Raw genomic sequence first — 72089 nt, 5'->3', positions numbered from 1 at the left:
TTTTGGCGGTGTTTAGTTGGGCAGGCAAACTTTGCATACTGGAGATTTCCTACTATAGCATTTTGTTTGTATTTGTGAATTATTGTCCAAACATTGACTAATTAGGCTCAAAAGATTCGTCTCGCAAAGTTAAAGCAAACTATGCAATTAGTTTTTGATTTCGTCTACATTTAGTACTCCATGCATGTATCGCAAGTTTGATGTGACGGAGAATCTTCTTTTTGCATAGTGCACTTTTCAGGAGTTTGAAGAAACTAAACAAGGGCTTTATAGACAAGTTATCTAGAACATCTTGAAACTTTATTAGTAACACCAGTTGACGGATCTCGCAACGCCATGTACGGCTCTGACTCCCTTTCCACACCACGGATCAACAACTCATCAGCTGCTAGCAATGACCAAGGAGCAAGCTCTGGCCAATTGGCTCATGTGGGAGTGACGCACCTTATTAGGTTGTTTATAGTCTCAGTACTAAGCGCACACTATTAATCATAAAAGAATTAATGACTTCCTAAATGTCATCGTAGCGTTAGCATGGGCAATATACTAGCTAGTAGTGCTTTGATTTAGTAGGTTGCCTCATCAGGCTTGGAGAGCGCACACCATGCCATGGCGTGACGCTTCACAACCCTCCTCTGCATTCGAGGAAAGAGTTATTAGAGAACTTTATAGGATTAGGTCTAGTTTTGGTCCCTCAGCTCTTGCCTTTGCCTAATTTTGACCCTTAACTACAAAATCAGGTAACTTTGACATCTCAACTATTAAAACGTTCAATTTTAATCCCAGAGCCCGTCATAAGTGGTTTTCATGTGTCTCAATCCCACCTGTCATCTTGTACTCACCGCTAATATTTACGGAGGGTATTTTCTGGATTGCTACACCCAGAAATAGAAATGATTATATACAACAACAATAATATATTAGAATTAGCTAACATTTTTTTTAAGACTCACAATACATACGCATGCACACCAGAACACTTGGGAACAGTTACAGGAACCGTAAAATGTAAGCACCTGTGATGAGTTAGAGACTACAACTCAAGTGCATGAGTTTCAACATTCAAGTGTTTCACCGCAACAAACATAACTAATTGAGCTACAATCAATGCCTGAGCATACATCTCATGCATGCATCAACGTGGTCTGCGACGATAAGTACTTTGGAGCCTTTGCTACGTCTGAATCCATGTTTGATGCATAATAAGCCCCCTCCTTTTGATCTCAGGAAATGGAGCCCCTATATCCACCCCAAGAGCCTCGAAGTGATGATCAGTCACGTATGGCGGCACGTGCAGAGATCAGGCTGAGAAGTCCACAGCGAAGGACACGTGAGTTAGATGTCAGCAAGTTGAACACAGGGCCCTGGTTGAACAGTCCACAGCGAAGGACCGCTGCTCAGGTTAGTCTGGTGTACGGCCATGTACATAGCATGGGTTGTTCAGATCTCTCTGTCCGTGACCGTACCCTTTCTCTAAACTTTATTTCTTTAACAATTCCTTATTTCATATTTGTAAGCAAAATGAACCCTAAGCCATTTACTTTAGATTTTGGTGTTTGATGACCAACACAACTAAATTGGACTAACGAATTTACAAGTAATTGTTTTAAAGTTCAATAGGATGCAAGACGTGACTTGGACGAAGGGTTGAAACCTAGGTTGCAATACTCTTCTGCGGTAGAGATAGCAACACATTAGCAAAATCGTAGTTGCATATTTAGATAGATTACTTTCTTACATAGGTTTTGCTAAGGTGGAATTAAATGCTATAGTTTAAAGTAGATTTTTAAGTTGCCTAATTCACCCCATCTCGGTCCCTTTCAATATCCATAGAAATTGCAATCCCTTACCTACTACCGGTGTGACAATGACATGCCACTAACAGTGGCACATAATGGATTGAAAAAATATTATAATGGTTGGTAAGAAATTATTGTTTTTCCCCCAATAAATAGGGAAGGCCACCAAACGCACACCAACTCGTACACGCACACAATATACTCCAACTGCTGCAAGTGTGTGGTTCCTATTAAAAACCTATAAACAAAACCATTGGTAGTTGTGTGTGCAAATCATGGGTATATGTATATATATCTTATTCTAAAAAAATGTATACATATCTTGATCTGAGTCCTAATTGGTAGTCATGCATACCTTTTTTTTTGTCCCCATCACCACATAAGGCCTTGTTTGTTTGATCCAAAATCAAAGGGATTGGAGGCCCTCCACCCCCTTGGTTTTGACATGAAACGAACAAACCCTATAGGGGTGGTTCATTTCTTTTTAAACTATTTTTCACATTTTAACTTGCTTGGCTTTTTGTAATATAGCCTCTAAAGAAATTTGCATTAAGTGATGTGCCGGCACACTCTTTCGGAGGTGCTCATAGGGGTAGGGTTTACGTACGTGTGTTCATAGGGGTGAGTATGCGTGCGTGTTGAGCGTTTGCGTCTGTACTTGTGTAATTCGCAAAAAAAAAGTTTAGTTGAAACAAGAAGATCGAGTTAACACTGTCCAATTTAGAAGAATTGGACTGGTGAACATTTTTTTTGCAGCCACATCTTAAGAGGAAAACTTATGGATGTCATAGTTCCAAAACATGTTTGTAGCCACATTCAAGGAATTATGTGGTTTGATGCCAAAGAAGCATCGAATTTCACAATCTCATGATCTACAAGTAGTTTGCATTCTACTGTGCGACAAAACACTCAGATCGACTCCCTATATAAGTATATTTTGTATACAGAAAACTGAAACTTCACAAGCTTTGATCAACAATTAGTCAAATTATATACAAGTTTAGTCCATAAACCTTTTTTAGTAGATTTGTATTCAAAGTGCATATGAGATGATATTGATTCTCTTAACTCTTAAGCAAATAAAATATATTACAAGACAAATAAAGAGTCAAAATATCTGTTTTATGTCTTTTCCTGATCAAAATATGCTGATCATTTTGGGATGAAGAGAGTAACTTAAATCAAGAAAACAATAACATGTTCCGATTTCATCAACCAGAACATACAAAAAGATATTAAGCTAAGTATTATTGGTCAAAAAGTTAATTTCATAATGATCCAATTAACTAAGGACTATATACTACTCATTCATTCCAAATTATAAAACGCTTTGGCTTTTCTAGACATTGTCTTTATTATGTATTTAGGCATAGTGTATATTTAAGTACATAGCTAAAATTATATATCTAGAAAAGTCAATAAACATCTTATATATAATTTGGAACTAAGGGAGTATTCATTTTCATTTGATTACGCCTTTTGCTTTCTGAACAACTCTCAAACACTGCAGTATTTTCGTTATCTGCATAATGGAAACGGGGAATGCCTCAAAATTTGATATACTACTGATTTCCCTTCCTTGACACATCACACGGGTTTATTCAGAATCTTGATATACAATGGCAATTTCCATATTATTTGGACCTATTATTGCACTATTCCCGTTGTACAAAAGAAATTTATAGAACATATGAGGCATGTTATATTGTACAACTGCAGCAATATTATTGCAGTTAGGCCCCGTAAAACTTTGATGAGCTGATTGATAATACAGTGCAAGTTAATTATTAAAAAGTGGGGATGAAACCGGTCTAGATACAAACGGATATTAGTGATCCTGCATTTTATCTCATACTTCTTTTTTATCTCGGTACTAGATGCAGATCATGTCGGATACACGTAGGATATTGATATCTAACTCATATACATATCATGAGTTCATTTTTTTAGTTTTCGGATTCGGTCGGATTGAGAAACAGACTATCCATGCGCAGTTCAGCAGCTAGTAGTTGACACCTTCCTTTTTTTTCATCAGGTACAGCCTTCGCTACTTCCGCAACAGCCTGCCGAGTTTGGAAGCAAAAATTCAGTACCTGAGGTTGTAATGGACGTTGCATCACCGAGAACCGCTCAGGTTTGTTTCCTGGCCTGCTGCTGTACATGGAGTCCCGTACATGAGGAATTTAGATATGATTATATATATATATATATATATATATATATATATATATATATAGAGACACACACACACACCAGTTTACGGAGAACCCCCGTGTATTTGATTAGCCATACTAGTCCATTAACCCGTGCTCTCGCACGGGCTAGAATTTTAGGAGAAATAAGCATTAGGTACCGCAAATTATAAGATATTTTGGCGCAAATTATAAGATATTTTGGCTTTCTTAGATATATTATTTTTATAATGTATCTAGACAGTACATCTACATGTATAGAAAAGCTATGTATTTAGAAACTCAAAACGTCTTATAATTTCGAATTGGACTATAAAGAATTGCTTATATTAAGTTGTATGTTTTTTCTTATTTTCTAGTTATCATAAACTTATTAATTACTATTTTTTAAAAGAACTAATTTATATATTTTTTATCCTTATTCAAATTTTTTCTTTGCATGACACCTCTATATATTTTAAATATGCAATTACTTTGAAACCTTACTTTTGATCATGGTGGCTCTTGTTGCATCATGTATCTTATGAAGTCATGAATCTAAATTTTGATTTTTCAAATTTTATTCTTATTGACTGCTATGGATTTTTTCTCTTCTCAAGTTAAGTTGAAACTCTTGTGCTTATTGTATATTTCATTAACTCTCCTTTTTGCACTTTTCAAAATAAAGATTTTAGGTCATAGAGTATGTTCTCAAGTACTATAATAGCATAAGCCATTATTTGAATCATGGACCATATCGCATAAGATAAGTCATAGGGCTTGAAGTGAGATCTCGGACAGGGGTACCAGTGCTAACCGCAAGAGAATTTTGATACTGTCCTTATAGTGATCGACTTTGTACTCTAAAGTATTCTTAAAGGCCCAGGAAAACATAGCCACCAGTGGTTTCCCACACTTCTCGATTGAACTTTACTAATTACTATCAAGCAATTATATTTACAGTTATGGTTATACTATCGATATAACATATCAATTATTTTAGTTAAAATACATAAATATATCTAAAGTAACAATCTATATAAGTTATATGTTATGGTTACTAATATGGTTTTATAATCTGTTAGCATCATTAGTATATGAGTTATTGAGAAAATATTTCTTAGGCGATGAAATATAACATATGTATTTTATTGTTCATGCATGTTGGCACTACACATTTATTTATTTTAATTAAATCTTACTATAGTAATATTGATAGAGGTGGGGTAAGGTAGAAACATATACGTGCTCTATTCGTTATATAAACAATTTGTTTGCAATAAGAGATGTTGATAATTTAGATATAGATTTGAGGTGGTATTTAATTTTCTAATAATGAGATGAAAATTGAGTTATATAAATTATCGATCATAATAAGAGGATATCGGTACTTAAATGCATATTTAGGTCTACTTTACATCATATTTCTTAATGACACATGTGGGTAATATTAGTTAGAATCAATGGTTAGTTTATATTTTTTGACGCAAAAAACTATCGGGGAGATCCCCGCAGTGAGATTTGTATTGACATTTTGTAAGAATAGTTAGTTTATACTTTTTTTACACAATAGCATAAATGGATAATTATTTAGAAAATAGAATAGATCCAATGGCTATTATTACTATCAATGGTGATTAGGTTATACCGAATTGATGGTAAGTCTTGTGAGGATTAACATGTAGGCTCTAGTGGAGACGTCTAGTTAGAATTTCTAGTATTTTTTTTCTAGTGTGATATGTATTTAGTTGAAACCTAGTCTTAAATCTATAGTTTATCTTGTAACTTTTAATCAAGTTGTTGCAATTTTTTCACATGTTAATTAGATATTGTAGTATTCTTTATTTTTTTATTCAAAAATTGTTTTTTTGTTAAAAAGAGTCTATATTCTAGTAGTATTGTTTTCTACATAAGTTGAAACTCGGCTTGCATCCCGACACTAAACATGTTGAATTTGTTGTATCATAGGATTATATGTGTGCAATATTTTTTATATATCCTAGAGTGCACAAAATTAAATTAATAATACGTATATGAAATAATATTGCAGTAAAAATGTATAAACTTATTAAAAATAATAACTTATAAAATTTATTATCATAGTGTATCAATATAAAGTGCTACTGATACGTGGTTTATTAAATGAACAATTTTCAATGTTTCATAAGTTGTTAAAATGAATATTTATCCTAACATATACATGTTTATTTGATATATATGGTGGAACATAGCATTATAGTTATTTTATTTCATGATTATAGAAGTCTGCAATTAATTTAGATATATATCGTTCTTTATGGTATTGATCATTTTTTTGTACTAATATATATTACTATATTTTTTGTAAATTTTAAAGATTTTTTGTTTATTTTTTATAATGGCTAAGGTACATACAAATATCAATGCAATACCTTATATTATCTTTCACAGCGACATATATGGATACGTTAAATGCAAACTTAACATATTACTTTGCATTATCTTTTATAATGTTAAAGGTGGATAATTTATAAATTCATTAGGAGTTATTTTAAATTATCTTTCATAAGAGTAGATATGGGTAATTTAGATACAAAGTTAGAGGATTATTTTAAATTATCTTTTATAATAATAAAGCTGGATAATTTAGACGCAATGCTAGGGGGTTATTTTAAATTATGTTTCATAATAGCTTAGGTGGGTAATTTATATGTAAATATAGGGGGTTATTTTGAATTATCTTGTGTAATGGTAGAGGTGGGTAATTTAGATGCAAACTTAGGGGGTTACTTTATGTATTTTTCATAATGGCAGTGGTGGGTAATTTTTAATAAATTATAATAGATCCAATGGTTAATATCGGTGATGATGATTAGAGTCTACCAAGTTAAAGCCTAGATGTTTCTAATTATTGTGAGAATTTCTAAGATTTATCTTTTTTCTAGTGTGTCTGATGAAAATTAACGTGGTGCCTCCGTTGAGACATCTAATATTATATATATATATACACACACCAGTTTACGAGTTTTGTTCCACAATATTCCCATCCAGTTGGCCCGGCCCTTAGCACACATGTAAATCATGTGCTACGACCTACTAGGAAACATGAGATCAATCATCAAAGTCACTTCAGTCACATTTGTTACAATGAAAAAAACTGTTTTTGGTCGGTTCTCTGCGCAGTGTCTTCTCCATTTCCATGTCATCTCTCATGCGACTCCACCATGCATGACCTAGACCTTTCCCAGGCTCCTCTGGACTGCCGCTACCGGTCGACGAGTGGTAGCAAATGCCAAAAACATCTGCTTGTAACTTGCTTCCTCCCTCTACCCTCTCCTCCTCTTCCATCTAGCCAAAACCAAGCTCATGTTAGCCCCGATCAGTGTCTCGACCGGCGTGCATTGCTGGGTCCACGGTGGTTGGGCCTACATATGGTTGTCTCCTAGGTGGTTCGTCCGGATTTGCATGCCCTTGTGCTTGCTCTCCATTTTGGCACCCTAGTGGCGTGATGTGGCGTCGTGCTAGTAGATCCATGTCATGTTGGTGCTGAGGGCACCAATCAATTGCATGCATCCGATTATCCGAATCTACCAGCAGGTGGCGGACGCCCTCTGTGAGGAGGCCATCTTCTGTGAATGTCCTTGGAAGCCAAGGTCGCCAATCACGGGTGTCACAGCAGGCTGGTGTTCTACTCGTCTCCAATCTCCATCCCTCATGGACTCACGGCCGGAGTTGGTTCGTCTGCACCGTCGTGGCATGATGGTGGTTGGCAGCAACTAGATCCATGATGTGATCACACAGTGGTCCACCCACCCTTGGATATATGGCTGGCTGATCTTTAGGGCGACGATGCTCATTGATGTTGTGCCTCACTCGAGGGCTCAATGCAAGTAGTTGGGTGCAATGGCGGCGGCTGCACAAGATTGTCTCTTTTGTGAAACCATTGCATGGCTGTGGGTGAAAACTCATCCTAGCTCATGGCTGGGCTAACGGCGGTGATGCCCTTGGGCGTGAGATCCCTCCTTGGAGGCTTAATAAGCACTACATCCATTATGCTGGTGTCCACGTGTAGTGTAGCTGTTCTCCTCTGTGGCTCCTTGACGGCGATGACGTCCTTGGGCATCATATCCCTCCTTGGAAGCATTGTCCATGAAGCTCATGTGGCCACTGGACTAGAAGGTGATGTTGCGACGGTGCCTTGGAATGATAGTGTTGTTTTTTAGTGTGCTCTTTCGATGTTTGTTATTGTGCCACAATTCATCCTTGTGCTGGGGCTTGCTGTTCTTACGCGTGATTATGGCACATCTTCGCTCCTATGCTGGGGCTGCCTGTACGTGAGGCCTAGTTTAGCTACTACGTAGTGTCGTGGTTTTAACCGGGTTTCCCAAATTAATCGGTCGATATAGAGTTTTGACCCATTTCCCCTAAAAACGAAATTGTTCATACCTGGTTATGCCACACTATCAATACAATTTAGGTTGAGATGCTCCGCGTTGATCATGTCATAGTTTTTAGGTAGTTGTTTAGTTCACTACCACAATTATGGCGTGGCATACTTTCTTAGCAAGTGTGGCTTCGATTTTGCTTGCCACACTTTCTGTGGCAGCCACAGTCATCTACTGAAGGTCAGGCGTGGCAAATTACGGCACCAACCAAACTGGCCTTAAAAAAATATGTGTTAAACTCTTAACTTTGCGATCATAGAGCCAACTCATGTATTGCACCTCGTACATGTTGTACTTAGGTTAAAACATATGCACGTTGCATTTTTCTTAGCATGGTCTCTGAATTATTCCTCCTATGTCCTAATACTTTTTGATACATTCGTTCTTGGCACCTCGAGTCATTGATTTGTTGAGTCAATTCCTTGTTTAATTCTCTGTCAACAAGTACTCGGTTTGTGACAAGAGATGAAGCCAGATTTATTTTCATTATTGTAACTTTTTCCCACACCGAGTGCAACACTGCAACTTATCTCTAATGGTGTTCGAATTGGAATAAAAACAGGTCGGCGTTGTCCATGTCAACCCATCAGATGACGATAAGGAACAGCGTGGTCGCTGCCTCAAATACTCGCAGAAGGCCCTCGGCTTCGCCGTCTGCACGTTTATCGGATACGCGGCCAACGCATCATCCAACACGGCCTTCAAGATGGCGATCGCGCCCTTCTTTCTCGCCATCTGCGCCGACCTCCTGTCGCTGAAGACGAAGGCGAAGCTGGGCAGCGCCTTGGTCTACTTCTCATCGCTGCACCTGCTCCTCATGACGTACCTCATCTTCATCGCGTTCGACATGGACCACGCCTACGCCATCCTCTTCCTCCCGCTCGTCGTCTTCGCTTCCCACCTCCAGCAGAAGCTATGGCCGCCCAAGCCGCCGCCGCCGCCGCCGGACGCCGCGCAGCAGAGCGCCGATGACAGGAGCAAGGCTGCGAGCAAGGAGCTGGACAGCATCTTCGAGCTGTCGTCTCTGATCCTCAACTGGAGCAGCTTCGTCAGCGCGATCATGACCGTCGTCAGGCACTTCATCACTGCTGTTGGGAAGGACAACGACGAGATAGCGCCAGGGGCTGTGGGGCTCCTGTTCTTCCTCACCATCATTCTTGGGATCTATCTGATGATGGCCTCGACTGTGAGGAATCCGGCACTGAATCTCCCTACCAAGCATCTTGATGTCGTGCTCATCTGCCTTCTCCTCAGCACTCTTATCGCCACCGTCATGACGTTTAGGTAAGCAAGCAACAGATTCTGTGGTGATTTTCCATTTATTTGTCACTATGGTTCGATCTTGATTATTGACGTGATTATATATATACTTGTGTTTGATTGACAGTGGTGCAAACTGGAAGGAAAAGCAGTCCCCGCCTGCCGGCGGATCAAGCTAGGTGTCTTGCTATTTTCAGCATGTTTATATGTTTCATGCATTCAATGTTTGTGTTTCCCACTCGTCTGCAATGGAAAGAAATGCCTGTCTCCATCTCCAAATAATCAAACTTCTAGAGTTGTACGTCTTAAGTCAAACTTTCTTAAATTTAACTCAATTTATCGAAAAGGTAAAAAATATTTATGGCACCAAATAAGTAGACTATGAACATATATTTCATATCATATCTAATTATCTTAAGGTGCACTTTTCTATAAATTTGATTAAACTTAAAGATATTTGACTTTAAACAATTTTAAAATTGGTTTATTGGGGAAAGGAGGGAATAAGAACCATGCCGCTCCCCTAGAGCCAAAATCGATCCATTAGGACAGAACGAAGAGATGCAAGTGGAATTTTCATATCTGCTAAAAAAAGTGGAATTTTCATATGGCGCCAACATCGCTGTGAAATTTTCACAAGAGACCTTGATATAGTGGCTAGGTGGAAAGGCTTAGGTCTAGCGTGCGATGGTACTATTTCTTTTTATAACAAAAAAGTACATTATAATAAATTTCTTCTCTGTTGCTAAAAAGCAGTAACGTATCATCTACTCGATGGTACCAGTCTTGATCCCTGCTCACGTGCCTACGTCCAAGTCCGATACGAATCATCCTCCACTCAGAGCTCATGCGTCCACGTCCTATACCCGGTTTTGATACAAAGATTGGATCCACGTGTCTACATCCGATACAAAATCCTCAGAGCTTACGTGTCCATGTCGAATTACTGAGTTCCAGTCCAAAAAATTATGGCCCCAGTTCAACGCATGGGCATATATCTAGTAATATTCTAAACTGACATCACTGCTGACATTGGATCCGACAGAGGTATAACTACCATATCTAACCCCTTAATCGATGTGATAGGATGAACATCATTGCTGCCTGGTAAGGAAGAGACTCAAACCGGACAGGGTGCATAAGGTACATGGAAAGCAAGATATCGATTAGATAGCCTTGAGGACCAAGTTGATCCAATAAGATCTGATAGATTCTCTTTGTAACAAACTATGAAACTGTTGATATATATCATTCGACATTTCATCTATAACCCTACCCCGAACTATATAAGGAGAGGTAGGGGTAACTCATTCGTAGATTCGATATTCATAGCTAGGAACACTAGGCACATTCATCAGTGCCCCTATAAATCACCGAGCATACTGTATAAGTGATTTATTCTCCACTGGACGTAGGGTACCACCCTCTTTGCTGTACAGTACATTCCGTTGCACCTCACTGACTTAGCCCACATCTAACTCGAGAATCTTCCTCACAACACCATTGAAGGGTTGAGCGACCTCAAAAGGCTCCTCATCGACAACTTCGAGGGGGCCTACACCAAGCCCAGCACCATGTGGGACCTCACCAATGCAATTGCCAACGCGAGCGCGAGGAACAACTCCGCGACTACATCCAGCGCTTCACCTGCAAGCACAACGAGCTCCCCAACGTCCCGGAGAACAAGGTCATCAACACCTTCATGAGAGGAGTCGGGTGCCAAGAGTTGGTCCACAAGATCGGCAGAAAGGAAGTCTTGTTTGACGTATGCGCGCACTCCTCGACATCGTAATCGGTTATGTACGCCAACGGTGAATCATGAGGTGTTTTCGTAATTGTGCAGATTGATCTACTGTCCATTCCCCTAATCTCCATGGAGTTGATTGATCCAAACTGACGCTTCTGTAATGCAGGGGTGAGAGGAAAAGAAACACAAAAGACTATGGGGATCATGAATCGTGAACACCAGAACAAAATGTTTCACCACTCCTTGCACAAATGTGATGACGGTTTTTTCCTTGCATTGAGCCTGATTGCTGTGTGTGTCGGGTGACAACAAATTGTGCTCTTCCCACTGGAACTACGCGGTACAAAGTTTTGTTTGACAGATCGATAGATGGTAACACGGTACTTAAGCAGAATACTTAACCACAAATCATAGATGGTAACAGGCATTGAAGCTTTATAAATCTGCCGCCTTATTGCAATAAGGAGAAAAGGGACGCCAAGACATGGCTGCCATCCATAGGTGGTACAACAAGAGGAGGCGTTTAATTTGTTGGAGCTTCTAGTCATACTTGCCCTGGACATGGTACTTGCAGTTGATGAGAATTTCAGCAGAGTCGATACCTGTCAACAAATATACAATGGAAATTCACGCCGTAAGTGCAAGTTAAGCTTATATCACTCGCTAGAAGTCTTGGCAAGCTCAAGGGTAGGCAATTGAAGACCTCATGTGAATACATATATATCTACCTGAGAGATAAGCGCCATGGACATAGCCATTGTAGTGCTCGCTGGTATGCTCACCGGTGAAGTATACCCTTCCAACCGGTGCCTAGAATGCAGAAAAAAAGAGAGGTTCAAATTCAAAGGATGAGGCCTTCAAAAATATGAGCATAATGGCAACATATAGAGAAGCACAAAATAAAAAATCTGTAGTATACCATACCCTAAGCTGGTCGTATTCGTAGCGGTTGACACCAATTGGCCAGTTGGAGAAGGTGCCCTCGTAGAACCTGTCAGACCACCATCTCGGGACAAGGATGTCGGTGGCATCCGGGACGTCCTTCCTGGGGAACATCTTCCTCAGCACTTGCATGATCTCTGCCTTGGTCTGGTTGTCCGACTGTTGCTCAATACGCCTCGACTCCTCGTCGGTTACGGTGACAAGGAGGACGTTGGCACCAGGATACTGCTTCTCAAACTCCTGAGTAGATCATATATTGTTGCAAAATGTTCAGTATTCGTTCATATTTCGATTTAATTCTTCCTATCAACTACAGGCTAATAATAACAGTATTGATGCTTTCTGTACTTGCCACACTCCGTAGTAACCTCTCCTGCTGCTCGCGTAGAGGAAGAACTCTCTCCCTTTCCCTTCAGGCCAGAACCTCTTTGAGAACTTGAGGAAGATCTTGGTGTACACGGCCATGTCGAATTGGTAGATCGCCGTTGTTAGTTTGATCTCCACCAATTGGCCCAATGGCCAATCGGACCCCTTGACTGCATCCTGATCGGGGACGCTAAACCGACCACTGGTCGGCGGGCCTCTGTCACACAGCGCTATATAAAGAGAAAGGTGGGGGCCAGGGCACAAGAGATGAGGTTTACCGCCGCCACTGACCCACCGAAGTAACCCTAGAAGGCCCCTCCGATCGTGGGCAGCCCTGCAAGTGACGGCAAGTGCCGTCGACCGCATCGCCGGCACCTGGACTACACCACCACGCACTACGTAACCGCTACCATAGCGATTTCTTCCCCTCCACCTTCTCTGCCAAGCCCGAAGGTATGGGTCCCTACTCTGTCTCCCTCTCCCGAGTCTATCTCCCTCTCCTGGGTCATGTACTTGATCAATTTGAACTAAATAGAAATGAATCCACCCACTAATTTACACCTAGATGATCCTAAGCACTTAACAATGGTATCAGAGACAGGTTTCTAGGCGTAGATTTGGTAGGGGTAGCAGCAATTAGAAGGAGGTGAGAGATCCGATTCGGATCTAAGCAAAGGGTTTGATGTGAACCCTAACCCTAATCGGGTGAAGAAAAGAACATCAAAGGGGTCTCGATTTCGAGAACAACTCAAACCCTAACCCTAACCCACGAAGACAGATGGGGAAGATGAATAGTAGGCCTAACCCTAACCCTAAGCCTAACCCTAACCCTAAATCGGACCAGCTCCGAGAAGAAAAGAAAGAAGATCTAAACAGAGAAGATCAAGGGGAAAGGGGAAGGGCTAGGGAGGCGGCTTACCTCGCCGGCCTCCACTCACCAGATCACCCAGGGAAGGGCCTCCGCGCCGGTGTACTACGGCCATGCTAGGGCGCCACGGTTAGGCCGCTCGATGGCGACGCGCTCACTCGATGGGGAGTGTGCGTGCCGGCGAGGGGGCCAGTGCCGGCGCCACCTTCTCTCGCTCAGCTCCGGGGGCCAACGACGGTGCCACCTTTGAACGGTATCAGTCGGTGGCTGCCTCTGAGAGAGAGAAAGGGAAGTGGAGCCACGCAGAGTCAAGGGCACCGTCGCTGTAACACCCTAAAATTTGAATTCTTTTTAAAATAGTAAATTTGATTTAAATATGCAATTATGTGTGCATTCAATTATAGGAAATTAATAATTTTTGGGAATTAAAATCAATTATGAGATTTGAATCTTTTGATGCATACATGCTGCTGCAACATTTATTCATGGGATGATTGTTCATGAATTAGAGGTCAAATGAATTCAAAAATTATTTGAAAATGCTTTTGGAAAAAAAATTTGTTTGGAAAATAAAAAGGAAAAATGAACATCTCCCCCCTCTCTCTCATTTCGGCCTGCTGGCCCGCTCACCTCTCTTCCTTACCCTCCTCCCATTCTCCTTCCTGGGCCGGCCCAGTTCGGGCGGTACTGCTGCCCCCGCGACAGCCCAGCTCCACGCCGGCCCAAGTCGCGCGCACCCCTGCTGCAACCGCCGCGCCTCCCTTTCCTCCTTCAGCCGCTGACGCCCAGGCCCGCACGTCAGTGCCGCCCCCTTCCTCCCGCAACCGCAGCGCGCGTCAGCCGCAACCGCCGCCCGCTCCCACGTCGCGCGTCGTGGGATCGCCCTCCCCTCGCCCCGGCCTCTTTTTAAGCGAAGCCGAGCCCCTGCGCGTTCCTCTCTCGCTCTCCGCTCCAATTTCGCCCTCGCTCACGCTTCGGAGGCCGCCACCGTCGCTCGGAGAAGCCCCGCCGTCCACCGAGTTTGGAACCGCCGTGGACCGCCTTCCCCGAGCCATCTCCGACCCATTTCTTCCCCGCGGTGAGACCCCCATGCTCTCCTCTCTCTCCCTGTCATTCACCTTGGCGTTTGATGGCTTGTGTGTCCGTTTTGCGTGCGGCCGGGAAGCTCTTGGCCGTTGGCCATGGCGGCCGCCGCTCCAACCTTCCCCTCCGGCCACCTTTTTGGCCTAGCCGTAACCCCTTGCTTCCCCCGATAACCCTGGTGCTCTCAGTTCTTCGATTGGCAAACCCTAGCCCCCTAACCGAGCTCGCCGGCGTGTTCTTGGCCATCGGCCATGGCTGAGCCTCGCCGGTGTTACTGTTCCGGCCGGCCGAACCCCCCAGATCCATTGCTGACCGTCCATTTCTAATCCGACGGCCATCGTTGGCCGATACCCCTTCGTGGGTCAAATTGCTTAAGAGCCCTCCTGTTTTCGCGTAATAGAACCCGCCGTCCTTAGCGTATTTCCTCGAGTACGCATTCTCGTTTTGAAAGCGTATAGTTCACTGGTTTAGTCTAAAGTACGCTTTCAGTATTTACAGAAATGCCATTCGAACTGTTTCGCTCATAGAATTGTCGTTTTAACTCCGAATTGATCCATTCAAATCGCGTTAGCTTCGTAATTTCATAAGCTACATGTTAGAACTACTGTTAGTCAAGTTTGGAACTTTTTAATTTCATGATTAGATTTAATTAAATATATGGCTATAGGAAAACCCGTTTAAATCATAACTTTCGCATTTTAGCTCCGTTTTTCGTGAACTTCGCGTTGACGTGATCGTAGCGAGACGTAGAATATGTTTACAAATATTTTATCTTGTTTTCAATACTGTTGGTGTACTGTTCTAATGATAGGAATGTTTGCTTTGCATGAATGCTTTTGGAATGTTGTATGTTGCCGTGTTGGTCGCGTTCAGACGGTGAGGAAAACGTTGGAGACCAAGAACTCTTCTACGACCAGCAGGACCAGCACGAGTTTTTGAACCAAGGCAAGTATAACATGGGCCTTCCTTGATGTCCTATTTCACTCTAATCAATTACTCATTTGCATGTGTCTAATTTTGATACTCGTAAGGACATCCTAGTGATTGTTATCCTGTTCCTTGTCTCCTATGGGTTAAATGCATATGGGTAGATTGCTAGTGCTCTAACTGAATTTGATATACATGTTGATGAATAATACTATGGAACAAAGTGAGTGACATGATTTATAACAATTGTTCCATAGGGCGAAAGTGCAAATGACCTTGGTTCATGTTGCTCCCGGCCCTCCATAAGGACTTATCTGTCGGCAAAAGCTGGGACTGACAGTGCAACCGGGAGAGTCATATGGCTCTGACTTTAGCTCAGTAATAGGACCTTTTCTAGCTGGTTAGAGGTTACCTTTTTGGCGCAAATGGGGCTTGCCACTTTGGGTATAGGGCTGCCTCTGTTCCTATGAGTATAGCCGCGATGGATTTGTGCCATAGGAAAGGGGGGTCCCTACATCTGCCTGCCAAGGAAACCTAGCGGCCCTAACTTGTTAGGGAAACCTATGAAATGGCTTCATAGTGTACCCTGCCCGCTCACCTTGGTAGTGACATGGGAGTAATTAACCCGGGCGTATGGGGATCACGACTCGCGGTGAATGTGCACCACCTCTGCAGAGGGTAACAAACTGTTATAACAGCCGTGCTCACGGTTACGAGTGGCCCGGAAAACTCACAGAATAACTGGTTAAATTGTTGATGATCATTTAAAGTTGTTCAATGATGATATATGGTACACCTGACCCCGATATTTGTTCTTATGGGCTTAAATGGGAGCTTAAGCATAACTTGATAATACTTGAGAATAAAAGTTTGACCTATTAAAAATGCTAACTGCAGTAAACTAGAGTCTATCCTTTTTGAGCTTCATAACCCCATGTTAGCTTGCTAAGTACGGAATGTACTTACACTTGTTTATTTTCTTTACTTGGATAAAAATCCCGGATGGGTAACAGATGACAACGGGTATGAGGATTTCCCGGAGGATTATTAGGCTTGTGGTCAACCAGTTGACCTTCCCTATGATGACGGCCACGAGAGTTCATTCTATTTTTATTATTCCGCTGTGATGTATGAGACTAAGTTCTATTATAACTCTGATGTATGAGACACTGTGATGATACTATTGTAATTTGTCAGCTTGTGTGTGTGATTGATTCCTGGGCACATACGAGTTTAGTGCATTCAATTTTATCCTTAAAATTGGGTGTGACAGTCGCCCAGACCGTTCGACGGCAGCCCGCTCAGCCTCGGGCGAGCGACCTCACCGGCGAAGGGACCAGCGGCGGCGCCACTCTACAGTCGCCTCTCCATCTTGGCACCGAAGAGAGAGAGAGGGAAGTGAAGAGAGTGAGCTAGGGTTCTGGGGGAGCATCGCCATCGCCGGTTTTGATCCACCGAGACGCGCGTGTGGCCATCCGATCTGCATCAACGGCGCAAAGGCGATGGCCCGGAGGCTGGTCCAGGTGGGCGCAAGCGGGCGAGCCACTTTCTCGGCCTAGGCCCAGGTTGCGGCCTGGGAGGGAGCCGCGCGCGCACAACGTAGGCTGGGCCGGCTTTGCTGTCGGGCCGAAGAACCGTAATATTTTCTTTTTTTCCTTTTCCAGTAAATTATTTATTTCCTGGAAAATGATTAATAGCTCAAAGAAAAATAGCAAAGTTTAATGTTGATTATCTTCTAATTAAATTCGAACCAACGGGAGAATTTAATTCACATAGCAGTTATATTTAGTAAATTTTGATTATGTTTATCCTCTAATTAAATTGGAACCAACGTGAATATTTAAATTAGAAGAGTAGTCCATTTTGTTTAAGTCAGATTATGGTATTGTCATTTTCTGACCAACGTTGATGGTGACAATATTATATTGAGTTCAAGTTTGAGGTTTAAATCTCTGATAAATTTCACACCAACATGGTCAATTTTTCACAGAGTAGATAAGGACCAAGAAATGCTTCTGAACTAATATAATGTATTTTATTAACATGTTTCCGCTGCAATGAAGTTGATTATCTTCTAATTAAATTCGAACCAACGGGAGAATTTAATTTTGAAGTGTAGTTATTTGGATTTCAAGTTAATTTATGAGTTTTATGTATTAATTCTATTTTTTGCCCAATGGTGATGTAGAATTGATGCAGAAGCATATTGTATGTTTTATTTTTAAGCCGACAAGATTACTTGGCTGCATGCCAATGGGCTGCAATGTTGGGATATGTGAATGAAAAGGCTTGAGTCAAGCCAGTCCAGGACAATTTTTTTGTTAGTTTACTAATTTTCTGATTAAATTGGAACCAACAGGAAGATTTAATTGAAAAACAAATAATAAGTGAATGTTTTTGGTCATCATGACTAATTTTTTCGTTACGGTAATTTGTATATAGATTTATCCTGCATGGGGAGAAGTTTGGCATAGTTCTTATGCTAGTCATTCCTGCATGGCGGGAGAAGTTTTATGATGACTCATTTGTTTTTGTATCTCGCATAGCGAGAGATGTTTGGGTAGCTCTTATACTATCCTAGTATTAACCATGGCACAATAGAAATGCACCGTCATGGTCAATACTAATCAAAAGACAAGAAAAAGATGCAAACGTGACTTGCAAAAGTACAGTTAATAAAAGACCTCGATGAGTTCTTGAAGTAAATGAAAAAAGTGTACTCCTATACGGATCAAGAAATAACTTTGTTTGCATGACGTAATCATGTGAATGAAGTAAGTAATAAGTGTCTCCTCGGTCATAGTTTTCCTGAATAGTTCTCGAAATTATGACAGCATAGTTCATGCCATATTTCGAGGGGGGAGAATTGTGAGATGAATTAAGAGTAAGAATTAAGATCAAATAAGAAACTACTCTTCATTAAGAGTGAGATAAAGATGTTGATGAATGTGTACTCTTCATTAAGAGTGAGATACAGATTTTGTAAGAAACTGAGTGATAAAGATTTTGATGAATGTGACCGTCGGTCATAACAATGATACCCCTAAGCAGAGAAACAACTGAATTCCTGAATTTTTTTAAGTTCCGAGAGGAAGATAGCATAGTCACCATCAAAGATATTAAAGCGGTGCTTAAAGCGCCATATAAGGTTTTAACAGATTGAACCCAAATAAGAAATTGGAAGATACACTATCTTTATAAAAGATGGGAAGATCTGGGGGATCATGGTATGTAGAGGTATGTAGAGACCTAAGACTTGAAGGGAAGCGGAACTGCACGCCCACTTCGGTGATTCAAAACAACAAATTTCTCAATACTTGTTGATGTTGTTTGACTTATACAACACCTGTTGTTGGCTTTTCGAAGAAGATGAATAATATAAACAAGGATCTTGTGATATAGGAGCCTGTAGAATCAATTGCCTCTTAGCAATGAAGACCAACAACAGCCCCATATAAAAGTGCTAGTAGCTGAAACCCTAGAAGGTCTCAAAGAATTAGTAAACTAGTTTTTAGATGACTATGAAGTCTATGTTAGTAAAGAAATTCAAATGAAGGGTGATCCCACCTCATTTGAAGAAGCCATGAGAAGCGTTTACTCGTTTAAATGGCAAGAAGCTATTGTAGCACCTGGTTTTAAGGTCAAAACTAGATACACACCATATGTGTGCCCAGGGATTCAATTCACACATATAGTTACAAATGAAGGGGTAATATGAAAGACAATGCCTTTATTACATAGCTGATAAGTAGTTGTTACAAAAGACATAGTTTTACTTTACAATATATACTATAACTCTATTCTTCTGGCGAAGCCTCCAACACCACAGGAATCGTCAACTGGTTGATCACAAGCCTAACACCTCTTGGAAAACTCCACTGAAGAACCTCCATCTGGTACACATCCGGGATTTTGCCAAAGTATTGAAATAAAATAAGCGTAAGCTACTACCACTTAGCAAGCATAACATGAGGGGATGCAGGCTCAAAAGGCTTGACACGGCTAAAACTATGGTAAGCACTTTTAGTTGGTCATATTTTATTATTAATCATAAGTTGCTATGTTATGCTTAGGCTCCCAAATATGAATAATTAGAGATATCAACAATTTTAGTCATAACCCAAACCACCCGAGTAACCAACTATTCAGTAAGGGTCCAGGCCTCTCGTGACCGTGAGCACGGTTGATATACCAGTTTTACACTCTTCAGAGGTTGTACACTTTCACCACGAGTCGTGTTACCCATATGCCCGGGTTTGCAACTCCCAAAACACTTTCAAGGTGAGCAGGCAGGGTACACTATGAAGCTTTTCCCTAGTCGTTCTAATAAGGAGCAGTCACTAAGGATTCCATCTCCCAAGTGTTATGGAGTCATCTCCAAAAGTGGCACTGATACACGCAGCATAGTACACACCCTGGGGATGAGGCCCATACCTAGCCTGGTATGCCCCTCTTGCCCTTTCGATAAACTGCTACAAACTAGAAAGAGCAAGGTACTAGACTAAGACTAGAGCCCTGTAGTCCTCATGGTTGTACTGTAAGTCCTGGGTTGTCACTTAAAGATAAGTCCTTATGGAGAGAAACTAGAGCACCCTAAGAAAAGGCCCAATGCTCTAGCCCCCTTGGTTCCATGTTGCTAAAAAGCATCTTTTAATACCATGTTGCATATATCTTTAATTGTATTCTTTAGTCAATATTGGTTGGAGCAAACTGAGCATACTACCCACATGCAAAACCCATAGGTATATCAAGGTTAGGATAATCAATATCAAGGTAGGTAGACTCCAAGCAGTTCATTAACATATGCACATGAATTGAGATTGCATTAAAGTGAATAGGTAACAAGGAGCCTCATATTATACTTGCCTTAATTCAAAGTATCGTTGCTGGTCTTGATCTTCAAAGAGTTGCTCCAGATCACCAACACAAAACTCAATGTCTACTCGAGATCAAACAGCACCACACAAGCATCCATACAATTATACATAGGAAACAAAAGCTATAGATTAGAACAGTACACCAATCACCATAAAATCAAGATGAAAAGTTCGTAAAATGAATCTACGTCTTGCTATGATCACACAGACGCAAAGATCACAAAAATCGGAGCTAAAACGAAAAAGTTACGAATTAAACAAGATTTCCCTTAGTAAAATAATAGATTAAATCTAACCTCAAATTTAAAAATTGAAAACTTACTTAACAGTAGTATAAACATGTAGATTACTTAATTACGAACCTAACGCAAGTTGAACAGATCAAATCAGAGTTAAAATAGAGATTTTATGGCTAAAACAAAATTAGTGGCAAAACTATAAACCGTTGAAAACGTATTTTGGATTAAACCGAGGAAACTACACTTTCTAAAGAAGAAAACGTATCCTGAAAAAGTGCTATGGGCTGCGGGTTCTAAAATCAAAAATCCGAGGGACTCTTTAGAAAAAGACAGGGACCGCGGGTTAAACCTCAAATAATTGTAATGGCTTTTGTGCAAATATGCCAATGAAAGGGTAAGTTCTAATCTAGACCGTTGTTCTTGAATCAGACGGCTGAGGCGGATTGGGGCTTAATCTGCTACCAGAACAGGACCAAGCCAGTGGTGCTCCATTGACGGCGGCGAGCACCTCGCCGGAACTTCACCGGAAGCGGGTTTCTGAGCTCGAAACTTGATAGGAATAACACTAAAAGATAGAACAAGGGAAGACGAACTCACCTAGGGTACTCATGTCGGCCGGGGAGATTTTGGTGGTGGCGTGTAGCTCGATGGAAGCTCTGGTCTACCTACGAACAATCAGCGGCAGCGTATGAGCGATAGAGTGAAAGAAAGAGACATAGGACGGTGCTGGGAGGTTTGCTACCACGGAGAGACTCCCGACGACCTATGCGAGTCAACAGAGGGGCTTCCAATGATGGTTACCATGGTAGCGGTAGGCTCTGGTTTCTCCCTGACGAGATCCACCAGAGCGGTGGCATGAAACTAGGGCTAGGGCAAAGGAGGCGGTGTATAGATGCGAACTGGGGCGCTATTTATGGGGCTCGGGGCGTGCAGTGCAAGCCAAGACACGAGCAAATGTCGCATTGGTGGATTCCCAATTGAGGCAGAGTCCGACGTCGAGACGATGTAGGTAGGAGGTGCGGCTGACAGCTAGGTCCCACACATCAGCGAGGCACGTAGGCGGGGCCAGGGTGTCAGCGAGGGAGAGCGAGGGACTCGGGCTTCCGCACGGTAGCTGCTAGGCCGCGGCGCTGCAGGCCCACTCGGGAGAGGAGAACGGGCCGACACGAAGCGGAGTGGGGAGCTGGGCCATGGTTTGGGCCGTCAGAAGTGGGAGAAGAGTAGGTCGGGTTGAGCAGCCACCCAGGCCAAAACAGAGAGGAGTGAATATTTCCATTTCCTTTTTCTTTTCCTTTCTTTTCTAACCATTTTCAAATGAGTTTTGAATTTCTATTTTGGATTTTGAATCAAACCACTCAATACAAAAATAATATGCCATAGCATGCATGCACATTCATGTTGCTACCTTAAGATGAATTTTAGTTTTAATAAAGATTATTATTTTCCCTAGGTTAAATGTACACAAAAATTCATAATTAAATGAATTTATCTCTATTTGAAGAAAAGTAAATTTTAGGGTGTTACAATTCGACCCCCCTTAAAATGAATCTCGTCCTCGAGATTCGGATGATGCTTACTCAAAAAGTTGTGGGTACTCCGCCTTTAGATCCGCTTCTTTTTCCCAAGTAGCCTCTTCCTCTAAGTATCGATTCCATTGAACCTTGCACATCCTGATCACCTTACTCCGAGTAACTCTCTCAGTTGTTTCCAAGATCTTGACGGGATACTCTTTGTAGGTAAGATCCTCTTTCACATTGAGCTCCTCCAAAGGTATTTGTTCCTGCAGCACGCGCAAGCACTTCTTCAGTTGAGACACATGGAACACATCAGGTACCCCAAACAAACTCTCTAGCAATTGCAACTGATAAGCCACTTCTCCTTTTCTTTCTAGAACTTTAAATGGACCAATATAGCGAGGTGCTAACTTGCCCTTCACATTAAACCTCTTAATACCTTTCATGGGTGACACTTTGAGATAGACATAATCTCCCAGTACAAATACCAATTCCCTTCTCTGAGTGTCAGCATAACTCTTCTATCTAGACTGTGCCACTCTTAAGTTTTCCCTAATAGTATGTACTTGCCTTTCAACATCCTTGAGGATCTTAGGTCCAAACACTTGACTTTCTCCTGTCTGATTCCAGAACAATGGAGTTCTGCACTTTCTACCATATAGTGCCTCGAATGGTGCCATCTTGAGACTCTTCTGGTAACTATTGTTGTAGGAAAACTCAGCGTAACATAAACTCTTATCCTAACTTGTACCATATTGCAAAGCACAAGCTCTCAACATATCCTCTAAGATCTAATTGGTTCTCTCTATTTGTCCATCAGTTTGTGGATGATAAGCTGAGCTAAAATTCAACTTAGTGTCCGTAGACTCATGCAATTTCTTCCAAAAGTTTGATGTAAACTGAGTACCTCTATCTGACACAATCTTCTTAGGAACTCCATGCAAACATACTATCCGTTGCATGTATAATTCTGCCAACTTTGCACCCGTATATGTAGTCCTGACCGATATGAAGTGAGCAACCTTAGTCAACCGATCTACTATTAACCAAATTGAGTCATACCCACTTTGAGTGCGTGGTAATCCAACAATAAAATCCATACCAACTTCTTCCCACTTCCACTCAGGTATCTTCATAGGTTGAAGTAAACCTGCTGGCCTTTTATGTTCTGCTTTGACTTGTTGACATGTGTCACATATTGCTACATACTCGGGCACATCTCTTTTCAAACCATACCACCAGTACTTCTTTAGATCTAGGTACATCTTGGTACTACCTGGATGGATAGAGTATGTTGAGTCATGGGCTTCTCTCAGAATCATCTCTTGAATGGACGTTATTGCTGGCACACTGTTCCCTGATCATCCAATCAAAAACCCGGTGCTTTACCAATTGTGATAAGTTCTGCTATCTCCTTGATTTTCTCATCTTCCAACTAACCCTTGCGGATCTCTTGTTCAAGTGTAGGTTCCACTTCCAATTTCATCGCATTAGCAACTATTCCCAAATTAAGATGCTCGAATTTAGCACATAACTCCTTAAGTAACTGTGTCATTAGAGCTGCATTAACATAGCTCCTTTGGCTCAAAGCATCAGCTACAACATTTGCCTTTCTAGGGTGATAGTGTACCTCCAAATCATAGTCCTTGATTAGCTCTAACCAACGACGTTGCCTCAAGTTCAAATCTGACTGAGTGAAGATATACTTCAAACTCTTGTGATCTATATAAATATCACACTTATGTCCAATAAGATAATGTCTCCAAATCTTCAGTGCATGGACCACAACTGCTAACTCCAAATCATGGGTGGGATAATTTAGTTCATGCTTCCTTAGTTGCCTAGATGCATAAGCCACTACTCGTCCGTCTTGCATAAGAACACAACCCAGACCAAGTCGAGATGCATCACTGTAGATGGAGAAACTCTTGTTTAGATCTGGTAGTATCAGCACCGGAGCTGTAGTCAACCTTTTCTTTAACTCTTCAAAACTAGCTTGGCAATGCTTAGTCCATACAAACTTAGCATTCTTCTCAAGTAGAGATGTCATAGGCTTGGCAATCTTAGAAAAACCTTCAATGAACTTCCAATAATATCCGGCCATTCCTAGGAAACTCCAGACTTCACCTGCATCTTGAGGCGGATTCCAACTCAACACATCACTAACCTTCTTGGGATCCATAGCTACTTCACCATTAGAGATAACATGCCCAAGAAAAGAGACTTCCTTCAGCCAGATCTCGCACTTGCTTAACTTAGCATATAGTTGATGTTCTCTAAGTTTCTACAGAACTAATCTTAGATGCTCTTCATATTCTGCTTCTGTTTTGGAGAAGACTAGAATATCATCAATGAAGATCACAACAAACTTGTCGAGATATTCCATAAATACCTTATTCATCATATACATGAAGTATGCAGGGGCATTAGTCAATCCAAAAGACATAACCGTGTACTTATATAATCCATACCGAGTGGTAAAAGCAGTCTTGGGAATGTCCGATGAACGAATCCTTAACTGATGATAACTAGAGCGAAGATCAATCTTGGAGAACACACAAGCACCTCGTAATTGATCAAATAGATCATCAATTCTAGGCAAAGGATACTTGTTCTTGATGGTTACCTCATTAAGAGAGCGATAATCCACACACATCCTCTGCGTACCATCTTTCTTCTCAACAAATATAACTAGGGCTCCCAATGGTGAAGAACTAGGACGTATGAAACCTTTATCCTGTACCTCCTTTAACTATTTCTTAAGTTCTTCTAGCTCATTGACTCCCATCTGATATGGTCTCTTGGCTATAGGTGTAGTTCTAGGCAAAAGCTCAATAATAAACTCAATATCATGGTCTGGCGGCATACCTGGCAAATCATCAGGAAAAACATCTAGAAACTCATTAACAACCTTGGTCTTATCCATGGTTGCACCTTCCATCTGATTAACACTGCACACCTCTCTTGTCATTGTAGTTGCCTTGCAAATAACTTCTTTTCCTGACCTGGACGTCAAGTGTACTGTACCATTCTCACATTGGATAATATCCTTTCGTGGATTTAGCCAATCCATTCCAAGAATTACATCTATGCTTAAAGACGTCAGCACAATCGGATTTGCCAAAAACTCTACCCCCCTTATTTCAACTCTTACACTAGGACGCATTAGAGTAGCTTGCATATCCCCACATGGTGAGTCAACTAGCATCTATTTCTTCATAGGACACTTTGATATATTGTGCTCCTTAACAAAACGATGTGCAATGAAGGAATGTGAAGCTCCAGAATCAAACAAAACCAACGCAGGGCTAGAGTTGATGAGACACGTGCCAAACACAACATCTATGGCTTCTTGCATAGATTCTATCGTCACATAATTGACTCTGCCTTGCACATGAGTCCATTGTTTATGGTTTCCATTTTGGGGTTGTCGCTTGTTCAGCTTCTTTGGGCATTGACTTACATAGTGGCCAGGTTCACCGCAGAGGTAGCACTTCTTGCCTGAAGAGAGAGTGTTGGGAACACTATCCTTCATTAGGGAGTTGACGAGTGGTTCTTGGGGTGGACTCTGGTTCACATACTGTTGCTCTTGCTGGTGTTGAGGGAGGTGTTGAGGAGGATCAAAATCCCACTGACTAGCTAGTTCCTGGTATCTTTGTTGAAATTCTTGCTGGGGAGTGTAGCGGGGGCGTGTGTTACTACCTACAGATTGGCTTTGAATTCTCCTTTTCTTCTCTTCTATTTCCCGATGCTTGTTCTCAATCAAAATGGCCCCATTCACCAAAGTTTGGAAGTCGGAATACTCAACAGTCATCAACTGCAGTTGAAGTCCATCATTTAATCCTTTCAAGAAGCATTTCTGTTTCCTAGCATCATTAACCACCTCTCCTGGAGCATAACATGACAGCTGAGTGAATTTGTTACGATACTCACACACTGTCATGGAACCTTGTTTCAAGTTGAGGAACTCCTCCTCCTTGATCTCCACCAAAGCTTCTAGAACATGATAAGATCTAAAGGCAGTCTTGAAATCTTCCCAACAAATCTGATTTACATCTTTCCCAACCTAAAATAATTCCCACTGGTCTGAAGCTGCTCCTTGAAGTTGACCGGATGCATAAAGCACTTTCTGATGGTCATTACACTGAGCTATGTTAAGTTGTCTCTCCATAGTTCTAAGCTAGTCATCATCTTCTAGTGGGTTACTAGCATGAGAGAATGTTGATGGATGTCCCTTCATAAATTCACCACGCTTGTCCCTTGGTGGTGCTTGATGGGGGTTGATGCATACATTCTGAACATAGGTCTGTAGCAATTGAGTCTGCATCATCATAGATTGCTCTATAGTTGGAGGATTTGGTGGTGGTGGATTAGCATTAGGGGCATTCCTTCTGGCATCATGTGAAGCACTTCTCCTAGTAGAAACCATCTATTTGCAACATTTAGCATAATTATTGGTTGTAATCCATAACTTTTGGGCATCTACCTTTGGAGATATAACCCGATGAACGCTGACAGCACACGCAGGGATGAGAAAAACCAACCCAACTATCTAATTACTGGTCCTTAAGCCTTATCATGTAAACTAAATGAAACTGTGAGTATAACCCACAGAATCATTGCAATCATTACAAAGATCTAAATCAAGCATGAACATCAAGACAACCATTCAAACATTAAAGGTTCACAATTCAAGCATTAGGACTCAGTGTCTCTACTCACATTACTAGCGTTCTTGTTGTGTCAAGGGCTCAAAACTCTACAACTTCACCTTCATGTTGTGCAAGAATGTGGTAAGTGATAGCTCTAAAAGCAATTTAGAACAAGGGGTGGAGATAAGGACAAAATTTATAGCAACAAGGAGGAGATGAACAGCAAAGACAATAATATAGTATAGGAGAAAATAGCAAGGTTTATAGATCAAGTATTTCATAGCGAATTCTGAACCTTAAAATGACCATTTTCTAACTAGGCTTGCGTCCTACAGTCGACATAGCTCAGATACCACTTTGTAGCACCTGGTTTTAAGGTCAAAACCAGATACACACCATATGTGTGCACAGGGATTCAATTCACACATATAGTTACAAATGAAGGGGTAATATCAAAGACAATGCCTTTATTACATAGCACATAAGTAGTTGTTACAAAAGACATAGTCTTACTTTATAGTATATACTATAACTCTATTATTCTGGCGAAGCCTCCAATACCACAGGAATCGTCAACTGGTTGATCACAAGCCTAACACCTCTTGTAAAACTCCATTGAAGAACCTCCATCTGGTACCCATCCGGGATTTTGCCAAAGTATTGAAATAAAACAAGCGTAAGCTACTACCGCTTAGCAAGCATAACATGAGGGGATGGAGGATCAAAAGGCTTGACACGGCTGAAATTGCGGTAAGCACTTTTAGTTGGTCATATTTTATTATTAATTATAAGTTGCTAAGTTATGCTTAGGCTCCCAAATATGAATAATTAGAGATATCAACAATTTTAGTCATAACCCAAACCACCCGAGTAACCAACTATTCAGTAAGGGTCCAGGCCACTCGTGACCGTGAGTACAGCTGATATACCAATTTTAAACTCTGTAGAGGTTGTACACTTTCACCACGAGTCGTGTTACCCATATGCCTAGGTTTGCAACTCCCAAAACACTTTCAAGGTGAGCAGGCAGGGTACACTACGAAGCTTTTCCCTAGTCGTTCTAATAAGGAGCAGTCGCTAAGGATTCCATCTCCCAAGTTTTATGGAGTCATCTCCAAAAGTGGCACTAATACACGCAGCATAGTACACACCCTAGGGATGAGGCCCATACCTAGCCTGGTATGCCCCTCTTGCCCTTTCGGTAAACTACTACAAACTAGAAAGAGCAAGGTACTAGACTAAGACCAGAGCCATGTAGTCCTCATGGTTGTACTATAAGTCTTGGGTTGTCACTTAAAGATAAGTCCTTATGGAGAGAAACTAGAGCACCCTAAGAAAAGGCCCAATGCTCTAGCCCCATTGGTTCCATGTTGCTAAAAAGCATCTTTTAATACCATGTTGCATATATCTTTAATTGTATTCTTTAGTCAATATTGGTTGGAGCAAACTGAACATACTACCCACATGCAACCATAGGTATATCAAGGACAGGATAATCAATATCAAGGTAGGTAGACTCCAAGCAGTTCATTAACATATACACATGAATTGAGATTGCATTAAAGTGAATAGGTAACAAGGAGCCTCATATTATACTTGCCTTAATTCAAAGTATCGCTGCTGGTCTTGATCTTCAAAGAGTTGCTCTAGATCACCAACACAAAATTCACTGTCTACTCGAGATCAAACAGCACCACACAGGCATCCATACAATCATACATAGCAAATAAAAGTTATAGTTTAGAACAGTACACCAATCAACATAAAATTAAGATGAAAAGTTCATAAAATGAATCTATGTCTCTCTACGATCACATAGACGCGAAGATCACAAAAATCGGAGCTAAAACGAAAAAGTTATGAATTAAACAAGATTTCCCTTAGTAAAATAATAGATTAAATCTACCCTCGAATTTTAAAAGCTGAAAACTTACTTAACAGTAGTATAAACATGTAGATTATTTAATTATGAACCTAACGCAAGTTGAACGGATCAAATCAGAGTTAAAATGGAGATTTTATGACTAAAACAAAATTAGTGGCAGAACTGTAAATAGGTGAAAGCATATTTTGGATCTAAACCGAGAAAACTACGCTTTCTAAAGAAGAAAACGTATCCTGAAAAAGTGCTGTGGGCTGCGGGTTCTAAAATAAGAAATCCGAGGGGCTCTTTAGAAAAAGACAGGGACCGTGGGTTAAACCTCGAATAATTGTAACGACTTTTGTGCAAATATGCCAACGAAAGGGTAAGTTCTAATCTCGACCGTTGTTCTTGAATCGGACGGCTGAGGCGGATTGGGGCTTAATCTGCCGCCGGAACAGGACCAAGCCGGCGGTGCTCCATTGACGACGGCGAGCACCTCACCGGAACTTCAACGGAAGCGGGTTTCTGAGCTCCAAACTTGACGGGAATAACACCAGAAGATAGAACAAGGGAAGGCGAACTCACCTAGGGTACTCACGTCGTCCAGGGAGGTTTTGGTGGTGGCATGTAGCTCAATGGGAAGTTCTGGTCAACTTGCAAACAATTGGCGGCGGCGTATGAGCGGAGTGGAAGAAAGAGACATAGGACGGTGTTGGGAGGTTCGGTACCACGGAGAGACTCCCGACGACCTACGTGACTCAACGGAGGGGCTTCCAACGATGGTTACCGTAGCGGCGGCAGGCTCTGGTTTCTGCCCGGCGAGATCCACCAGAGCGGCGGCGTGAAACTAGGGCTAGGGCAAAGGAGGCGGCGTATAGATGCGAACCGAGGCACTATTTATGGGGCTTGGGGCGTGCAGTGCAAACCAAGACGCGAGCAAATGTCGCATCGACAGATTCCCAATCGAGGTAGAGTCCAACGTTGAGACGACGGAGGTAGGAAATGCGGCTGATAGCTGGGTCCCACACATCAGCGAGGCACGTAGGCGGGGCCAGGGTGTCAGCGAGGGAGAGCGAGGGACTCGGGTTTCCGCGTGGTTAGCTACTGGGCCGCGATGCTCCAGGCCCACGCGATAGAGGAGAACAGGCCGGCGCGAAGCGGAGTGGGGAGCTAGGCCACGATTTGGGCCGCCGGAAGTGGGAGAAGAGCAGGTCGGGCTGAGCAGCCACCCAGGCCAAAAGAGAGAGGAGTGAATATTTCCATTTTCTTTTTCTTTTCCTTTCTTTTCTAACCATTTTCAAATGAGTTTTGAATTTCTGTTTTGGATTTTGATTCAAACCTCTCAATACAAAAATAATATGCCACAACATGCATGCACATTCATGTTGCTACCTTAAGATGAATTTTAATTTCAATAAAGATTATTATTTTCCCTAGGTTTAAATGTACACAAAAATTCATAATTAAATGAATTTAACTCTATTTGAAGAAAAGCAAATTTTAGGGTGTTATAGCTATGAAAGTTGAAATGAATTTAATAAATACCAACGATGTTTGGGACTTAGAAGTAATTCCTAATGGAGCCAAAATAGTAGGCTGTTAATGGGTCTACAAGACAAAATGTGACTCTAAAGGAAAAGTAGAAAGATATAAAGTTAAATGAATTCGATGAATACCAACGATGTTTGGGAATTAGAAGTAATTCCTAATGAAGCAAAAATAGTAGGCTGTTAATAGGTCTACAAGACAAAATATGACTCCAAAGGGAATATAGAAAGATATAAAGTACGACTTATGGCAATATGCTTTACGCAAAAAGAATGAATAGATTACAATGAGAGTTTTCTCTCTAGTCTTATGTAAGGATTCTTTTAGAATCATAATGGTGTTAATGGCACATTACGATTTAGAGTTATATCAGATGGATGTAAAGACTGCATTCCTCAATGGGTATTTGTATGAAAATGTTTACATGGCACAACCCAAAGGTTTTGTCATGGAAAAAAAGAACATATGGGATGCCGCCTATAGAAATCCATTTATGGGTTAAAAGTAAGTCTCTAGACAGTAGTATTTGAAGTTGATGAAACGATAAGAAAGTTTGGGTTTTAAAGAAAATGAGAAGGACAATAGCGTTTATGCGAGGATCAAGAATGGAAAATTCATTTTCCATATCCAATGAATAGATGACATTCTACTCATTAGTAAGGATGTTAATATGTCATTAGAGAAGAAGAAGTTTTGTCCTCAAGTTTCAATGTGAATGATCTTGGTGAAGCGTCATTGGTTCTAGGAATTGAAATTCATCGATGTGGGGGGTATGACCCCGGATACCCACAGCAGACCACATGGGCTGCGTCCTCAGGGGCGGCCTAGCCCACAAGACAAAGCCTTGCGGGGCACGACTCTAGTCGGCACCTTCCGCAAGACATCTGGAAGATATCCTGAAGATACTACGAGATCTGTTAGGATATGCATGATCCCAAGATTCCTATAATTAGTTATTACTTTTCGGTTATCTCTCAGATCTAACCGACTTGTAACCCTGCTCCTTGGACTATATAAGGCGGGTAGGGACCCCCCCCTCCAAACTCACGCAATATCATACGATAGCTAATACAAACCAACAGACCACAAGAATAGGGTATTACATCATACTGATGGCCTAAACCTATCTAACTCATGTGTCTCTATTGCCTTCTTGTTCTTGATCTCACGCTCCTCTACCGATCAATCTACCTTTGTGGGATACCCCTCGTTGGACTGCCGATGACATTCTATCGACAGTTGGCGTGCTAGGTAGGGGTGTGCGTGCTGTTTCCTTGTCAAACAACATGGCTTTTTCCATAGGCTCTTCGTCCCTTCCGTAGCCCAGCCAGACCTTCACAGTCGGATCCATCTCGTGGGTCATCAACGCTGACGGAGTCGGAGAGCACCTTGAGCCAGTGCAGATCCTTTCTACGCCGACCACCCCCGCACCTACAACCGTAGATCTGATCTTGGAACCACTTCCGAGGATGCCTTCATCAACGACTCGCCACCCACTTCCTCGCTACCAGAGGAGGCAAATCAACAATGATGATCTGATCGAGTCCATCGATTGGGTCGGTCTGAAGCTCGCCGATTGCCTCTCCATCGCCGAGTCAGCTCTGAACACTTTCGTTCAACGCCGACCACCCTCCGATTCAGATCTATCAGAGGCTGCTCGACAAACTCCAGGTGTTATAGCCCTACCCTTCAGGCTCACCAACATCGCCGCTACCTACCAAGACGCCCTAAGGGAAAAATTCACTGACCAGGTGGGAGACGTCCATCCACTCACCGACCAGATCACCGTCTAGCCTCTGCCAGCCATCAACATGCTACACATAGGCCGATGCCCTGGAGCGTCCCTCTAGACCATCCTGGAGGAAGTAGGCCTATGATCAAGTATCAGGCTTTGCTGATTTCGTTGTTGAGTGGACCGAGATCCAAGAGCCCATCGCCGCCACATGTCCTGAGCACTGGGTGATGTACCTCGATGGTGCCCTTAACATCAACGGTGCTGGTGCGGGCATTCTATTCATTACACTGACCAAGGATAAGCTCTGATACATTCTCTAGATACACTTTACGACCTAAAACAATGCCGCCAAATATGAAGCATGTCTCCATGGACTCCGTATAGCCGTTGATCTCGACGTCAAATGCCTCATGGTATATGGGGACTCTACGCTGGTCATTAACCAGCTTAACAAAGACTAATCTTATGCCAGTGAGAAGATGGATGCATATTGCACTGAAATCAGGAAGCTTGAAGGAAAATTCTACGGCATCGAGTACCACCACGTGGTACGCGACCAGAATTAGCTCACCGACCATTTATCCAAGTTAGGCTCTTCTCACGTCGCGATCCCACCGAGGGTCTTCATTCAAGATCTCCTAGCGCCATCCATTAATGAAGATAAGGAAGTTTAGGAAGTTCCCCCCACTGAGCAGTTGGTACTAGCGGTACCTTCGCCGGTCGCCGATTGGAGGGAACAATTCATCAAGTACCTTATCAGCGTCGAGGTACCCACCGATAAGACTGAAACCAAATGCCTAATCCGTTGAAGCAAACATTACGTGCTGGTGGATGGCAACTTGATGAGGAAAAGTGCGAAGGAAGGGATTCTGCAAAAAATGCATCACCCAAGAAGATGGAGTGAAGTTACTTCTCGAAATTCACTTTGGTTCCTGCGGCAACCACGCGGCTTCGAGAACACTAGTCGGCAAAGCTTTCTGAGCTGGTTTTTACTAGCCCACAGCCATCTCTAATGCAGAAGACCTCATCCAATGTTATGAAGGATGCCATTTTTTCACCAAGCAAATACACATGCCGGCACAAGAGCTGCAGACCATTCCAGCTTCCTGACCCTTTGCATGCTGGGGACTAGACATGATTGGCCCTTTTAAGCCAATGCCAGGTGGCTTTTGGTACATATACATTGCCATTGATAAGTTCTCTAAGTGGATTGAGTATAAACCGCTCATCTCGACTACTGCAAAGAAAGCAGTCGAGCTCTTTGAGGACATCATCCACAGATTCGGTCTCCCAAACAGCATCATCACCGACCTCAGAACTACATTTATTGGCCATCACTTTTGGGACTTCTGCGAAGACCATTGCATCTTCGTCAAATACGTCTCCGTTGCTCATCCTAGAGCCAATGACCAGGTTGAATGAGCGAACGGCATGATCCTTGATGCCCTCAAAAAGAGACTATATCAGAAAGAAGAAAAGCACCTGGGCAGTTGGCTGAAGGAGCTACCAGCTATAGTCTGGGGATTATATACTCAAGCTAGTCGCAACACCGGTGTGTCTCCATACTTCTTGGTCTACGGCTCAGAAGCCATACTACCAGCGGATATTGCCTTTCGAGCACCTAGGGTGGAAAATTATGATGAAGAGCAAGCCACAGCTGTTTGGATAGAGGACGTCGACAGGGCCGAGGAAGAACGCTTAATCACCTGCATCCGCACAGCCAAATATCTGGAAGGCTTGTGGAGGTACTACAACCACAACGTCAAAGGTCATTCATTTGCTGTCGGCGACCTTGTTCTCCACAGAAAACAAAAAACCGAAGGGATGCAGAAGCTCTCCTCCCCTTGGGAAGGGCCTTATGTCATCAAAGAGGTCACCTGACCAGGGTCTTATCGCCTATGTGACTTAGACGGAATTGATGTTCCCAACTCATGGCACATCGAGCACCTTATACGTTTGTATCCTTGAAACGCTCCAGATATGTACTCTCCACTTTATGTTGAATAAAGTTTTGGTCTCCATAACTTGTCTCCACTTTTTCTCCATTGTGGTTTAACCCCCACTTACGGTCGTCGAGCTCTATGCTACCCCATAACAAACTCCAATACGGAATCACCATAACTGCGCCGACCACGTTTCTCCAAATCTCCAATGTTATCGCCGAACGATTTTCTCCAAATCGCCGAACACTTTTTCGCCAAAAATCACCGAATAAGTTTTCTCCAAATCGCCGAACGATTTTCTCCAAAATCGCCGAACATGTCTTCTCCAAATCGCTAATGTATTTCGCCATAGGTTTTCTCCAAATCACCGATCAATTTGCTCCAAATCTCCAAGAAATTTCGCCGATCAACGAGCAGCATACTTTCTTTTCTATTCTCTTCGGAGAAGACTCAGTCCCCGATCTATCCCTACACATGCCACGGGCTCCACGCTCTGCGTTATGGGTGGTCGGCTATGGTTACTTGGTCACACCTGTTCCTCCTACACGTCCATGGGCTCCGCGCTCGACGTTATGGACTATGGGCTAGCCAAGGCCGAGAGCTCAGCACAGACCTAATTGCTCGAACGCCGCTTATACTACCTATATCTCCAAGTTATTTTGATAACCGCTGAGCAGCACACATTCCGCTCTGTTCTCTATGGAGAAGACCTAGTCTCTGATCTCTCCCTACACGTACCATGGGCTCCGCGCTCTGCGTTATGGGTGGTCGGTTGCAGTTCCTTGGTCACGCCTGTTCCTCCTACACGTGCATGGGCTCCGCGCTCGACGTTACGGACTATGGGCTAGCCGAGGCCATGGGGGTCAGTAGCGAACCAACTGCTCGGACGCTACTTGTACAACATATAATTGCGTATGGTTAAAACTACGAAGATTTTTTTGCCGAAATACAAGCTAACTGCATACACATGCACCTTATAACATTTATCATATACATAAGTGTTTTTGCGCTTTTGCACGTTCTAACTACACTGTCCAGAAATTACAGACAATACCCTCTGAGCAGATCATCGAGCTTCACCATCGCCATCTGTCTCACCAAACAGGTTGATGTCGCCGACCAGCTTTTTCGCCGCGTCCTCCACCTCATCCTCCAGCTCCTCAAACGCCACTGGATTCACTGACCCAGACTCTGGTGCATCGTTGGCAACTCTAGTTTCAGTTCCTGAGGGTCTAGTAGTACCCGCTGTTGCCTCAGGTATTGTCACCGACCCACCCCCCCCAACGCCGACCTCTCGTCGTCTCCAAGTCCACCCCCAACGGTGGTTGACTCTTCCTCTGGCTGCCGAGCACCTGGGGGTTTTGATACTGGAACTGTCGGCGTTGCCTCCACCCTGGGATCAGCCTAAGGCTGTTTGTCAGTCTGGGCGGATGGGTCCGGATCCTCCATATGCCTTGCACTGCATCATATCATTTTGTCAAGTGCTAGAAAAGCTAAGATAAGACAACAAAGTAACTCCAACACGAGGATACTTACCGTTTGGTCTGCCAATACAATTTTTTGAATCGGCGATGCCTGCTGGAGCCCCTAGATAGGGCTGTGGGGTCGACTCTTGTGCTCTAGGGTGGAGGTCTCGCCTCCTCCATAGTCGGCCTCTGCTCCGCCTACTGCTTTGGGACTTCCTCCGCCCATCGCTCTGGGTTTACCTCTGCCTGTTGCTCAGGGACTCCCGTCATTTGCTATGCGGGGATTTCCTTCGCCTGATGCTCAGGGAATCCACTCGCCCGCTGCTTAGGGACTTCTTCGCTTCCTCTTGATTGCTCCTCCACACGTGTGCTGCGCGAAGGTGCCTACGTGCTCGGAGGAGGAGCAACTGGAGCTTCATCGTCATCAGATCACTCGATCACCGTGGTCCTATGCATTCGAGTGGTCTGGTCACCTTCAAGTGAGATGCCGCCTAGTTTGAGGGGAGTGGTAGCTACCGTCTTTCTCTTCTTCTAGGCTGGCTTGTCTGCCACTGCCCTCTTCCCACGGACTTTATCTAACACCGGGGGCAAACTCTCCATCCGACCAACGTCGGTGCCTCCGGACTCTGAGGAGGCACTGGCCGCATCTTCCTCCGGCCGAGCCAGTGGCCAGGCATCTACCCCCCTCGGCCAATCACCCCTAGGCATGCCGGAGAAATACACTGCTCTTTCCTATGAATGGATCTTTGCATAAGTGAAATAGTTCACTGCTCGACAATGCTTTAGGATTAAAAGTATCAGGAATAAAAAAATCAAGATGGTTACCTGAGGAGGCGGATATGTGCAATTGAAGGCCCTCGTCTGCTTTGGCCAGATGAATGAAATGTTGGGAGAGAACAACTCTACGACCTGCTCTAGGACATTCTTCTTCGTCAGCCGCTCCGTCCTCTCCTGGGTCCCGTCATCATCACCTCTGTAGTCAAAGCCCGGGTGGGCCCTCTCCTTGCAGGGCTGGACACGACGCACTATGAAGCTTGTTGCCACCAGTTCACCTCTAATTTCCACGTCTTTAATCAGGTCGAGGAGCTCCCTCACTTGTTCCATGTCAGCACTATTTGGTTTCTCCGACCAGCTCTTCTAGTTCTCCGGGATATGGTGGACGTCGTAGCGGATTGCAGGGTGACTCTGTTTCATATAGAACCACTTGGAATTCCACCCTTTCAGAGAACTGTTCAGCGGTACATTAATATACTCGCTGGCCATTCCATCCCGGAGCTGCAGATATATGCTGCTGACCACCTTGGAGCCACTGCTGCCCTTATTTTTCAACCAGAATAAGTGTCTGAAGAGGTTGAAGTGCGGTAGAACCCCCAGAAACGTCTCATAGAAATGAATAAAGATCGAAATGTGCAATATAGTGTTGGGGTGGAGGTTGCACAGACTAATCACCCAGAACTCCAGCAGATCCCACAAGAAAGGATGAACAGGGAACCCCAAACCATGCCAAAAATAATCCTCAAAGACTACAGCTTCATCAGTGTTGGGCATCGGGAAGGGCTCACCGCTAGCTAGCCGCCATCCGGCAGTGACGCGGTCAGGAACCACGCTCGCCTCCACCAATCTCTCGAGCTCCGCTTCCCCCGTGCGTGACGGCACCCACTCTTCGTCATGACTAGCTCCTGCTCCTACTTTCTTTGGGCTCGCCTTCTTTGGGTTCATAGCTCTCCTCCTCGGCGCCATCTCTCAGATCTAGATGGGGATTGACATTGGGAGCGTGCGTGGATTCGAATCTAGAAATGTGAGGGCTGAGGATGAATACGGGATAACAAAGTGGCAAAGGTATGAATGCGGGATGCGGTGGCGCAGTTATAAAGCACTTTCCCCACCCTTTTGCATTCGAGGGTTTTTAGGAAACCGTTCCCTCGATTTGCGCCCCTCCGAATTCTCCAACGTGGCTTAATGGGCCGTAGCCTGGGCTTTCACGCAACCACAGCCCATGTCGCTGATTTATTGCCGCCGTTGGTTATTACTCACTGAATAATCGCCGACTTCTTCACCATTTATTGAGGCTCAGTAACAATTATTGTACAGCCGTTACTCCGGTTTTTTTCTCCACGGTTGAGTTTTTTAGATATCTCCGTAAACGGCTCGGGGACTGGCTGCCTGCTCGGCTAGTTTTTTTTATTATTTTTCTATTTCTGACCCTGGCACCACATGACTGCGTCACCTACTGTTAGGCTCGAGGACTAAGTGGGCACACTTCACCTTGCGGTGAATGTGCTCTTTCTCATTTTAGGGCTATGCTCGAGGACTAGTTGCCTGCTCGGCTGATCTTTTATTATTCTTCTACTTTGGACCCTGGCACCACATGACTACGTTATCTACTATCAGGCTCGGGGACTAAGTGGGCACACTTCACCTCGTGGTGAATGTGCTTGCTTTATTCTGAGAGACTCCATGCCTCTTGAAGTTGAAGAAGACTATCTCCTTTTCTCGTGGTCGGACTCTAAGTGGGCACACTTGTTCCACTCCGAAGAAATTTTTGATTCTGAACTTGAGCTCCTTACACCCTTATGGCAAGCCATGCTTGGGTTATGCTGCTCGGCTATGGTTTGTGCTACTCAGTGATAGTACACGTTGCTCGGCAACTGCTCACAACTGCTCGGCAACTTATCATGGTGGTCGGACCATGAGTTTGACTGCTTGACTTCGTTCGCACCTGCTCGGACAAGCTCAAGACGGCGTTGCACTACGGGTACAAGGCGCTCGGGGACTAGCTATGGGGGGTATGACCCCGGATACCCATGGCAGACCACATGGGCTGCGCCCTCAGGGGTGGCCCAGCCCACAAGACGAAGTCTTGCGGGGCACGACTCTGGTCGGCGCCTTCCACAAGATATCTGGAAGATATCCTAAAGATACTACGAGATCTGTTAGGATATGTATGATCCCAAGATTTATGTAATCAGTTATTACTTTCCGGTTATCTCTCAGATCTAACCGACTTATAACCCTGCTCCCCGGACTATATAAGGCGGGCAGGGACCCCCTCCAAACTCACGCAATATCATACGATAGCTAATACAAACCAACAGACCATAGGAGTAGGGTATTACGTCATACTGACGGCTTAAACCTGTCTAACTTGTGTGTCTCTATTGCCTTCTTGTTCTTGATCTCACGATCCTCTACCGATCAATCTACCTTCATGGGATACCCCTCGGATGACTGCCAACGATATTTTGTCGACAATCGTGATAAAAGAAAATGGGGGTATTAGGACTATCGCAAAGGCACACTTAGAAAAGATTCTAAAGAAGTAAAGTATACATGCGAGTAAACCTACGCCTGCTCCTATAGTCAAGGGTAATAGATTTGGGAACTTTAAGTGTTCTAGGAACCGATATGGGATCGATCAAATGAATATGGTTCCATATGCTTCAGCTGTTGGAAGCTTGATGTGTGTACAAGTACAAGTAAGAGCTTACCCTAACATAGTTTATGTATCCGGGATATTTTGGCAGAAGTCTAGTTCAGATAGAGATCACTAGAATGGAGTTGAAAAAGTCTTACAATTTTGCAAAGTATCATAGGCCTCAAGCTGAGTAAGAAAGAATAAGTTCTCTCAAATAGTTGAGGGTACAAATGTTAAGTCATGGCGAGATGTGTAGTGAAATCCACAGTAGTTGCTAACACTCGCAGTTGGAGTATTATTGTGGAAAAACTCCAAAGAAACAGTTGTGGTGTCATCAGTGATGCATACCATAGTATAGCTTGACATGAGGCTTAAGGAACATGCAAAAAGAGGTTAAGGGAATTTGTACCCGGATTTAATAATGGTAGACAACAGCAATAACCATTTAAAGTAAGTTAACTCCTAAGACAACAGGGCAAGTGTGCTGCCAGACACATTGACACTAAGTTATATGTTGTAAAGGAGAAAATCCAGAATCATTCTGAAAGCATTGAGCACATAAATACCGAGTAAGTACTTGCGGATCCGCTTACCAAAGGCTAATCACCCAGTGCGTTCAGAGAACACACAGTCGACATAGATTTATGGGAAAGCCTATGATTTTTGGATACTAAGGGCCTAGTTGAGTATCTGTTTGAAAACAAAGAGGTACATTGTATCTGTTAAATCTATTGGCAACTGACCGTGACAATGAGGCACGCTCTATACACTGATCTGTGATAGAATGGGGACAAGATAAAGTAAGTTAAGTTTAAGTCATAAGGTGAGATCAAGGGGGAAAATGTTAGTTTGATCTCCACCAATTGGCCCAACGGCCAATTGGACCCCTTGACCGCGTCCTGATCGGGGACGCTTAACCGACCACTGGTCAGCGGGCCCCTGTCACACACAGCACTATATAAAGAGAAAGGTGGGGGCCAGGGCACAAGGACGAGGTTTACCGCCGTCACTGACCCACCGAAGTAACCGTAGAAGGCCCCTCCGATCGTGGGCAGCGCTGCAAGTGACGGGAAGCGCCGCCGACCGCGTTGCCGGCACCTGGACTACCCCGGCACACACTACGTAACCGCCGCCGTAGCGATTTCTTCCCCTCCACCTCCTCTGCCAAGCCCAAAGGTATGGGTCTCTACTTTGTCTCCCTCTCCCGAGTCTATCTCTCTCCTGGGTCATGTACTTGATCAATTTGAACCAAATAGAGATAAATCTACCCACTAATCTACACCCAGATGACCCTAAGCACTTAACAGCCGTAACCTTCCATGCCTGGGACAGACAAGGGAAATTGCTGAGAAAATATATATGCAAGGTAGAAGGTACCCTGATATATACACACACATATATGGATGTGAATAGTTGAGGTAGGAACTACTGACAGGTAGCTGCGGCTTGAACTGAATGAGAGCGGATTGCAGGACACCCAGGCTTGCAGAAACCATAACATAGTCTGCCCTGTACACTGAGTTGTCCTCCGTCTTCACGGTGACGCCACCCGGGGAATAGCTGATCTCTCGCGCCACCTATTTATTATGTATATATACATGCATGTGATTTGTTGTATTATCTACGACCTTATACATCGCAGCATCAGAGAAGAAAAATGCAAGCATGTATACCTTGTTGAGCTGCAGCCGCGGGTCGACGATCTTTCCAGACCTGTCGGTCTTGAGGAACTGGCCGGCGAGGTAGTACACGACGGCCTCGTAGGCCCGCTGGTCGGCGACGAAGTAGACGTTGTCGCCGAAGTGGCTGAAGGTTGAGAGAGGGACGACGTTCTACAGGCTGGTCACCCGCGGCGGCTCCGCGAACTCGTAGTCGAACTTGTAGTAGTCTACCACCATGTCCACCGGCGTCGCCGGCCCATTCGGCTGTCTGCCCATTGCATGCATTAGTTAGTTTGCAGTTTTACAGTCCTTTTTTTTTCAAATTACAGACCACTCCTATTCAGCAACACCTCTCACTGCCGTCCCCTGCCACTGGCGTGCAAAGTGCCAGAGAGGCCACCGCTGCAGTTTATATATAAAGCAATGCAAAAGGCATACATGAATATAATAAATAACATGTTGTCAAGTATAATATCTGTAGTTCTGTAGTAACTCCCAAATATCTCCGAGTTGAAAAACTTTCATCAGATGCATGGGTAAGATTGGTGAGCTCCACCTCCATCTCGAAGGCCAAGCGGCAACAGCGCGCAAGCTCTTGAGGCGAGTATGAGAATGAAATCATTTACAGTGATCTAGCGAACATTTTTCATATTAATTAGCATTTGTTAGATCTTATTTCCTTGCTCCTTTTTTTTTTAAAAAAAATATAAAGCGTGTTTTCCTACATCCGATGTTTCAAACTAAGCTATGATATATGGCTAACCTATATTAACCTACTACCTCAAGGAACAAATATTTGATACTCTCCGCCTATGATCTAGCCACCTAGCCCCACCGTAAAAAAGATTTTTGAAACGCAATAAATTTTCAGAGGTGGTCATATACGTCTTCGCCTCCTAAAATGCTCTTGTCATTCTCAGAGGTGGATGACTAAATGAGCCACCTCTCGAAATGAAGGTGGAGTGTCTCCAAGAGCCATCCTCTTCATCGCCGTGGCAGCCACGGGGATCCATCACTATCGGAAACGTCAAATTTACCGAGTGTTTTTATGTTTGTCGAGTGTATTTCCTCGGACACTCGGCAAACAAATTCTTTACCGGGTGCTATACTAAAAACACTCAGAAAAAAACAACACTCGACAAAGAGGGTAGTTTGCCGAGTGTCAAACAAAAAATACTCGGCAAATAGAGAGTTTACCGAGTGTCAAAAAAAAAACACTCGGCAAAAAAGCAGGTTTGCCAAGTGTCAAAAACAACACTCGGCAAACCCAAAAAAATAGAAAAAACCTGTCTGCCCCTAAAATCCCGCCCTTCCCCTCCCCAGCCCCACTCCTCCCGCACCCGCCCCCTCCCTCCCCTTCTTCTTGACTGCCGGCGCTGGCCCCTCCCCTCCCCTCCCTCCCCTTCTTCTTCCCCGCCGGCGGCCGCGGATCCAGCCCCTCCCCTTCTTCTTCCCCGCCAACGGCCCCTCCCCTCCCTCCCCTTCTTCTTCCCCGCCGGCGGCCGGCCCCTCTCCTCCCTCCCCTTCTTCTTCCGCCACGGATCCAGCCCCTCCCCTACCTCCCCTTCTTCTTCCGCCGCGGATCCGGCTCCTCCCCTCCCTCCCCTTCTTCTTCCCCGGATCCGGCCCTTCCCCTCCCTCCCCTTCGTCTTCCCCGGCGTCAGCCGCAGATCCGGCCCCTCCCCTCCCTCCCCTTCTTCTTCCCCGCCGGCGGCCATGGATCCCGGCACCTCCCCTCCCTCCCCCAATGGTGAGATCCAGGGAGGGGGCCCGGCGGCGGAGCACCCCAGGCGGCCGAGGGGATGGCGGCGCGGGCCAGGGGCGAGCTACAGCCCCCTGGCCGAGAGAGGCAACGCGGTGGCGGGGGGCGTGGTGGCAGAGGCGGATGCGGCGTGGTGGCGCGGGTGCACATCGAGGCGTCGTGGCCGCGCCATCATCGGCACCGGCAGCCTCGGAACCCGTTGACTCCGTCGCGGGCGCGCATCCGGAGCGGGGGGGGGGGGCATCGGCAGTGGAGGCTGCGTCCCTAGATCCCGCGCGAGGGAGAAGTGGAGAGGGGTCGGCGGGCGCAGCGGGGAGAGGAGGCACCGTGACGACCGACGGCGGGGAAGGCGTCGCTAGGTGCGGCTAGCCACGCGCCCTAGCCCCGTGGACCGCGTGAGGAAGAGAAGGATAGGGGGCGGAGGAAGCAAAGGAGGGCGGGGAGGAAGGGGAGGGGGAGGGGGAGTTCTGATTGTCGCAGGAGTTCTGATTTTTTAACTTGCCATGCCTCTCTCATCTTGTGATTGGCACCCAGGTTTTCCACTATGGAAGATTTGAGGGCACGGAACAAGGATGTGGGATTGGATTTAAAGAGGAGGAAACCATTAGCTTGGAGGTCGACGCAGAACGGCGCAGCTTTAATTCAAGGTGATGCTATCTGAATGGTTCTGTTGTGTATATAAGCTTTCCTTTGTGTACTTGAGGCCTTCCCATTTACTTATTAGAAGAGCTTTGAGTCATTAAGGACACCCATGTATGAAGTTGTATTTACTAATTGCAATCAAATTAACTAGTTAAGCTGCTTGAAGCTAACATTATTTCATAGCTGACATCCTGGCCAGATGATCCATACTTGTATTTCCACAAGGAATGCCTATAGAAGTAAGAAGTGATGTATTCAGCTCATAGATGCTCAGTGTAATAAGCAGTTTCAGCATTTCATTACCCAGTTTCTGTCTGCTCGTTGTCATTTCATTATTTCTGAATGTCTAAGCTTTACTTCTCATTATGCTATCTCTGTAATGTTACAGGCTTCATTCTGCTGGGCATTTGACATCTGTGTCCACAATGTAGGCCTCTTTCATCTGCAACCTGGGAAAGGCTACCATTTTCCTGATGGGTATGATTACTTATTTTTTAGTGCTTTTATTCTTTTGTTCTTTGTATTACTAGCATTTGGGTCCAGCTGTTTAAACTAACTGCTGGCATTTATGCCAGTTTAGTTGGATTCCAGTTGTTTTCAGAGTATGTTTTCTAGTGTAATTTGTTGTAGTCAATGTCATTTGGTATCTGACTTGCAGTCATTCTTTGTGATTGTGTGTCTCGAAACATGGCAGAATACAAGGGGGGACGGATCTTGCGACACTGGTTGCTTAATTATGAGTTTCCAGTTACTATATGCCCGTTTACATGTTCTGATTGTTCTAATGATTATGACTGAAAAAACTGATGATTGTTTTTTCTTAGCTAGTTAGCCAGCTAGGTGTAATTTGTTTTCTGAATATAGTCTTTTGTTTTTTCTTAGCTAGCTAGCCAGCTAGTGTAATTTATTTTCTGAATACAGTCTTACTATTATTATTGGAGTTCACTTGATTGGCCTTTCTGCTAGTGGCATCTTGACTGAAAACTGATGTGAATTTTTTATTAGTTATAGGTAGTCTCTGGATTATTATATTTCACTTGATTGATCAAAGTTTTATTTAACTGATAGATGATTTTTGTTACATTTCAAATTGTATGGTATTGGAATGCATATCTGACATGATTGCATTTGTATGCAGATGCCAAGCGTCTCATCGGCAGGAGGTTCTCTGATGCCTCTGTCCAGAGCGATATCAAGCTGTGGCCCTTCAAGGTCATTTCTGGGCCTGGTGAGAAGCCAATGATTGTTGTTCAGCACAAGGGTGAGGAGAAGCAGTTTGCAGCTGAAGACATCTCCTCTATGGTTCTCATCAAGATGCGTGAGATCGCTGAAGCTTACCTTGGCAGCACGATCAAGAATGCTGTTGTGACAGTCCCAGCCTAGTTCAACGACTCACAGAGGCAGGCCACAAAGGATGCTGGGGTGATTGCCGGCCTCAATGTGCTGCGTATCATCAACGAGCCAACTGCTGCTGCTATTGCCAAAGGACTGAAATATGCTAAGAAAAAAATTATTTTTTTCTTTGGAAAATAAGTTTGCCGAGTGTAATTTCCAAAAACACTCACAAACAGTAATGGTGTGCTAAAAAAATATTTTTTTTCTTTGAAAAATATGTTTGCCGAGTGTAATTCCCCAAAACATTCGGCAAACAGTAATCTTTTGCCGAGTGTATTTGGAAAAACACTTGGCAAACCACTTTTTTTTTGCTGAGTGTCAAATTTGACACTCGGCAAACCATTTGTCGAGTGCACGATAAAAAACACTCGGTAAATAGTTGTTTACCGACACTGTAGATGTCGTGTGCTGTTTGCCGAGTGTTACACTTGGCATAGCCTTTGCCAAGTATTTTTTAGTCTTTACCGAGTACCTGTGGCACACGACAAAGTCACTGTTTCTGTTAGTGCATAGAGTGGGGCTCCAACAGTCAAGCTATTGAGAGTCAACCGTGGCCAAAGTGGGGCGTCGCAAATTGCAGATATAGGGCTGCACAGCGAGCATCTGTTTAGATTTATGTATATTTTCTAAGGTTTTAGTTGAAGTTAAAAATGTTGACTTATAACAAATCAAAGTGAACTATATAGTTTTAACGGATGGAACAAAGTGTTAGTTGATCTCCACCAATAGGCCCAACGGTCTATTGGACCCTTGTCTCTGCTTCCTGATCGGGGGAGCCCAACCCTAATACGGTTGGTGGGCCCCTGTCGCACAGCACATATAAAAGGTAAGATGGGGATCAGGGCTCGAGCTACGAGGTTCACTGGAGCCGCCATCCCACCCATAGAAAACCCTAATCCGATCCTAAAGAGGTGCTGCCAGCGACAGGATGTGCCCACCGACGACATCGTCGCCCCCTGCAGGTCACCACCGGACCACTGCAGTACCACTACGGACTCCACTGAGCCGGAGCTACCGTGGCACCGGCGTCTACCCGCTGTGGTACATTTACGGAGAAGACAAGGATGAGGTCTGGATCTACGGGTTACACACAGAGAGGTACACACACCAACGATACTTACAATGGTATCGGAGCTAGGTTGCCTCTGTGTCCAACCCTAACCCTAATCGGGTAAAAGCAAAACTGAAAAGAGACCGGGGTGGCCGACGTTATTGTCTACCGGTCACCACCGCCACCGCGCGGGGGGGGGGGGGGGGGGAAGAAGAGCACCGCCGTCCTCACCGATGCGCAACAAGAAAAGAACAGATCCTTGTTCGGATCAGAGAACAGAAAGGGGAAAAGGATCTTAAGAATCCCAACCCTAACCCTAATCGGGTAAAACAACAGTGAACAGAAAGGGGAAAGGATCTCAAGAACCTAACCCTAACCCGCGCAAACAGCTCGGGGAAGAAGAAAAAGAAGGGCCCTCGGCACTTGAACCCTAACCCTAATTGGGTTAAAAAAAGGAGGAAAAGAAAAGGTTTCGGCCTTAAGATGAACAGAGCCGAACCCTAAATCAGAAAAGAAATAAAAAGAAATCCAAATCGGACTCAACCGAAAAGAGAAACAAGATCCAAAAGAAAAGACGAGGGTTTTCGGCCTAGAAAAGAGTCAAATCCCGAAACCCTAACCCAAATTTATAACCCCATCCCAAATCGGGTTAATCCCAAAAGAAGAAGGGGAAGGGGGAAGAAGGGGAAGGGAACCGATTCGGATGAACTCCGAAAAGAAAAAGAAATCAAAAGAAAATGAAACCCTAACCCTAGATCCCTATTCGGATGAACTCCGAAAAGAAAAGAAAGAAGATTAAAATCGGTTCAATCCGAGCACCAAAAGAGAACCAGAGAAGAAAAGAAACAAAAACCAAAGAAAGAAGAAGAACAGTCCAAACCCTAATCCCCATCACCGGTTCGGATAAGAGAAACGAGATCCAAATCGGAGAAGAAAGGGGAGAAAAGGGGACGGACCTACCTCGTCGTGCGTCGGGATGGCCCTTCGCCGACGCAGGAGAAGATGGGCCGAGCCGGGGGTAGCGTTTCACCGGGCTCGGCCAAGGGGGCGCCGTGGCTAGGCCACTCGACGACGGTGTGCTCACCCGTTGTGGAGCACGCGCACCGGCGAGGGGGCCGGCGACGGCGCCATGGCCGCCTTGCTCCACCGCCTTCGCTCACTCTCGCTCGTTGCGTCGCTCGGTACCTCGCTGCGGCTGAGAGAGAAAGAAGAAGGAGAGCGGCGATAGAGAGAGCGAAGAGAGAGAGAGCAAAGGAGCAAATGAGCTAGGGTTTTTCAGGCACCGGCCGCGGCGTCGGTTTTTATACCGAGCGAAACGCATGGGTCGCCATCCGATGCTGGATGAATGGCTGAGATAGAGCGGGCCAGTTTCGGCCCAGGCGGGGTGCGCGGTCGAGCGGGTTCGCCGGCCCAGGCCAAGGTTGCGGCCTGGGTGCGGGCAGCGCGCGGTAAAAGGAAGTGGGCCGGGCCGTTTTCACTGGCTGGGCTGAAGAATAGTACGCCTTTTGAGTCAATTTTGTTTTTTCTTTTTCCAGTAAAAGTTTTATTCCCTAGAAAATAGAAAATGGCTCAAAAGAAAATAGAAAAAGTAATTTTTCCCTATGGGTAAAATTCAAGAAAAAGAGAGTTTTTCCACAACCAAAGAAAAAGTTGTTGATTCTCCAGTTATTTTGAACCAATGTGGTATTTAATTGGAGAAAAAGAGATTTTTTCTGCTGCTAAAGAAAATATTGATTCTTCAGTTATTTTTGAACCAATGTGGTATTTAATTGGAGAAAAAGAGATTTGACATGATTATGATGTTATTTTCTGACCAATGTTGTTAATAACAATATCGTAATTTTAATGATTTATGTATTAATTCTACTTCTGCCCAATGGTGATGTAGAATTAGTGTATAAGAAGAGTTGTAAATTTTAATGATTTATGTATTAATTCTACTTCTGCCCAATGGTGATATAGAATTAGTGTGTAAGAACAATTGTGAAAGTTAAAGATTTATGCATTTATTATATTTCTGCCCAACGGTGATGTAGAATTAGTGTATAAGAATAATTGTATGTTTTGATTTTGACCAACGTTGGAATCAAGGCACGCAAATGGTGTTATTTTATGTTAAGAAAAGTTTTGACCTGGTTTTCATCTTGTCTAAGATGGACTGGGTAGTTGCCTCACCGTGTTCCACTGAGTTTGTGACACCGATGAGCGAGACAAAAGAGAATGATGCCACTTAGGCAACTAAAGAGAGGGATTTTGAATCCCAAAAGATAGTCCTATGACTTTTGTGCATAGGAAGTGGGTCACTGCCAACAAGAAATGTTTGGCTGTGATAAAGAACATGATTGAACCTGCAATTGTGGGCTCAATCCTAGAATATAACATGGTCAACGAGTACCTCGATAGAATAAAGAGTCAGTTCACTAGCTCTTCAAAGACATATAAAGAGGCAGTTCACTGGCTTTTTAAAGATATATGCACTCAGCTGATGAAGCAGCTGGTGACAGATTGTTAATCTGAAAGTGGTGGCATAAGAGAGCTCACGATGCGTTGTCGAAATTATGGCATTGTCGTTTAGGTCATATTTCGAGGGGGAGAATAGAAAGATAAGTTAAGAAGATATTCTTCCTCCATTAGAGCTCTCAGATTTAGAATAATGCAGAGAATGCATAAAAGAAAAGTATGTAAAGAAGATTAAGAAAGATGACAAACAAAGCGCATGAATTTTATAGATTATTCACACAGACATCTGTGGTCAGTTTCCTGTAAAGAGTGTGGATGGTAATGATTCATCCATAACATTCACAGATGATTACTCCCGTTATGTCTATATTTATCCAATCAAAGAAAGAACAGAAGCATTGGATAAATGTAGATATTTAAGGCAAAAGTTGAAATCCAACGCAATTTAAAGATAAAGATAGTCAGGTCTGACCGTGGGGGAGTACTACGGTCGGCATACCCCATATGGCCAAACTTCCTAGACCTTATGTAAGGTTCTTACAGGAGAATGACAAAGTAGTCCAGTATTCTATACCGGGCAAACCTCAGCAGAATAGAGTAGCTAAAAAATCAATTGTACCCTAATGGATATGGTGGGCAATATGATAAGTTACTCCACCTTACAGTTGAGCCTATGGATGGAGGCGTTAAAAACCCCATTCATATTCTCAAAAGAGTACCAAGTAAGTCGGTGCCCAAAACGCCGTATGAGTTGTGGACAGAAAGAGTACCCTCACTAAACCACTTGCGTGTGTGTGGGGGAGCCCTGCTGAGGCTAAAGTATTTAACCCAAATATTGGGAAGTTATATTCCAAAACAGTAAGTTGCCATTTGTTTGGCTACATAGAAAAGTCAAAAGGTTTTCGTCTCTACTATCCAGAGAGACACACAAAGTTTGTGGAAACGAGACACGCTATTTTCCTAGAGGATGAAAAGATGAGGGGGAGCATGGTAGCTCGAGAAATTGACCTTGAAGTGAAGCGGGTGTATGCGCCCACTCCAATGATTCATGAGCCAATTTTCTCACTACATGCTGTCGCTACACCGACAGTGCAAGAGACTATGGTGTCAGCACCTGTTGTTATCCCACCTGTGGCAACAATGAATGACGATGAGGAACCTGTTCTTTAGGATCCTATAGAACCTATTGCCACACATGAGGGGGAGCAACAACAACCTCAAACAGAAGATGTGCCAAATGTGGAGGCCCCTAGAAGATCTCAAAGAGTTAGTAAATCAGCTATTTCTGCTGATTATGAAGTGTACAACACTAAGGAATTTCAAATGGAGGTTGATTCCACCTCTTTTGAAGAAACCATGAGAAGTGATCATTCATCAAAGTGGCTTGAGGCCATGGAAGATGAAATGAAATCAATGAATGCCAATAGAGTTTGGGACATGGAAATAATTCCTAAAAGAGCCAAAACAGTAGGCTGTAAATGGGTCTACAAAACAAAGCTTGACTCTCAAGGGAATATAGAGAGATATAAAGCGTGACTTGTGGCAAAAGGCTTTATGCAAAGAGAAGGAATTGATTACAATGAGACCTTTTCTCTAGTCTCATGTAAAGTTTCCCTCAGAATCATAATGACATTAGTGGCACATTATGATTTAGAATTACATCATATGGATGTAAAGACGGCATTTCTCAACAGAGACTTAGAAGAAAATGTTTACATGGTACAACCGAAAGGTTTAGTCATGGAAGAAAAAGAACGAATGGGATGCCGCCTAAAGAAATCCATTTATGGATTAAAACAAGCTTCAAGACAGTGGTACTTGAAGTTTGATCAGACAATAAGACACTTTGGGTTTTTTAAAGAGAATGTAGAGGACAATTGTGTCTATGCAAAGTTTAAGAATAAGAAGTTTATCTTCCTTGTCCTGTATGTGGATGATATCTTACTTGTTAGTAGTGATGTCAGTCTACTACAGGAGACAAAGAAGTTTTGTCCTCAAAACTTGATATGAAAGATCTTGGTGAAGTCTTGTTCGTTCTAGGGATCGAGATTCCCCGAGATAGAAGAAAAGGGGTATTAGGACTGTCACAAAAGGCATACATAGAAAGAATCTTAAAGAAATACAATATGCACAAATGTAGTCCCTCACCTACTCCTATAGTCAAGGGCGACAGATATGGGGATTTTCAATGCCCCAGGAACCAATATGAGCTCAATCAAATGAAAGTGGTTCCATATGCTTCAGCTGTCGGAAGCTTACAATATGCTCAAGTATATACACGCCCTGACTTGGCATTTGTTACCGGGTTACTTGGCAGATTCTAGAGCAATTCTGGAACAGAACAATGAAATTAGTAAAGAAAGTCTTGCATTATTTGCAAGGAACGAAAGGCCTCATGATGACGTATAGAAGACCTGATTGACTCCATATAGTGGGATATTCAGATTCTGATTATACGAGAGATGATAGAAAATCCACGTCGGGATATGTATTCACTCTCGCAAAGGGGAGCTATTTCATAGAAAAGCTCAAAGCAAACCGTCACTACATCGTCCACAATGTATGACAGTTTGTAGCGTGTTATGAGGCAACGGGCAGGTGAACTGACTAAAGAAGTTCATACCCGGTTTGAAGGTGGTTGACGACATCTATAGACCACTTAAGTTATACTGCGATGATAATTCGGCAGTACAATATGCTCACAACATAAGTCAAGTGGTGCTGCCAAACACATTGACATAGAGTATTATGTTGTGAAAGATAAAGTCTGGGATCAAGTCATAAGTCTTGAGCATATAAGTACAGAAAAGATGCTCGCGGATCCGCTTACAAAGGCTTACCACCCAACATGTTCAGAGAACATGGTGTTCAGAGAATATGTAGCTAGCATGGGTTTAAGGGAAAGACTAAAATTCCTGGACAAAAGAAGGCCCAAAGATAAGTATCTTTTTCAGAACAGAGTAGTGTGTTGTAGCTGTTAAATCTATCGGCAATGGACCGTGATGATGAGACATGCTCTATGCGCTAATCTGTAATGGAATGAACAAAAGTAAACGATATGAAAGTGAAAGATGGAATGAGATCAAGGGGGAGAATGTTAGTTGATCTTCACCAATAAGCCCAACGGCCTATTGGGCCCTTGTCTCTGCTCCCTGATCGGGGGAGCCCAACCCTAATACGGTTGGTGGGCCCTGTCGCATAGCACATATAAAAGGTAAGGTGGGATCAGGGCTTGAGCTACGAGGTTCACTGGAGCCGCCATCCCATCCATAGAAAACCCTAATCCGATCCTAAAGAGGTGCTGCCAGCGACGGGATGTGCCCACCGACGACATCGTCGCCCCCTGCAGGTCACCACCGGACCACTGCAGTACCACTACGGACTCCACCGAGCCGGAGCTATCGCAGCACCGGCGTCTACCCGCTGTGGTTCATTTACGGAGAAGACAAGGATGAGGTCTTCCCTAGATCTACGGGTTACACACAGAGAGGTACACACACCAACGATACTTACACGGAGTAGCTAGCAGAGCTCATCAGCTCTCTATAGTCGACGTACTCCTCCTTATAGACGTTCTGGGCGAGGTAATCAAACACCCTATCCATCACTTGATTGTATCAGCCATGCTTATCAGCCATGACATAGTATTTTTCTCTCACGACAAACAGCATCAGCCAGCTTATAAGCCACAGAAACGATTAAGCGAAGAGGGTGAAAGTCGGAGCGGAAGTTCCGGAGCTTGAGCGTGGAGTTGACGATGGGCCAGATGGGGTTCATCTTGCCACCATTCACGCCCTCCACCCAGTTGGCGCTAACGGCGACTTGATGCCGGCGAAGTTCTTCTTGTGCATCCGGCCGCCGATGTGGTCCGTCGCTTCCAGGATCAGCAGGTCGGTTATCCCGGCGTCCGACAGCCTCTTCGCCGCCGAGATCCCTGAAAAAGTATCCACATATATAACAAAATACCTCATCATCGTCATCAGGGCAGACGTGTTGTTTGATATGTATGACATATATATGTTTACCGGACATGCCGGCGCCGACGACGATGACCCTGGGTCTGACGGTTGCGGCGAGGGAGCCATGCTGGGCTAAGGTCAGTGCTAGGAGTACTGCTGCTGCTAGCACGAGAGCACTAGACGTGGTGGAACTCATCTCTCTAACTGATGTCGCTCTCTAATCTATACAGCAGTCTGAAGTGAATGCATTGCCCGGCCCTATCGACGCACTTCGCACTATGCAGACCAGTCACACACGTATATGTAGTGTGATATATACTAGTGTGTGTGTGCGCGTGTGTATAAACATAACATGTGATAATGCATGCTGGTCCATCTCCATATTCCAGTTTATTTTATACTGTGAAAATGCCGTTGGATCTTGTTACTTCTTTTGCACGTTCCCCTCTATAAGTTTTGGATTCTATAATTTCAAAAGCTCTGGATTCTTTAGTTCACTCATATAAGTTCTGGATTCTACATATATAATCTCAAGTTCTATCTCAACAAACGAGGCATCTCCTCATCATATTTCACTAATAGCCATATCATGTCACTAACTTTCAACCCTCTTAATGCAAGCTATCCACATCATCTCAAGTTCTATCTAAACACGTAAGACAACCACATCATCTTCCACTAATAGACATGTCATGCCACTAACTTCCAACCTCTTAATGCAAGCTATCCACGTCATCTCAAGTTCTATCTCAATATGCAAGACATCCACATCATCTTCCACTAATATCAATTTCATGCCACTAACTTTCAACCTCTTAATGCAAGCTATCCACGTCATCTCAAGTTCTATCTCAGCATGCAAAACATCCACATCATGTTCCACTAACTATCCACATCATCTTTCACTAATAGACATGTAATGCACTAACTTTTAACCTCTTAATGCAAGCTACCCATGTCATCTCTACTTAATTTCATTTTTAATTTTTCGCAATCTCTGCAGCAACATGTAAAGTATCTTCTAGTTAATATGATAGTAAATACCCAAATGCACTCAAGATGAGAATGCCCAGCTAATGCATGCTCCTATATATGCATAGGAACCCATATATCTACATCATCTCCAACCCAGAGATACATATTAGAGCCTATATGGATCACTTATGGCTAGCAACTAAAAATTAGCTCAACCTAGCTCATCTAAAGAGGACAGCAAATTGATGGACTAATTTTTAGACAAGATCTCAACTAACAACTGGTCCACGTACGAGTTAACTAAACTCAGCTAGCAATCTAAAAAGTTTAACCAATCAAAAACTTTAGCTAGTTAATTTTCAGCCAAAGTCGGCCATCAATACAGGCCCTTACTCATGTTCGTCTGGCAATACTTGGGATATATGACTAGCAATCTTAGGTTCTGTTTGGCACAATTCAGCTTCATCATATAAGCTTTTTTTTTTGCAAAATAGCTTCATGAGCAACTTTTATGTTGAAGTTGAGTTGTTTTGGAATAAGTGTTTGTCAAAATAGCTTCACATGATGAAAAAATGAATAGAATGACTATAATATGAGAGATGAAGCTAGGATAAGCTACTTTTTTTCATCTTCGTCCCAACTTATATCTTTGTGAGAGGAGAAAAATAACTTCACCCATAAAGCTGTTTTGAAAATAAGTGTTTGGTTAAAAAAACGGATCATGAAGCTTTTGTGAGCTGTGCCAAACAAACCTTTATTTATAAAGAAAAAGAAACAAAGGTAAAGTTACTGTGTGCAGGGTGGGACACCCGGCCCGTAGTTCCATGCTGTCGTATGCCTACAGTACATATGCTTTCCCCTCAAAAGAAACAGATTCAGGCCGCGTTTAGAAGCCAAAAATTTTTGGTTTTGGGTACTGTAGCCCGTTTGTTTGTATTTGGCAATTAGTGTCTAATTATGGACTAATTAGGTTCGAAAGTTTCGTCTCGCAATTTCTCATCTAACTGTGCAATTAGTTTTTTTTCCGTCTACATTTAGTACTCCATGCATATGCCGCAAGATTTGATGTGACGGATACTGCGTAAAATTTTTTGAAAACTAAACAGGGCCTCACACACAAGTCGATCAGCATATGCCAGCAGCCAGCCACACAATTCCCAGCAGGCGACGTGTGAAACGATGTGATGTGACCCAACCACAACCAGACCATGCATGTATGTCCGCACCGCATGTGCTACGTGCACGTGCTGTCAAACAAAGCAAATTAGTGGTCTGATCGGTTGGCTCGTTTGTTTTGTGGCTGGTTTGTGAATCGGTTGGCTCATTTGTTTTGTGGCCGGTTTGTGAAGAAGTTTTATTGGTTAATTTATGTGAGAGAAAAATATTATTTTAGTTGAAAATTTACGATCGTTTACGATGAACCTCAGCCAAATGAACAGTCTGGAGATCGAGATGCAGTCTGTCTTCAAACAGGGGCTTTCTGTCTTATCACTCAGCTCTCAGCTGCATTAGCACGCCGACGATTGTATCTCTCAGTCTCAGTGACTCAGTCTGAGTCTCTCTAATAAGCGCCAGTATATCGTCTATCCCTGCTGTGCTACGCTAGCTAGCTGTTGTCTTCCAAAAGTAGATCTTCAAAATTGGTGTACAGATTGTTGACATGATTAATTCCAGAATATAAAGCACGACGATGTCAGATACTAGAATGTATAACCCTAATATACTAGTTGAATCAAACATCATAATATATAGTATCACAGCGAGCAGCAACATAACTGAATCAGAGGATATGTTGAAACAATAGATCGGATCACGGCGTTTGCTTTGTTGAGATCGAAAAGATCATTTAGGGTTAGGTCTAGCGGGTTCTCTTTACTGTGAATGCGATATCGAGAATAAAGAGACAGAGAGGAATAGAAGAAGAACGCGTCGAACCTGACACCACAGAGGGAGATGATCCAGAAGCCGCCATCTCGTTTGTCGGTGAAGTCTGCGCATGGGCAGCGACATTCGGGGAAGAGGTCAATGAAGTCATCGACGTCGGTGGAGCGGAGCGGTGCGGCTGGTGGCTTCCCATCACTGGCTGCGCCCCTCTCTGGTCGGGATTAGGGTTTAGGTTTCGGTGGGGAGCTCGGCTCACGGTAAACCTCGTACTTAGAGCCGCCAGCCCCCATCTCTATATATAGCGCAGTGTGACAGTGACCCTCCAGCCATAGTGGACTGGACGCCCCCGATCAGGGCGTGGATCAAAGGCCCAACTGGGCCGTTGGGCCCAGTTTGGGATTATAGATCAATCTAACAATCTCCCCCTTGATCTCCTATCATCTTTCAATTTCATATTATTTACTTTTGTTCATTCCATTACAGATTAGCGCATAGAGCATGTTTCATCGTCACGATCAATTGCCGATAGATTTAACAACTACAACACACCACTCTGTTCTGAAATAGATACTTAACTTTGGGCCTTCTTTTATCCAGGAATTATAGGCTTTCCCTTAAACCCATGCCGGCTACATGTTCTCTGTACACGTTGGGTGGTAAACCTTTTGTAAGTGGATCCGCGAGCATCTTTTTGGTACTTATATGGTCAAGACTTATGATATGATCCCGGACTTTATCTTTTACAACATAATACTTTATGTCAATGTGTTTGGCAGCACCACTTGACTTATTGTTGTGAGCATACTGTACTGCCGGATTATTATTGTAGTATAACTTAAGTGGTATATAGATGTCATCAACCACCTTCAAACCGGGTATGAACTTCTTAAGTCAGTTCACCTGCCCTGTTGTCTCATAACACGCTACAAACTCGGCATACATTGTGGATGATGTAGTGACGGTTTGCTTTGAGCTTTTTTATGAAATAGCTCCCCTGCGAGAGTGAATACATATCCAGACATGGATTTTCTATCATCTCCCGCATAATCAGAATCTAAATATCCCACTATATGGAGTGAATCTGATCTTCTATACGTCATCATGAGGCTTTTTGTGCCTTGCAAATAACGCAAGACTTTCTTTACTAATTTCCAGTGTTCTGTTCTAGGATTGCTCTGGAATCTGCCAAGTAACCCAGTAACAAATGCCAAGTCAAGGCGTGTACATACTTGAGCATATTGCAAGCTTTCGATAGCTGAAGCATATGGAACCATTTTCATTTGATCGATCTCATACTGATTCCTAGGGCATTGAAAATCCCCATATCTATCACCCTTGACTATAGGAGTAGGTGATGGACTACATTTGTGCATATTAAATTTGTTTAAGATCTTTTCTATGTATGCCTTTTGTGACAGTCCTAATACCCCTTTACTTCTATCTCGATGAATCTCGATCCCTAGAACGAACGAAGCTTCACCAAGATCTTTCATATTAAATTTTGAGGACAAAAACTTCTTTGTTTGCAGTAGTAGACTGACATCACTACTAGCAAGTAAGATATCATCCACATACAGGACAAGGAAGACAAACTTCCCATTCTTAAACTTTGAATAGATACAATTGTCCTCTGCATTCTCTTTAAACCCAAAATTCCTTATTGTCTTATCAAACTTCAAATACCACTGTCTTGAAGCTTGTTTTAATCCATAAATGGATTTCTTTAGGCAGCATCACATTCGTTCTTTTCCTTCCATGACAAAACCTTTCGGTTGTGCCATGTACACATTTTCCTCCAAGTCCCCATTGAGAAATGCCATCTTTACATCCATCTGATGTAATTCTAAATCGTAATGTACCACTAATGCCATTATGATTCTGAAGGAATCCTTGAATGAGACTAGAGAAAAGGTCTCATTGTAATCAATCCATTCTCTTTGCGTAAAGCCTTTTGCCACAAGTCATGCTTTATATCTCTCTATATTCCCTTGAGAGTCAAGTTTTGTTTTGTAGACCTATTTATAGCTTACTGTTTTGGCTCCTTTAGGAATTATTTCTAAGTCCCAAACTTTATTGGCATTCATAGATTTCATTTCATCTTCCATGGCCTCAAGCCACTTTGATGAATAATCACTTTTGATGGCTTCTTGAAATGAGGTGGGATCATCCTCCATTTGAAATTCTTCAGTGTTGTATACTTCATCGTCAACAGGAATAGCTGATTTTTGAACTCTTTGAGACCTTCTAGGGGCCTCCACATTTGGCACATCTTCTGTTTGAGGCTGTTGTTGCTCCCCCTCATGTGTGGCAATAGGTTCTACAGGATCCTGAAGAACAAGTTCCTCATCATCATTCATTGTTGCCACAGACGGAATAACAACAGGTGCTGGCACCACAATATCTTGCACTGTCGGTGCAGCGATAGCATGTAGTGAGAAAAATGGCTCATGAATCATCGGAGTGGGCGCATACACCCGGTTCTCTTCAAGGTCAATTTCTTGAGCTACCATGCTCCCCCTCATTATTTCATCCTCTAGGAAGATAGCGTGTCTCATTTCCACAAACTTTGTATGTCTATCTGGACAGTAGAAACGAAAATCTTTTGACTTTTCTGGGTAGCCAATGAAATGGCAACTTACTGTTTTGGGATCTAGTTTCCTAATGTTTGGGTTAAATACTTTAGCCTCAGCAGGACTCCCCCACACACGTAAGTGGTTTAGTGAGGGTACTCTTCCTGTTCACAACTCATACGGTGTTTTGGGCACCGACTTACTTGGTACTCTATTGAGAATATGAATGGTGATTTTTAACGCCTCCATCCACAGGCTCAATGGTAAGGTGGAGTAACTTATCATACTACGCACCATATCCATCAGGGTATGATTATGTCTTTCAGCTACTCCATTCTGCTGATGTTCGTCTGGTGTAGAATACTGGGCTACTATGCCATTCTCCTGTGAGAACCTTGCAAAGGGTCCAGGAACTTGGCCATATGGGGTATGCCGACCGTAGTACTCCCCCCCACGGTCAGACTTGACTATCTTAATATTTAAATTATGCTGGTTTTCAACTTCTGCCTTAAATATCTTAAATTTATCCAATGTTTCTGTTCTTTCTTTGATTGGATAAATATAGCGATAACGGGAGTAATTATTTGTGAATGTTATGAATGAATCACTCTTTATAGGAAACGAACCATAGATGTTTGTGTGAATAATCTGTAAAATTCATACGCTTCATTTGGCATCTTTCTTAATTTTCTTTATATACTTTCCTTTTATGCATTCTTTGCATTGTTCTAAATCTGAGAACTCTAATGAAGGAAGAATATTATTCTTAACTAGTCTTTCTATTCTCCCCCTCGAATTATGGCCTAAACGACAGTGCCATAATTTCGACGACGCATCGTGAGCTCTCTTTCATTTTTTGTTTACATCCGCAGACGAGGATACATTCTCATTATCGCACACAACGTTCCCATCATCGCATACAACATTCATATTATCACATAGTGATAACAAATAATGCTTATTTTGTAAGATAGCAAGACCAACACATGCATTATTAAATGTTATCTTACATTTGCCATTTCCAAAATGGCAATCATATCCATCATTGTCCAAGCATGAAACACTAATCAAGTTTCTCTATAAAGAGAGAACATAAAGTACATCTCTAAGTAAAAGTGTGAAGCCATCAACAAGCTCTATAGAAAGATCACCAACGACTTCAACATCTGCTCTGACTCTATTTGTAACTTTAATGTGTTTTTCTCTTCTTTGCGTAGTCCTCATCGAACGGAATCCCTGTAAAGAATTAGCAACATGAACAGTTGCACCTGAGTCAATCCACCAAGTAGATTTTGAATACTGTACATACAGGGATTCATTTATGAACGTAATAATGTTCTCACCTTTCTTTGCCATGATCATCTTTATGTAATTGGGACAATCTTTCTTATAATATCCTATCTTCTTGCAATAGAGACACTAGTTTTTCTCTACTATAAACTTATTCTGCTGAGGCTGATGCAGCATGGGACCCTTTCCTTTTGACTTTGAGGAGGAGTTAGCATTATTATTCTTTTTCTTGTTGTCTTTCACATAATTGATCGTGCCATCATTGGCAGCTTTCATTCTCTCCTCTTGCACACACATAGCCATGAGCCTCTCTAAGTCCTACTTCTTGGGCTGTATGTTGTAGTTGACAACAAAAGTGTCAAATTCATTTAGCAAGGAAGCAAAAATCAGATGGATAAGAAACTCTTCCTTGAGAGCCAGATCTATTGATTTTAGCTTGGATGCCAAATTGCTCATCCTTAGTATGTGCTCTCTTATGCCACCATTTCCAAAGTACCTCTCTGTCACTGGCTGCTTTATCAGCTGTGTAGCATATGTTTTTGAAGAGCCAATAAACTGCCTCTTTATTCTATCGAGGTACTCAGTGACCGTGTCATACTCTGGGATTGAACCCACAATTGCAGGCTCAATCATGTTCTTTATCACAGCCAAATATTTCTTGTTGGCAGTGACCCACTTCATATGGTCAAGGTCATATGACATCTTTTGGGATTCAAAATCCCTCTCTCTAGTTGCCCAAGCGGCATCAGCCTCGTTTGTCTCCCTTATTAGTGCCACAGGCTCAATGGGACACGATGAGGTGACTACCTAGTCCACCTCAGCTAAGATGAAGGCCAGGTCAATCTTTTTTTTCACTCCATGTAGTTGTCACCTTTGAGAGTGGGGATCTCTTTGATACAACCCATCAAGTTGTATCCGCCTAAAAGCACAATTCATATAGAGTGAGAACATAAATAATAACAACAATTGCATGCCTTGATTCCAACGTTGGTCAAAATTAAAACGTACAACTGTTTATACATTAAATCTACATCACCGTTGGGCAGAAATAAAAATAATGCATAAAATCATTAAAATTACGATATTGTTATTAACAACGTTGGTCAGAAAATAACAACATCATAATCATGTCAAAATCTCTTTTTCTCCAATTAAATATCAAGTTGGTTCAAAATAACTGGAGAATAAATAATTTCTTTAGCAGCGGAAAATATAAAAAAAAATATCTATTTTTCAGAAGCACTTCTCTGTAATTTCTATTCTCTAAAAATTTATCCTGATGGTTCAAAATTTAACAGTGAATTAAAACAAAATTTATCAAATTCACTTCTGAAAAATAATAAACCAAAAATTACTCTTCTATTCATTTTGGCTCGGCCGGTGGACTGCGGCCCGCGTCCCAGCTGGCTGCACCAGCGCGCGGCCCAGCAGTACAGCGCAGTGCCCGGCCCAGCAGCACAGCAGCAGCGCGCAGCAAGTTCGTTGCAGTGCGCGCGGCCCATTTGCGCAGCGCGGCCCAGCTCAGCGCGTGGTCCAGCAACGGCTCATGGCCGAGTCAGCGTGCGGCTCGCTCCCCACGCCTAGGCCGCAACCTGGGCCTAGGCCGAGAAAGCAGCCCATCTCGGCACCGCGCCGCACCCCACGTCAATCTGAGCTGTCCAACTCAATCCGACGGTCGTCCGTCCATCTCGCGCGAACACCACGACGACGACGGCCTCCCCAAAACCCTAACCCCATTTCCCTTTCTCTTGCTTTCTCTGCCGCGCCGCATGCTACACGAAGGCAGCCAAGGCGGCCATCGGCACCGGTGAGGAGGACGCTGCCGTTCCGGTGAGCCGAAGCTCACCCCTACGTCGGGTCTCCTCCCTCCTCTCTCTCTTCCCCTCCTCCTATCTCTCTTGCACCAAAACACAGAGAAGCAGCGGCTGGCTCCATGGCCGAACAGAGGAGGAGGTGGCGGCACCGCCGCAGGCCCTCTCGTCGGTGCCCGCACTCCCCGGAGGGAGAGCACGCCGCCGTCGAGCAGCCCCGTGTCAACGCCCTGAGCCCGCGCGCGCGTCATAGTGACGAGCAGACGAGCGGCGGCTCTGTTCTTTTCTTGCCGCGTGCCGGCGAAGACGGCGGTGCGGCACCTTTCCCCGCGCAGTGGCAGTGGTGACCGACAGTTGAGTGATGCCCCCCTGTCTCTTTTCATTTTCTTTTACCCAGTTAGGGTTAGAAATTTGGGATCAAAACTAGGGTTAGGGATTCGATTTCACTGTGTTTTCGTTCACCCGATCTAGATCTAAAAGCCCTAGCTAGAAGACCTGGCTCTGGTACCATTGTTGAGATCGAAAAGATCATCTAGGGTTAGGTATAGCGGGTTCTCTTTACTATGAATGCGATATCGAGAGTAGAGAGACAGAGAGGAATAGAAGAAGAACGTGTCGAACCTGACACCGCAGAGGGAGATGATCCAGAAGCCGCCATCTCGTTCGTCGGTGAAGTCTACGCATGGGCAGCGACGATCGGGGAAGAGGTCAATGAAGTCGTCGATGTCGGTGGAGCGGGGCGGTGCGGCTGGTGGCTTCCCGTCACTGGCTGCGTCCCTCTCTGATCGGGATTAGGGTTTAGGTTTCGGTGGGGAGCTCGACTCATAGTAAACCTCGTACTCAAAGCCTCCAACCCCCACCTCTATATATAGCGCAGTGTGATAGGGGCCCTCCAGCCATAGTGGGCTGGGCGCCCCCGATCAAGGCGTGGATCAAAGGCCCAACTGGGCCGTTGGGCCCAATTTGGGATTAGAGATCAATCTAACATGCTTACCTCTAGTTTGCAGATGGAGACATAGTGGCTGATGGTGGAATTCAAAGCCATTAGTGGTAGAGACATCATCCCGGTGCAGGATCGCAAGAACGGTGGTTTTCGAGACCTGCTCTCCCGATCACCGGTGCACACAAGCGTTCGGAGCTACAATAGATGCACATCGGTGGAAGGAGGCAAGACCCTAGATGTGTTCTGGTATTGGATGATAGGTTGTTTGAGACAATCTCGTGTCGCGATCACGATATAAAGCGCTTTAGAGGACAAGAAACCAACAAAGGAGGTTGTGCTCTTGCAAGGCCACAAACTAGAGTATATGTATCATATCAGTGAAGGCAAAACCAACAGAAAATTTTTAGTTTCCAGTAGTGTAGGAGGGAACATACATCTTTTAGGAACAAAACAAGGTGCAAAACAGTTATATTCAAATGCCCAAAAATTTCACATTGACCCAAATGTTGGTGATTTAAATACAATTTTAGAGGTTATTTTAGCTCTTTTCTATAATGACAAAACCATGTGGGTATTTTTCTATAAGAAGATTATATTTGATGGCTTTTCATGTCAACGATAATTTTGGATCTACCAAACTGATAGCAGAATGTTTCTGAATTTTGGTGAGAATTTCTTATATTCTCTATTTTTTCGAGTGTAATAATGCGTGAAGAATATTTATGTGGAGGCTCTAAACGGTGTAGTTCCAATTAGTTTAGTAAAATATTAATGGAGTATTTGGTTTGGAGAATCAGTGACCCATATATTAGATAGAGTGTGCATCATGAGCCAATTCCTCGAGATTAATGGAATGACTTCATTTCTTATACCAATACTAATTATATTAGCTTGTGAGAAATGAGGTGAGTGAGATGATAACGGACTACTTCGTTCTACAAAACAAAAAAAAACATTAGTGAAACAATTAGTTCTCTTCAGAGAGTGTCAGAGTGAAATATAGCTTGTAGCTTGCTTTTATGACGAAAGAAGTTTCCTCAATAGACACTAGGTAATATATGATTTGTAGGGGCGGCTCTAGAGGCTCTGTAGGGGCGGTTTGCCCAGCCATCTCTACCCAAGCGCCTCTACAAATCATTTATTTATAGGGGCGGTTCCTAGACCGTCCCTACAAATCGATTTATAGGGGCGGCTGTATATTGAGCCGCCCCTACAAATCAATTTCCAGAAATCACGAAAAAGGGGGGAAATAGCATTTTTTTAATCCAAGGAGGTCCCCACCGGTAGCCACACCACCCACTTTATCGTTGTAGCATTTTTTCACGATTTTTGCGCACTTTGCGTCGGACGGGTTTCGAACCCGCAACTTCTCCCTCGCGCGCAAACTCCTCTACCACTGCACCTCACGATCACTTTTGTCTACAATCCATTTCGGTTCCCCACATTAAAGATATGAAGGCACGCCGAATCGGCGGCCTTCTAGGATGTCTACGTCAGTTCTTTTTATTTGGCGTGTTAGATCAAAATTCCACGGCTCACATGAAACGCGTCACAACCGGCCAGGTGAAGCAGGTGGCCGCATTAAATAAAGTACGGTGTGTTTGATGGTCTGCATGTCGACATGCATGGCCAGTGCCTAACACGTACATGCATGCTGGTGGACCGTACTCGCTTTGCATGCATGCATCACTTGGCAAAGGCACGCCGAATCGGCGGCCTTCTAGGGTGTCCACGTACGCTCTTTTTATTTGGTGCGTTAGATCGAGATTCCACGGCTCAGATGAGGCGAGTCACAACTGGCCTTCCTCCATGCATGGACGCATTCAATAAAGCAGTGGACGGTGAATTCTCGACATGCGTGGTCGGTGGCTAATTAGGCACGGTGGTGGCCACGCAGACGAGTACGATTCACCGACCATGCACTTACACATGCAGCCATCGTCTTTGTTTCGTCCTTTCCACGTTGCAGCCCGGGTCCCATCACCAAACCTCGCCATCATTCAATCGCCGCTAGCCGATGCCGCTCGGACCCAGCTACTCCTCTTCCCAGTGCCTAGCAGAACCCCGTGGTGCCTCGTCCTTCAGTCATGTCGTGCACGGCATGGACCCCACCTCCCACTCCTTTCCTTCTTCATCCCGCTGGAGCAGCTCAGAGCCCCATACCACCAGAGCAAACCACGACGCCGAGCTACTCCGCCTCACCTCGCTCCTCCTCGCACCCGCGGCTCCTCCCGAGCCATGCTGCGCTCCACCGCGCTGTTCCATGGCATATGGCCGCCGTGCCCGCCCCGGTCCGCGCTGGACTGCCGCCCCTCGGCGCTGCCCTCCTAGAGCGACAGCCACCGCGCCTAGGAGCACCATCGCCGGTTCCCCCCCCTCGTGAGCGCCTCTCTCTCTTCCTCTCCCTCTCCCTCTCGCCAGATCTGCGGCCGCATCGGTGCGGGCATACGGCAGCGGCCCCGGCGTGCGGCCTCACCTAGGGCGTGGTGGCGCAGTGGTGCGGGCTGAGGGCGCAGCGCGGTGGCGCAGCATCCTGGCATCATGGCCTCAGCCATGGTGGGCTCCCACGCGGAGGCGGCTCGGCGGTGCTGGGTGAGTGCTCTGCCCGGCACGGTGGTGCGTCGGTGGGGTGGGCCCCATGGTTGGACGTGTGCCCAGGCGGGTCCCCCTCTCTTCTATGCCTGTACGACTGCACCATGGGCTGCTCACTGGTGGCTGCTCTGGTGACTCCACAGCCGGATCTGGTGCCTCCATGCCCGATCCGGTGCCTCCATTGTCAGATCCATCCATCCTGGTAAGTCTCCTCGTCTCCTTTGTTCTTGTTTGCTCGCTTCTATTTTCTTTAATTTGCATCATGACGCACCGGGAGGCCCAAAACCGCGGCGGCCTCAACACACAGGGCGGTGTGGGAGCCTCGCTGGTGGCCGCGGACGCGGCTGCCCCGCCGAGATCCGCCCGCACGCTGCCCCCGTCGACGCCGAGCTCAGCAGGAGGGCACCGCCCCTACATCAGGTCCCCTCCCCTTCATCTTCCTCTCATCCTCTACACTGCGCATCCTGTGATTTCTGTAGCTTCCGATTTGGTGTGTGCAGTTTCATGTTTTTTGGTGATACAAATGTCCTTTGCAACATGTGCTACAGATTTTACCCAACATATGGTCCTATTTTGTAATAGGGGCTATAAGAAATTAATGTACCAATACCTTTAAAACAGAACATCCAGAGCAAAATTTTTTTTATCAGATAAACACATTCACGGTTGGTTTGGATAATGGAAATGTAGTTTGAAACACGTTGCTACTGATGTATATTGTTGCCTGATACATGGTGTGAATCTTGAAGGTCTCTCTGACCTGTTTGGATCTCTCCAGGTTACACCCAGGCATGCTGAAGAGCAGGACAAAAGAAGTGGAATTCTGCACTGATACGTCATGGATCATGTTTGCTCTATCCTTGCTTCCTTTCAGAACATCCCTTTCCTAGGGATTGTAGTAAAAATTTGTCATTCGCAACATATGTGGATCCAGTCTGACTTTTGCAGAGAAGATTGCAGCAAGCCAAATCGTAAATGTCCTGCAAAATATGTTATCTGCTTTATGTGGCATTATTTATCATGGGATTCCTTTTCTAATGCAGAATAACTACAGTGCTGTGATCTAGGGGCAGCATGAGGTACCGCTGTTTATGCAGGCTTAGATTTCCTTTAAGAATAATCTCATCTAGGATTTTGTACTGCACTTTTTAAGCTTTTACATAATGCTTACTGTAATATGGGCTATAAGAAGTTTATGCATCCTTAGATTTCACTGACAACTCCTAATTTACACACATTTAATTTAGTGTCATGATTGTGCAGTGCACGCTTCAACTTTTAACTAATGCTTCATGTATTAGGTTTCTCGCTGGGTCCTTCTACAATTTACAGCGGCATCAAGACTTCCTCTGGTGATATGCTTACTGTTAATCTACCGCCGTCTGTATGAATATGAGCCCTGTTTTTACTTAAACATTCACAATAGTCTCTACGCAATGGCCTGCACCCTGCCTCAGATCTCCATAAATTGTTTGCTTTGCTTACTTATGTCAATCCATAAAATTAGTGTCCTTTCTTTAACTGAACTGATCTTTTTTGGTAGGCGCCAACTCTACCTGGTATTGCCAGTTATTTCTGTGAATGTTCTCCTTCTATGCTGAATGGCGAGCCTCAGGCTGTGAACCTACCTATAGTCTCTTCCTCTATTGGTGAATGCGGGACTAAGCTTTGCATAAATAAGTTCATATACACACTGCTAAAAAAAAGTATAACACATGCTAATGTGCTGCTAATGAACAGTAGGGTTTAAGTTAAGACTATATGTCCTCCGTTAGTATTGAACATAGGATGCGCCTTTCCATTCTGTGGGAGTATCCATTCCAATTGAAACATAGTTTTCTTTTTTTATCCTAGAGGACCAATGAGAGTGGATTGTTAACCTTCCCATCTGATAGTTACGCTTACTAGTGTGGAAATTACATTATGTAGTATGTATGGAATTATTGTGCAGGTAATAGCAGCAGGTGTTGCAATTGGTGTTGCTTTGCATGCAGGTGCTCACCTGACATGTGATTTCCCCCGGCTGCTCCATGCAAGTGATGCTGCCTATGAACCAATGAAGCCTTTCTTTGGAGACAAAAGTCCATCAAATTACTGGAAATCATTACTTCCAGAGCCTTTCTACCATTGCAGACCTGGATGTACCTTCCTGTCCCTGTGCTCTTGTATGTAAGTGAGCGAATTCTTCGGCTATTTAGGAGCCATGGTGCTGTTAGGATTCAGAAGGTACCTGCAATTCGGTTCCTTTGGTTTTGCCATGTATTTTTCAACTTGCTTACGATGAGAACAAAGCAAAGCTCAGTTAGTAGTAGGTGTGCTACACACCCTTCCACCCAAGTTTTCTGTTCAGTTCGAATTTCGGTGTCTATTTCCTTTCATTCTACAAAGATACCTACTTACTCTGTAGTGTTTTCATTTTATTTATGAGAAGTCATTTTGAAAATTTTGGTTTTCCTTTTTGACTTCTAACTTTGTGCCCTCTCAGTAGGTTTCGGTATATCTAGGGAATGTTTTGGCTCTCTATATGTCCAAGCCACCTAGATTCAGGTATCGGAGTGGGCAGTGTATCTTCATAAACTGCCGTGCTGTCTCTCCATATGAATGGTAGGCAGTTACACCCTTCATCAAGGAAAGTGATGTACCTCGATTATATGATCAGCAGATGACAGGAGTTCATAATTTTCTTCTCTTGCAGGCACCCATCTTCCATTACATCAACACCAGGCGATGATTATCTTACTGTCCACATTCGCACAAGGGGTGATTGGACTTCACGTCTTAGGGCTGTCTTCTCTGAGGTAATTAGTCTCGTAGGTTCTGAGTTTTTATTGGTCCAATAAGCCCCTTCTAGAACAAGACTCAATAACTCTTGAGGATGATGAACACAACTTGTGAAATTTGTTATTTGTGAACTTCGATATCTGATGCCATTGCTTTTGTTGTTGGACCTGACAATTATGTAAATATGTACCAGGCATGCCGTCCTCCAACTGATGGAGAAAGTGGACACCTCAGAGCTCACCTTTCCAAGGGGATCACTGAGAGCAACGCCAGGTAGAATTTGTTTGATTCGTTTTGAAATGTAGTACAATAAAATATACATTTCTTAGATTCATTTGACCCTGAATTTTGACATGCTCTAGGTTCCCAAGACTCTTAATTGATGGACCATACGGTGCTCCGGCACAAGACTATCGGGAATATGATGTGCTCCTGCTCATTGGACTAGGCATTGGAGCCACTCCATTGATTAGCATTGTGAAGGATGTACTTGACCACATTCAGCATGGAGGATCTGTTGCAGGCATCGAGCCTGAGGGCAGTGGCAAGGCCAAGAAGAGGCCATTCATGACAGAGAGGGCCTACTTCTACTGGGTGACCAGAGAAGGGGGTCTTTTGAATGGTTCCGAGGGGTCATGAATGAGGTGGCTGAGAAGGAGAAGGATGGAGTCATTGAACACCACAACCACTGCTCGAGTGTGTACGAGGAAGGGGATGCACGGTCTGCCCTCATTGTCATGCTCCAAGAGCTTCAGCATGCGAAGAAGGGCGACGACATCTTGTCTGGAACTAGCGTGAAGACGCACTTTGCGCGACCCAATTGCCGAAGCGTCTGCAAACATGTTGCGGTGAACCATCAGAAACAACGTGTCGGTATGTCGCTTTGTCATCTTCATATCATGTCGGAGCATTCTATGTCATCTTCCTATTGTTTCAAAGCACTAGAAACGTCAACTGACTTCATCATCTACTAACATCTACTTACTGTTTAGAAGTTCCCTGCTGCGGTGAGCCTCGCCTTGTGCCACAGCTTCGGCAGCTTTCAGCAGACTTCACCCACAAGACAATTACAAAGTTTGAGTTCCACAAGGAGAACTTCTGATGGCATAACTGGAGAAGCTCTGGACGTGGTCCTCTAATGATTTCAGAATGTAAATTACGAGGGTTGTAATATATATACAAGTAGAAGAATAAGACGATGGGAGTTATTTTGTTGTGGATGTCAAAGTAGATGAAGTGTCTTTGTAAGCATGCAACCTTAAAAGTGTTAACACATGGAAACATGACATTTCGTTTTAAAGCTGGTTTTGACAGGTCTGTTGTGTTATCTGCTCCTGTTGGGCATACCTTGCTTCTGTCTTAATAGCACCGCCTCTATAGTGAAGATCTAAGGAAGGTATTCACAGCACAAATGAGTCAGTTTCACTTATGATCATGAACTCCTGATGCTGAGTAGTTAGTTAGTTAGTTCTGTATTTCTTAGGTTGCTTAAATTGGAAGTTGCGGTGCTGGTGCTGCACATTGTTTGATGTCTCGGCATTTCAAAGCTTGTGATAGTGAGCAGTGAGCGTATACCTGAACTGCTTCATCCATACTGACGTGCTCTACATTTATGTATCCTTGATGCAGAGGTGGAAGATTTTGCTTAAGGAGATAAGAAGCCTTTCGACATATGTAGGATGCAGTCATGGGTTGGCTCAAGAACTTTCAGCCTACTTCTGTTATGCTGTCAGATGTAGCTGAAATCTGAATTCTATAATAGAATAGGTGTTGCTGCTCATTGCTGTAGCTGGTAACCCCAGCAGACTTATGTACTTGTTGCTTTCTGAAAAGCAGAGGTAAAACTCGTTTAAGAAAAAAGATGGCAATGACATCCACCAGACAAATATTCCTCACACGACCTTCAAAAAAAAAATTCCTCACACCAGGGTTGAATTTCTGACACATTGTATTTATCCCTGTATTCAAGTGGTTTATCTTCATGTGCTTAAGTTAGCTTGTATCCGTTTATGATCTTCTCCTTACTCTAGACTGCGGATCTGGAAAGAAGAAATGGAGGAGTTGATACATTTTGAAAACATAAATTTTATAAACTACCAGAAGAATTGTGATGCTATGGCAGTAAAGTGTATGCAGCCTGCTAGTGGTTGGGAGATGAAAAGGTGTAAACATGATCCTGCTTTTCGATTAATCTCTTAGTTGCAGAGGTATAAAATGTTTTTTTGGACGAAACTGGAGGGCCTTGCCAGGCCCTACAGGCGATTTATTAAAAATAAGCAAGGAACAAAAGAGTCCAAAAAACAGCCAGAGGCTTAAGAGACAGAAAGAAAAGAAGAAAATAAGGGATACAAGGGAAGTTACTACAGATTCTGGATCCATAAATCAAAAGTTAAAGCGTGCCTAGACCTTATCCTTAGGGATAAGATCCCCATTTCTTTTTCAAACACCATCTTAAATGTTAAAGTGCAGCATGTCCGAACTTTATTTAGTTATTACTGACAAGGAACTCACATGGATACCCAGCACTGATACTATGCTAGCTACGTAAAAACTTAACCACAATGACAATTGCAGAGGACCTCGCATCACAATATAGCTGGTATAGGAATTGTGCCGCTATTTCTTTGGTGGATGTAAGAAATAACATAATCATATGTAGCCAGGTTGTGGACAGGCCCTATGCCCTCGAAATTTGAATAAATCCGCGAAACTTGAATATTTATTCAACTCTTCTTATTTCAACAACTATCTCAGGGCCTCTCGTAGGGTAGTGGGCGCATTACAAGGATATACAATATGATTGATGCCACCATAGTAGGAATTAGGATACCAAAGATGGTCATGGTGAGCTCATCTTCATCTAAGCACATCTTGAAAGTGTCAGCTTCTTGCTTCTGACAATGTACTCCGGCTCCTACTTGATGTTTTCTTCGATAGTCTCCAGCTTGCAGCACTTCTCTCAAGCTTTTTCTTAAAATATTGAAATAGGTTGGCATTTCAATAGGGGGCTTATGCGAGTGATTAGCGTTGAGTGTCCTGTTGTGAAGGAGGATATAGGCGATTGATGGCGGGTTTAGAGGGTGGGTGCGCGCCATTATCGGTGGCACTGAGCAGCATTAAGGGCAGAAAGAATTAGGTTTGTGGGGGACAACAGCGGCAGCATCGGGCCAATGGAGGTTACATCACGAGCGGTGCGAAGTGCGGTGGGTGGCGGTGCAGAAGAGACAGCGGCGTGATGCTGAGAGGACGGCACTAGTGTGCGGGAAAAGGAGCATGGGTGAGTGGCCACTAGCGGTGTGCGCGGCTTTAGTTTGCATGCGGCCTGCTGTGCGCTTTGCTGGTTGCATGGGTGTGGAGTAAATGTAGCTAAATCGGCCGCACCCAAGCAACCGGGAAGTGGAGGCGGCGTGGAAGAGAAACACTGGCGGGTAACGAGGTGGGGAGAGCGTCGGCCATGGTGCGCTCCCTGCGCGAGCTTGAGTGGAGGGAGGAACCAAAAGAAGAAAAAGGAGGGGTCCGGTACGAGGGCGAGGGCGAGAGTCGAGAGCCGACAGGGTGCGGGAAAAGGAGAGAAAAAGGAACTGTCTGAACACAGGTGGGTCCCGGTATCGACAGCGTCCGCAGGTGTCGATGCGTGCGTAGCGCGGTCAAACCGGACACTGGGATTGGGACATTGCGTCAGTTTAGGCGTTTCGATCAGTCAAAACTACTCGAATAATAACTTTTCCGCACTCGCCGTCCTCGTGCACTGTGCGTAGCTCCTTTTTTGAACCTCTGGTCCGCTCTTGATCCTCGCCCTCGTCTCCGTACTGAACCTTCCCTTCTTTCTCCTTTTGGGGACATGGCCGCCCGCACGCCTCCCTCGTCGAGCGAACCCTCTCTGCTCTCCTTTATTCCCCACCTCCGCTCGCTTACGCAGGGAGCGCGCCATGGCCGACTTTATCCCCACAGCGTGAACCGACAGTGTATTCCGTCCATGACGTCTCCACTTCCATTGTGTTGCGCCCCATCTCCGTTCGCCGCTATAAGATGCCCTTGGTCCTTGCTCTTCTTCTTCATCCCCACCCCTCTCGAATCCAAAGCAGAGGTACGAGATCCAGTCATCATTGTTGAACTAGGTTTGTCTGATAGAGGCGATGGTGTAATCTGAGAAGAAGGGGTCTGGTTTTCGAAGAAGTTCAAGTCTACCGTTGGTTAGTTTGGTCTTAGGGTTCACGATGTTTTACTTCTCAGTCTCCTGTTTTTGGATCTGTTGGTCATACGCCATGTTTTGGATAATCATTATCTTGTTGTTTCTCCATTGCCCTCACCTATCCCGACTTCTGGAGTAAGGCTTCGTTGTCCTAGGTTGCTCTTAACCATGTAACTTTAAACCCCGGTGTAATTTAGTGTTCGACGTCGTGTAATCTTTCGTGTAATTTCAGATTTACGAAATATGTTGTAGTTTCGCCTAAGGAGAGTGGATCCTAATTCGCTCTTTTGTAAACCCTTGTGTTAGAAGACGTACTTGTGTTGTAGTTTTTGCTCTTTCCACCTATAATGTAATCCTAGCCAATGTTGTGCTTTGAATCTAGGTGTGTTAGTTGCTTGAGCCCAACTCCATCAAATACTTCTTTCCACTAACATGTCATTGATTTGCTGGCATAGAATAGGCACCATGTAATGACAACCAACCTCTATGTTCGTTTACAACATTGTAATGAAAAAAGCCAGGTTACCTTTTCTTCCCATATTTTCCCATTTAATGTACCAAATAGACCAACCTTTCGTAGCAGCACGATGAGGAAACATATTACACATATGAGTCATATTTCCCAAGATTTTTCCTATACCAAGCACATCACCCGCAGCGAAGCGCGGGCAGCAGCTTCAACATCTCCTTTTCTCAGGTTTTATGTCATTGTAAAGACTTGTTAGCTCCTTGCTTTTGTTCGCTCTGTTCAAATTACCCTGATTTCTTCTCATTTATTCAACATTTTCCTGAACTGAAGCTACAAGCTTAAGAGCAGAGCTGAACTTGGTGGATTGCAAGATGTGAGAATTGGGGATGGAGATGCGATCAGTTGGTGCTAGGTCCACGTGTTCTTCATATCTATAAAAATCAAAACGACTTATAATTTAAAATGGATGGAGTAACTAATAATAAAGTGTAGGATGTAGAGTCTATTTTCAATAAAACACAAAAAAGATTTTTGGATAAAAAGGTAGTATAACCAATAGAGTTAAAACATAGTAACTAACGTAGTCAACATTCCTATTGGGCTACAAACCTACAACAAGAACTAATCTATCTAACAACTGGAGAAAGTCAATAGCAACTGGATACAGATTATAGAGTATCTATATGTGCATTGTTAGAGATGCTCACACTTGGTCTCCAAGTCGGACTGGTGTTATCAGATTATCAGCCCCTATAGGGATGGCGATGGACACAGACATATATATGACAACCACCCCGAGCCCAAGGGAGAGC

At 43.9% G+C, this 72089-nt stretch overlaps 2 protein-coding genes, 1 non-coding gene and 2 pseudogenes across 4 annotated transcripts in view; 4 read left to right on the top strand and 1 right to left on the bottom strand.

The window, feature by feature from the left end:
• Positions 1 to 10000, top strand: part of LOC136471963 (uncharacterized) — an 11135-nt gene extending 1135 nt beyond the window's left edge. The window contains exons 2-5 of the mRNA XM_066469706.1: positions 1228 to 1401; positions 3835 to 3933; positions 8957 to 9678; positions 9782 to 10000. Of these exons, the coding sequence (XP_066325803.1) occupies positions 1228 to 1401; positions 3835 to 3933; positions 8957 to 9678; positions 9782 to 9833 (1047 nt within the window). The 3' untranslated portion in view covers positions 9834 to 10000. The remainder of the gene's footprint in view (positions 1 to 1227; positions 1402 to 3834; positions 3934 to 8956; positions 9679 to 9781) is intronic.
• Positions 10001 to 11941: 1941 nt separating this feature from the next.
• On the bottom strand, positions 11942 to 51966 carry LOC136471961 (polyamine oxidase 1-like; annotated as a pseudogene).
• On the top strand, positions 42010 to 44942 carry LOC136471962 (heat shock cognate 70 kDa protein 2-like). Of its 2 annotated transcripts, none has more exons than XM_066469705.1 (3): positions 42010 to 42910; positions 43337 to 43382; positions 44044 to 44942. In XM_066469705.1, exons 2-3 carry the CDS (start codon positions 43379 to 43381, stop codon positions 44286 to 44288), a joined length of 249 nt encoding a protein of 82 aa, XP_066325802.1. In that variant the 5' UTR covers positions 42010 to 42910; positions 43337 to 43378; the 3' UTR covers positions 44289 to 44942. The 2 variants fall into 2 exon arrangements, with proteins under 2 accessions (XP_066325802.1, XP_066325801.1); XM_066469704.1 differs by having other exon boundaries at positions 42012 to 42910; positions 43294 to 43382; positions 44044 to 44939.
• On the top strand, positions 43537 to 43676 carry LOC136478897 (small nucleolar RNA F1/F2/snoR5a). Its single transcript, XR_010764557.1, has one exon. It is a non-coding gene; the product is annotated as a small nucleolar RNA F1/F2/snoR5a (small nucleolar RNA).
• Positions 51967 to 65210: 13244 nt separating the features above from the next.
• On the top strand, positions 65211 to 67927 carry LOC136471960 (respiratory burst oxidase homolog protein B-like; annotated as a pseudogene).
• The last annotated feature ends 4162 nt before the right edge of the window (positions 67928 to 72089 follow it).

The sequence above is a fragment of the Miscanthus floridulus genome, chromosome 8, assembly GCF_019320115.1.
Source record: "Miscanthus floridulus cultivar M001 chromosome 8, ASM1932011v1, whole genome shotgun sequence".
Taxonomy (NCBI): domain Eukaryota; kingdom Viridiplantae; phylum Streptophyta; class Magnoliopsida; order Poales; family Poaceae; genus Miscanthus; species Miscanthus floridulus.
The sequence above is the reverse complement of the archived record's forward strand: the minus strand, read 5'-3'. Positions and strand labels throughout refer to the sequence as shown.